The 60,948-nt window shown below is 43.2% G+C and overlaps 2 protein-coding genes across 6 annotated transcripts; one reads left to right on the top strand and one right to left on the bottom strand.

Moving 5' to 3' along the window:
* Positions 1–1,077: 1,077 nt before the first annotated feature.
* On the bottom strand, positions 1,078–20,084 carry BIRC7 (baculoviral IAP repeat containing 7). 4 transcript variants are annotated; one of them, XM_050907316.1, is made up of 8 exons: positions 20,048–20,084; positions 8,783–9,311; positions 6,525–6,624; positions 5,164–5,245; positions 5,017–5,062; positions 3,814–4,032; positions 2,774–2,845; positions 1,078–2,273 (listed from the first exon to the last, which is right to left on the bottom strand). In XM_050907316.1, the coding sequence occupies exons 1-8, from the start codon at positions 20,060–20,062 to the stop codon at positions 2,071–2,073; spliced, it is 1,266 nt and encodes a 421-aa protein (XP_050763273.1). In that variant the 5' UTR covers positions 20,063–20,084; the 3' UTR covers positions 1,078–2,070. The 4 variants fall into 4 exon arrangements, with proteins under 4 accessions (XP_050763273.1, XP_050763274.1, XP_050763275.1 ...); XM_050907317.1 differs by lacking the exon at positions 20,048–20,084 and adding an exon at positions 11,667–11,779; XM_050907318.1 differs by lacking the exon at positions 20,048–20,084 and adding an exon at positions 10,679–10,760.
* A 488-nt stretch (positions 20,085–20,572) lies between these two features.
* Positions 20,573–36,845, top strand: YTHDF1 (YTH N6-methyladenosine RNA binding protein F1). Of its 2 annotated transcripts, XM_050907255.1 has the most exons (5): positions 20,573–20,873; positions 21,295–21,319; positions 22,844–22,923; positions 27,604–29,130; positions 35,370–36,845. In XM_050907255.1, the coding sequence occupies exons 1-5, from the start codon at positions 20,847–20,849 to the stop codon at positions 35,394–35,396; spliced, it is 1,686 nt and encodes a 561-aa protein (XP_050763212.1). In that variant the 5' UTR covers positions 20,573–20,846; the 3' UTR covers positions 35,397–36,845. The 2 variants fall into 2 exon arrangements, with proteins under 2 accessions (XP_050763212.1, XP_050763211.1); XM_050907254.1 differs by lacking the exon at positions 35,370–36,845 and having other exon boundaries at positions 27,604–29,716.
* Positions 36,846–60,948: the final 24,103 nt, after the last annotated feature.

The raw sequence follows: 60,948 nt of genomic DNA, 5'->3' as shown, positions 1-60,948 counted from the left end.
TGTGCTGTAAGAGTAAGGAGCAGCTGAAGGTTTTGCTCCAGTGGGTTCCCTTATCTCCAGATTAGGAGTGCCCTCTATTGGGGATAGGCATCACTTGAGATACCGCTCGTCAAAAAACAACACATACCTGTTTCTGAAGCGACATCTTCCCATGGAAAAAATGGCTCCACCCTTCCAGATGTGGAAAAGCCACAATTTTCAAAGTGTTAAATAAAAGAAGCCCCAGAAATAGCTGGTATATTTACAGCCTTGTAGTCCTGTTCATGCTCAGCCTAGGTTCCAGCCACACTGAGCTAAAGTTTAGGAGGAAATAACGCTATTCCAACACTGAGCTGGTTTTGTTTTCCCTTCTCAGATTAGCACATCTACTTAAACCGTAAGCTTTTGCTGTTATTTACAGAGGCAAAATAAAGCCAATGATAGCTTGAACCCAGACACAACACCTAATTTGGCACGGTGGTGCAATTCTGTTCCCTGTGAAAGCTGCTGTCTGGCAAAGACCCATCAATTCCTGCAAGAGTTGGAGAGTTTCAACAGCTCAACTAGTAATTTCTCTCATCTTTGCCAAGAGCTGCATTAATATTACCTTTTTCTGAAGGCAAGGATGAAGAGATCTGCCCTTCCACACGGCCCAGAGATAAGTGACACCTTAAAGTTACTCAGAGACAAGCTTATAACCCTGTTCAGTATCCAGGGCTGGAACCAAGCAGAAGCAACTCCAGAGCCACTGCTCCAGTCTCTGCAGATGTGTTTGAGCCATGTACCAAAACTCTGCATTGAGTTCAGATGCAGAATTATTCCCCACTTACACAGCTTCAAGTATCGGGTCCTTATCTTCCTGCATCCTTACCCCTTCTTTTGCAGTTAAGAGTCTGGAGGACCCACATGCTGTCTTGTGAATTCCAGAGGAAGCTAACGGATGGTAAGAACAGTTGCTTCTCTCACACATGCCCATGTAGCACTGCAGGACAGAAGTTCAAGTGATCTACAATCTGATGCCACTCTAACATCTCAGGACACCACCACACCCTCTCCCCCAGTAGGATATTATACTAGAATCAGATACTCATACCTCTGTAAGATAAACAAAAGAAAAACTTTTTATTCAGTGAAAAATAACAGTTATTTATAAAAAAACCCATATTTTCTTTCCCCTGCAGTTAACAAGCTATAATATTGACAAAACTTTCTTTTCGGCTACATGATAGGATGTTCCATTTAAAATAAGAATTATCAGTTTAGCCAGCAAACAGAAGTCCTAAAAAGGTAAGTTTCCATAGTTATCTTCTAGTAGAATAGTACCTAACAGCCAGGGAAGAGGCTCTGTAAGAAGCTTCCATGAGATCATCTAGTGACCCTGACCATCAAAGAGCCTTTCACTTTCTGTCTAGGGAGGTCAGCTGAGAGTAAAGAGGTTGGAGAGTCTGCAACAGGCCAGGCTTTTCACTTAGTTATGTGGACTTAGGTATTACTGAAAAATTCTGTCAATTGTTGACAATTCAACAAGGGGGAGGGGGAAGACAGCAAAGAGTTCAGAAGAAAAAGCTAGATTCTCCTTCCCTCACAATACATTGCTGCTGAGTATTCTCATCTCAATGGAACACATTTTGTATAAAAATACTCCCATTTTGACTCAGGCTTACTGAAGGAAGCCATCAACCCTAGCAGAATAATCTCTAAACAACTGCTAAATGAGAGAAAAAGAACCAGAGACAGTCTACTGTAAACAGCCCTTGATTTCAACACAGAGCAAGGATTCATTTGAGAATGCAAGAGTTTGGAGAAGGAGAATCTCTTGTCAACAAAAGCCTCTTTTTGGAGGACAAAAGAAACTAGCAGAGTTTTTCTGGAGCAGTCCTACAGCAAGATCAGCAAGAGTACAGCAAACCAGCAACTCTTACTAGAAACACCGTGCATAGGAGGCACATTTAGTAAGTTTTTACACTTATGCCGAGCTACCCTGCAAATAAGATGGCTCCAGCATCAATCGAACTATTTACTTATTTTCTTCCTCTGATGTGTTATGAGTGAGTCGTATAGACTTATCTTTCCCTTTAGGCACATCATGGTTCAGGACATGAAAGTCCTCACACTTCCCCGGATGACCGCTCTGCAGATAGGACACAATCTCAAGTTGAGGGCACATTCTCCACAAGCTACCAGGTGGCCACAAGGAACAAACACAACAGACACATCTCTGTCCATGCACACTTTGCACATCCTTTCCTCTTGCAGGCGTCGGAGCTGTTCTTCTGTGCTCATCCGAGACTCATCTTTACCAAAAAAGAAAAAAGCCCAAACTGTTAGTATTATAACAGCTCCAGAGTGCCAGTCCTGTCATCTTAGGAAGTCAAACTGCAACTTGCTCATCATTTTGTTCAGAGACAGACTGTGAAGATGGCAAAAGTAGCTCTCAGGAAAATTTCATTTAAGCTGAAAAACTACACCTATTAGAGATTCTGGCTTATCTACACAAGATTCAGCATATCTACACATGCTGGACTGAGCGGGGACAGAGATCAACATCTTTTTACTGTAATACACGTAAGTTATCCCGATAAACCAAATTTTTTGTGTAACAGTCTGCTTCACAGGGGAACTCTAATTCCTGAATAAGGGTCTCTATGTTCAGTTACCATTCAAGCTAGCACACATTCCCCTTCAGGATTAAAAAAAAAAATGAATGAATACAATGACCACTGATACCATTGCTATAAAAGTCATCCCAATTATGCCTAGGCTCAATTTCACCACCACTGTCAGCCCAGTGCACCTGATTCCTTTTGTTGCACAGATTGCATTTCTTCTCTTGAGCTTGATGGTTCAGTCTCTCTCTGAACAGCATCTGTATAACCAGGAAAGAAGACGGCATTAAATGCTACCCCTTTCCTCCCTCTTCAGACAGTGCTGGTTAAAAAGATGAAATATCCTGGATTTCAGTAGCCTTAGGTTAAACACTTTACTCCACCGTTAACTTCACACACTCAGCCTGGTGAGGCTAGACGTTCTGTGTGGTGCTTCAGCTGCTATGTATGTTAACCTCCCTACCAAGACATGTCCACGTCACATTATCTCCTCAAAGCTGGTTTATCTGTCAGACAGCAGGAGCCATCAGCTGCTCATTCCTGCTCCTGTGCTACTATTTAATCACACTTTTGGTTTTGTGGAAATCTTTTTTTTTTTTTGCCTTAGCTAAAGGGATGGCAGACCATGATATAGAGACAGGAGCTTTGGAAAGCAGGCTTGCTACCAGAGAAAGCCTGTGTGGAACTGCATCTTCAAATAAACTTCACTTGGCAAACAGACTCCATAAAACAGGTAACACAAGACACAGATAAGTTAAGGAGCCTACATATTATCCAAACAAACAATAAGTATGGCTATTTCTGATCAAGTCATTGATTCAATTTTAAATAGGCTTGGAGTACTCATCCATCCTAGAAGCCGTGCTTCAGACAACTGCCTCTGTCTGCATCAGATGTGACTTTGTGCACAAGCCTCCACACCGTGCAGCTGTCTGCTACTGCATGCAGGTCTAAGGGCAACAGAAAATATCGAGGATATCTACACCACAGCCTATTGGAGGCAGATATAGTTACTGATACCCCAATAATCACAGCTCCTTCAGGTTTCTTTAAGGCAACCTCATTCTTCAGCCTCTCAAAGAAAGGCAGGCTCGGGTACATTACTACTTTTAATTCCAGCCTAGGAAGAGAGAAGGCAGACCTGCAAGACACTCACAACAGTGCTCAAGATAAAGTGAGTAAGAGGTTAAACATCCACCAAGAACGTGAGTGTGCAAGTCAGGCATACCTCTGCTTTCCTCTGCACTGCTGCTCTCTCCCCAGTCTGGCTGAAGCAGATCAGAAATCAGTTCAGACTCAGAAAGGTAGAAAGTCCCAGTCAGCATGTATTTATTCTCTACCAGGTTAGCCACCCAGGTGGGGTCAAAGCCCATCTGCAGGACATTCTGCACTATGGTAAACTGATCCAGAGAAGGAAGAGCCTGCAATTCCCAATTCCTCAGAGGATCTGTAAAGCAGTGAGCAGATACTTTACCAAAAAGGCAGAACTTTAGGCCAAAAGTATGCCACTCCCTGAAGCTGTTATATAGAAAATGGCATTAATATATTCTAGAACATTCCTCAAGCTATCTATATAGCTAGATCAACATCCAGATTTACAGTTTTTACTTCCAATCATAATTCATAAGAAAGTCATCAAAAGCAATTTCATAAAAGCCAAGAGACTAATTTTGGATGGTTTATTCTACTGTATCAGTGAACCAAGCCTCCCATGTTTGGCCCCAGTCCAGAATCCTTATCTTTGTTTTCACATTCCAGAACAGAAGTCTCGAAATTGCTTTCATGAAGATCAAGTGGAACATCCCAATTGAAGTCTCTCCTACCTCATAATCTAGCTCAACCATTCATCAGTAAAGACAGAAGTGGGAAATTCAGCTGGCAGTCCGTTCAAAGGCTTAAGTCTTTCTTAAGCTCATCCTATCAGATAGGCTTTTCAGGAGAATGTGAAAAATCAGTTTTCCACAGTTATGGGAGCCAAATTTCACCTACTTAAATTTCCAGGAGCCACTGATGAATGGGAATAGATCCCCAGGATCAACACTTTCATGAACAACTAGACCCTCTAGCTGTTCTCCGGTCTCCTACCAAGTATGTTTAAAATGCTGTGGTGTGAAAGACTCTACAGACAGACAACAACATCAGGAGCATGCACGAGTCAAAGGAAGGTTAGGCAGGCACCCAGAAGTCACATGATTATCCAAGACTAGCTAAATGTCTCTGGTCTTAGACTAAGAGGTCTCACAAGAGCAAGCAAGTTTGCTTCTTGTGCTAGAGACCATTTCCTAAAAATAAAGTGAAACAGCTTCTAGAATATCAAAACATCTCACAAACACCATGTCTACAGAGTGCACAGTAGCTGGGGTGAGACAGAAGAAGTAAAACTACGCCACTTTCAACAGAAGACAAAACACCATGTAATTATAGCACTGACCTTGGGAAGCAGAGGAATCTTGTTCGGTCTGATCCCAGGAATCTCTCTGAAAATGTCACAAGATAGTCACAAAAGAGAAGCATGTGTTCAAAACTCCCCCTATCTACCAAACCCCCATCCACTATAGACAAAATATTCATGACTCACTGGAGATAGCAGGGTGCTAGAAAAGGACTCCTGAACACTGCTAACAAATTCTCTCCCCCTTGACCGCAATAAAAATTCACACCTGTAAGCAGAAAGATTTAAATACATTAGTACAGGATATCTCAAGTGAAAGTACCAGTAGTAGTTTGAATTTTAGAAGCAAAGGGTGCTATCAGGTTATGACCCAACTGCTATATTCATTAAAGAAAATGGAGTATCATGGTCTTTTTTCCCCCTCCTTCCATGGAGGGCAACATAAGAGGCTCATGATCCCTCCCTTAATTCAGTCTTGTGTTTCGCCCAAGATGAGCTCAGTTGCAACGTCCTTTGGAACAGATCACAGAAAATGTGATAAGAGACCACTTCACAGAAAAAACACAAGAACTGCTACAGAAAAACTAGGTTTACAGTATCTTTCTTTTTGTACCTCAGAGTAGTAGAAACCAAAGCTGTTCTTTGACATCAAAGAACGTGATTTTAATTGATCTTTTAGATAGTGAACTCTAGGTCAAATTAGAAAATCTCAGGTCTGAACTGTGCCATTCTACCCGAGCTCGAGCATTTGATTTTGCTTTTAAAGTGAGACGGTCTAAATATTTAGGCTTTGTCACTTCTATTTATACAGTTCTTTTTTAAAAACTAGTTACAGCTTAGACAACCATCACCCAGTAGGTTTCATCATTAACACAGAACACTCCAGGGATACATCAGCCTTTGGAATAGATGTGGCAATGCCTGAGGAGAAGACTAAAGGGACTGAAGCCAACTGTCCTGGAGTCAGTGAACTATTGTAAGGGGTAACATATGCAGAGAGACACCAGACACACATCATCTGCTTTTTGGGGAGGGTGAAAAGGGAGAAACAGGAGAGGAGAGGCAGCTGAAGATAAGATTATTAGGTTTTCAGGCCAATCTTTGGTTCTTCCACATGTGAGGGGTGAGTAGGAGGAAGGCATTTTTGGAAGACAGTACAGACTAAGTAGCTGACCTAGAAACAAAGACCCACTACTAGGATCTGAAGATAGTCCCTTGCTGTGCAACTTTGAGCTTGAGGATTCCGAACCTTTCTCTTGAAATTTCAGGGATTTCCAGAAGGTTACAGACTATTGCAACAGTTTATGCAGTTAAACATGATTGAACATACCTGACTAGCTTTTCACCTGGTCTAGCTAGGTAGAAAAATCTAGAACTAAGCTAATAACAGAGCCTGGAAGCAGCGCTTATTACCAGTACACCTGTGACTCATTTGTCTCTCAACTGGGGGTACTTCTATCTTATGAAAGAAGAAATCAGAGCGTGGAATGCACTGCACATCTTTTGGTCTTGCTATGAGGGACATTTGTCAACCAAGACTGACTTACCCTGGATACCATTTGGCATGTTCCCTCCAAGGATCATCTCCAAACGACCAGTTCCTCACGCCTCCATCACAGTAAAAACACCTCACTACATCATCTTGTCCTGAAAAAGACATCAAGAGATTATTTGACATCTGTGACACTATGCTCTACTAGCCCCGGATGAAAACCTGGGGAGAGATTCAGCACAAAACACAGGCTACCAGACAGAACAGATGAGCACGTGACAATTTAGCAACACCGTGCAAGTTGTACAGGGGCAGGAAATCTGATGAGAGCGTGAACTCCCAGAGCTGCGGCTGGTTGAGATGATTACAGAACTGGGTCACAAGCTAACAGGCAGCATGCATGTGAGCACCATAGCTCCCATGTATGCTCATACCTATCCAATCCCCTCTTGCCTGCATTTCGAGTAGAGCTGTAATTAATTATACCTATAAACATACTTTGTTTCCTAACCACAATCTGCCATAAGCAGCAGCAGGCAGGCAGGTGACGGACACAGCTTCCATCTCATAAGAATTTGCCACAACATGGTCCCAGGCTACCCATCCTGCTACGGTGCTGCTTCTCTTCACAGAAGTCACAGCAGAAAAAAAATTAAAACCAAACACAGTTAAGCAGAACTGCTTACAAATGCCCTGCCCTAAGGGCAATGAAACACTGTCAGTAAGGCTGCCAGTGAGTTTGGGTCAGACACAATCTTCTAAACGCTCTCGTGTTAGAGCACTGTTTGGCTTAACTCGAGTGCTCAGTTCCAGAGTTCTCCTGCTCAAGTGACCGCAGGGAGTGCCATGTCAGACTGCTGCTGCCTAACGAGTCCCCAAAGTAAATCTCTGTGCTGGGTGCTCAAACAGCTGCTCGCAAGTAATAAATCAAGTCCAACAAAACACACAGGTTTTTAGCTGCAGACACTGCTTTAGAGTTTATTCTGTGTTCCTGGCCATGCTGGTCTTTTGTGTGCCTTAAAAATTAATAAAAAAACCAAGAGCAGCAGATAAGCTAATATGCCTATAACGCTCTTCCGTTTAGGCATGCATACTGTTTAGCCCCTGCTACTGTGCTCCGAGTCGACAGGTACAGATTCTTATTATTACCTGGATTTATAGCAAGATCCAGGTTATGCAGTTTGAGTGGAAATCTTGCAGAAAGAGAGAGACATACTAGCAAACTAACCAGTCACTTCCTCTAACTCAAGATAAAAGAACAAAAGGTCAGTTAGACAGACTTTCCTACGTGCATGTCATTCACCATGCTGCATCTCAGATTTTTCCAGCTATCACAACATTTAAGGCTGGTTTTTTCCCCATTCCCATCTTTACCAACAAATAGTACTTAAGTGGAGAAAGGGCAATTGAATTTTACTTCAACAATGAAAGCGTGAAGCATTCAGGATGCGCAGATTTGTTTCTGCTAAGGGAGCTTTAGTTTATGGACCCTGCCTGTCACCTCCTTCCACATCTGTTTGATGTGCAAATACAAAACAAATCGATTCCTTCATATGGAAGGAGTCACACTTGCAGCACACAGAAATAGCACATTATTAGCTTTCAAAAAAGAGAAGAATCCCCCCAATATTTAATTACAGTTGAGCATTAACATACTGTAAATGTTTCCTTTGACTGGTCAATCCAGGGAGGAGTACTTATTCAAACCTATTATCTAACCATCAAAGCCTTCTCAAGGGAGAACAATCATCTTATACTGATATTCACATGCATATGATAACACGAAATATTACCCGTTTTCCTCAAAACAAAAGTATCTTTTTTATTTCTGTATTACAAGTCCAGGGTCCTTACAGCAACAAGCCACAGTGACAGCCAAATGGGCTGAGTACCTACAGGTTTCACTCAGATTTAGTTTTTTTGAGAAGAGAAAGCTTCAGTGCAAGACAGAGCTTATACAAAATATGACATGCCAAGTAAGTGCCTCAGGTCCTTTTAGAAGTGCAAGTAATAAATAGGCTCAGTGGATCTTAAAGCACACACTTTTCTGCCAGTAAAACAAATGTTTTAAACATGTCACTTTTTCCACTCCTGCTGGTAAGGGAATTGACTTACTAGTAGACCCCTCAGTACCCAAACAGGAGTTAACATCGAAGTGAATTCTGCACGAGCAGCAAGCGAAACAGCTGAAGGAAGGATGTGGTTTCTAACTACACTACGCATACTTGCAAGTATTTGTGCAAGCAATAGAACACAGTGACACCTTCAAAAATTAACTTGAATAAGAGTTAACCATTTCCCCAGAGTACCTACCTGTGTAAAAGAATCCTGCTCTAGCCAGTTGCTCAGGATGCATGTCAGTATATTGCGGCCAGTTCTGAAACGTAGATAGTCTCATCTCCTCTGTTACCATCTCTGGGTATTCTGGTTCGTTGGGCAGGGCTGTCTCCTCACTGTCTATCCCCTGCAAAAGACTGAGGAACTGCCCATCCACAGTGTCAAAGATTTCCTGAAGAGGAAGCATCTCTTGGTTCCCAACATCCTCACCGCAAATGAATTTACAGGAAGGGAAGAACTTCAGGTGCTCTACTATCGGGCAATCACCAGGTCCCCAGTCCTTCAGGACACCACCACAGCAGAAACACTGTACTTCATCTCTTGGACCCACAAAGAAAAAGCCAGCCTTGACCAAATCTCGGGCAGACACAGGTGAGGTGCCTGGCCATTGCCGAAAAGTCCTCAGTCTTCTTGCTTCATTCCTCATGCCGGATTCAAACAGCTGGCAGCGGGCAGCCCTCAGCTCAGTCTCCTCTGCTGGTGTCATGTCCCCCATGTTCTCGTTCTGAAAGAGAGCATGAGATAACCCAGAGCAGTCAGCTGGATTCCCGGTGTCAGGCAGCACTCACCCTGCATTATTTGTTCCTCATCCCCATGCATATTCTGGAAAGCTCCTGGTCTTGACAAAGCTCAGCTTGTTTTGGAATTGCAGCCGAATCAGAGATCTGGTGCTTCTGTACTTTGCTGTTGAACTTTTGCTGAATCCTCACTACTGTCTGAAGGGAAGAGACCAGCACTTTCTGAGCCCCTCTGCCAATTTACAGAAGAGATGCTTGCAGGAACAGATAGTGGAGGGCAAAACCTGTGCTGCCTCCCTTGCTGAACCAATCCAGCTTTCAGCATCTGATCTGTGTGATAAATCTCCAGTCATTTTGCTCAGCTTTTAAATTAACATTACAAAGACTCTTTTTTTTTTTCCTAAAAACAGATTTAAGAAGGCATGCCATAACAAAGCAGAGAACAGCCACACCCAAACAAATAGTGTCTCATAACATTCATTTTGCAGCCAACACTACACAGAATATCAGCAGATTTTTCATAAGGTTATTATGCTAATTAAACAGTGAATATATAGAAATAGCTCCATAAAAGAGAACTTCTCCAGGACACAGTCTAAAATAACGAGGTCCAGTTTCTATAGGGAGGTGTCCTTAAATCAAAGATAAGACATTTTCTGCCTGTGCTAGTTCTGTGCACAAGGAAGACGGAAATTAAAGAAGTTACTAAGTGCCTGATTATCCAAGCCCTCATCCTACTTAAGGTAATAGCCCTTCCCTGTGCAAGTAAGCTAAATTACAACTCAGCTGCTGCTTCTAATACTTTCTATATGGCTAGCAAATACACTTTCAAAAGGTCATACAATTACATAACTGAGAATCAGGATCAATTTAACTAATCACTCCAAAGGAACTCCTTTAGAGTGAAGTCACTACACATGTGACTAAGTAGTAGCTGCAATCAAATCCATTTTTTTAAGTACCCTGAAAATCCCTTCACCACCTAACTCAATAGGTCAATTCATCCCGAGGAAGTGCTAACTATCTACTGGTTAACAGAGCTAAGATTATAAGCACACAGACCCAAAACATCACCCAGGGAAATATTATATTAGGAAAAACTATATACACCCCCCCCCAAAAAGATATGGTGTTTCAAAGCTGGTACATCCCATTATTAATAGATAACTACTGCAGTGCACTCTTTTGAATAGGCACACTGTAAAAAATAATCAAGTGGAGACCACCTGTATAGCAGCTAGTCTGCAGTAAACACAGTCACAGAGACCAGTAAGAGGCACTCAGGCCAGTAGCATCTCTGAAGTACTATTCCTCTTAGTTAAGTGCTGCAGTACATTTAAGGGAAAAAACTTACAGGGCATTTTAGTTGCAAGACCTGTAGCCAGAGTTAACAAATCCATCCTTCATAGGTATTACACATTTAGTGAGATTTTAAAAGCAAAAGCAAGCTTGCTCAACCACATGCCTCTCACAGTAAAAGGCAGCAAGGAAGAGAAAGTTCATTAGCAACTAGAATTTTCTATTATAATCATAATCACAGAAACCAGAGTTGTAGGAAAAGAAGGCTCTAAAAGTTTGTTTTAGAAACTGTGCTTTATTTAATACAATAAAGTAGTTACTTAAGAACTATGTTGCTGGTATAAAGAAAAATCCATACAGAAAGAAAAAACCCATTAGCCACTAATACACAGCAGAATTTGCAAGCTAAGCAAACTTATGAGCATGCAATTTTTTAGCCTGCACAGCAGATTTTGCTCTCAGAACACAAAGAAGCAACAGAGAGACTTGTTCATCAGGCACAGCTCCACAACATCAGTGTTGCTTTCATCCTGGGCCCTAACAAAACAAAACCTATTATTCTTAAACTATGACAAACGCTGTTTTCCACCTAGAAGGTGACTGAGTTACCTTAGCCTACTTCCACTTAGGAAGTACACAGCAGAGCAAGCTTCACAGCAAAACACGAAGAAAGAAAATGAGTTTTTCCACCCAAAAGCTTAACAGCTGAATCAAGCTTTTTTTAAAATAAGAGATGCAACAGAGGAAAACAAATATACTTATCTTTTGTTTATGAAGAAACCCATTATGGTTTACCTGCATTAAAAACATTTATATGTCCTGCAGAACATCCATTAACTTGGCTAACAAGGCTCTCCAAACCAAACTGATATTTTAAATAGTTACAACACCACTAAAAGCCAATATTGTCCCACAATCCACTACTTAACACCTACACATTAATATACTTCCAAAGCAACATTACAGCTAATATCAACAATTCCCTACAATTAGCACAATAAAAACTAAAAAAAAAAACAAAACCCAAAACAACAGACATTTACCTGCAATATACTTTAAAAAAAAAAACAAAACCAAAACACATCCAAGAAGTAAAACTTTCCCAACCCCACAAGCTTCAAGCTACTCTGTTCTCTTCCCTTCTCGGCAATGCAGAGGTCTTTCTCAAAGAACCAGAAACCTTTCCAAAGTGTAATGGATCCCAGCTGACACAGAGGCCATTTCTAATGCTTCGTTTTCCCCAATTGGTTGGGTTTGTGCTGAAATTCTCTATTGGCTAAACAGTCCAAATTTCATCTTTATAAGTGGGAGTCACCAGGGAAAAACCCAAAGTTAAGCTCAAACTTCCTCCAGAAAATAACTGTTTGGGCCCCTAAAAAACAACAAAAAAAAAGCCAACCAAGCCTTGTGATCATGTTAAAACCTAGTATAATACCAGTCATGACACCTTGACTCATGATTGCCATCCTCCTGTTTTGCTATAGTACCTTGACTCCTTCATCCATGATTTTTTCTTTAATTTCTATTGATATAATAACAGAGATGAACATAATCATATTCTAAAAGAAGATTGTCCAGATGTAAGTTATGACATATGTCAAATACACCTGAGTATGTCAGACAGGGCATGACAGCAGTTCCCTATAAAGAGGGTGATAGCCCTCTTAGCCCTTGCAATCATGTTGTAACTCTATAACAACAGTATTTGTCTCTTTCAACTTGCTCTCACACATGTTTTGCACCTTACAATTTTTAAGAACATGTACTATAAAATTAACAGATAAATAGCAACAATAATTTACTCAGGACAGCTTGAATAGATTGCATTGCCTTTACTTTGGGAATAAACACTCTGTTGCTACCACTGCATCTTCACAATTTGAAATCTTTCTATTCCTTTGCCTTCCTGTCGTCACAATTCAGAATGAAGGATTTTAAAGCTAGTTTTGAAAGGTGCAATTACTTGAAAATGTGTTTTCCTCTACTGCTTTTCTGCCTGAGAAGATGCATGCAGCTTATTCTAAACTATGTGCTTGACAAATCCTAAGTTCTCCATGTTAACATAAGAAAACACAGGTGTTTTATGTTTGTAAAAAATGATAAATTAGGATTTGTCTTTTAAGAAAAAAGAGTCAGAGTCCTTTTCTTACAGGCAAGCCTATACAAATATTTTAATTAAAAAGAACAGTGTTGAAACTTTTTTTTTAATTAAATACATGTTATTGAAAATCCCTGAGCAGTAGAGGGCAGTGCTTATATACAAAATTTACAGCATCTTGTAACAAGCGAATGTGGTTCTTTTTTTTTGTCCGTAATGAATTTATATGTAATTGCACATTATCTTCTGCTCCACAGAGCCTGTTCTTTCTAAGTCTATATTGATTTTTGAAGAATGTATCCTAAAAATATAAGATACAGAGTTAACAAAATCCCTCTTACAGAGGCTGGCTGGGGACTCTGCTGATGGGTTGTAGCGAATCACCTGTTAATAGATAAGAACGATCAATAGTTCTGATCTTGTGAAGCATTTTGCAAGCAATGACCTCATCTTGTACTGCTTATAACCACCTTGCTTCTCAAATGTGATCTCAGGTGGTGTTGGGAACGTGGTAGGCTCCTTGATCTGCCTTCCTCACAGCCACGCCTTGGCCTCACCAGCAATCTGCAAGCAGCTCTCAGGGATGCTTTCACGCAATGCTTAAAAAATCGGCCGATGGCACAGGGTAGCACTGATGCACCGTTGTGTTGTGGTAAAGGTGTACTGAATTGCCAAGCCTGTACAATTCCACTTGTTCTAGGGGAGCCCCCAGGGTGACTGTTAAAGAGGGAGAAGCTGTACAAAAGCTCAGAAGAGCTGAAAGGCAGCTTCTAAGTTGATTTACAAAATTTGACTGATTCTGGCAGTGATTATTAGGGTTTTTTGTTTACATAACGTTCTTTGGTCATGCAAGCTTCAAGACAAGTTTCAGGTTGGTTTTCTGTGGGGATACGCTCATGTGATTTTAGGGGGAACATTTCACCAACAAAGGAAAGCTCAGAAGGACTCGTGAGATGACTGTAGCAAAAGAAGATGAAGTGACACTAAGTCTGGCGCTGAGAGCAATTAAAAATAAGTCACCATGGACAAATGATGGGGGTTTATTTTAGCACACCAAAATTTTGAAAGCAAATAACATATTCAGTAATGTGTTGTATGCAACTAATATTGATCTTTTTTAGCATTTCCTATACATTTTTAGTTCCTTTTCAGAGAATTAAGATGTCCCACTGAACTTCTGAATGCTTCTTAAAAAGAAGAGTGTAATGAGCTAACAACAAACAAATGTGGGAATCAGTAAGCATCAACCAGGAGTCCAGGATAGATCAGTGATAACGATCAACAGCACCATCACCATGCCCCTGTATGAGAAACGTAGTAACTTCTACGTTGCTGAGCTCATTCCAAGCATAACTGGAAACCAACACTAGGCAGTGATCCGAAACACTCTAAGAAGAAAGGAATGTAAACATAATTAATCAAAAATATGTTTGCTAATATCAGCCCGATTTGGAAGCAAAGCAATCAATAAATACAAGGGACAGAGTATAGCTGGAGACAGCATGATAAAGAGCTCAAAAGGGCTGAAGTGACTGGAGCCCCTGGAAAAACTCCAGCAGAGTTCAGCATCTCTAACCTCGAGGTTCTACACAGCTGTAAGAGGATGAAGCTGTTCTGTGTGGTTTAGCTCAAGGAAGACTATTGTGCTTTCACCAATAAATTAAGAGTTAATAAAAAATTCGTGAGGAAAGAGGCTTTTATAACGGGGAAAAAGGGTATCAGTTGGCATTGTTGAAGAAGCAAAGAGGCTGGGGACACAAATAGAGATGTCATAGCTTGCCACTGCAACTGATGTGTAAGGGGGCTGGATATCAAGGAAATTTATGGCATAACTCCTGTTCCCACTTGCTCAGAACCGCTGTTAACCACTATGAAGACAAGGATCCATTTTTCAGAATAAAACGTTCAGACCTTGTGATAGAACTGCTTTCCAGCCTGAAGCAGAGTAGACAAAATCATTAAATTTGTAGCCATAGAAGTAGGTGACTGCTTCTGTTTCTCCATTTAGGGCCTTGCTTTTCCTCTTCTGGCCGCCTCTTCCTTGTCTGTTGTCCTTCATCTTCCTTCACGCTGAATAGCCAGCTGGTCTCATCCTGCAGCAAAGCACCTGCGCTCTGCTGCTCTCCTAAGAGTTGCTGGCACTATGTTTCCTGCAACAGTAAAATCTGTGAGGGTGCCTGTCTGTTCAGCTGCCTTCCAGGGCAGCACTGAGAGACCAAAGCACATTGCTGTCTGTTGACACAAAACTCCAAGGCATCCATAAAACAAATCCACTGTGGACAGGGAGCATGATCCAACCCAGTGAATAATGACAAGGCACACTGAAAAGTGACTGGTCACAGCAGAGACAAACACAAAGTCATTCCCTTAGGGCAAAGCTCAGAAATCTCACTTTGCTTTTTCATCCAGCTCAACATTCTTTCTTTTACCATAGCGAGTACTGCTATACATCTAAAGGGGTCTTCTCTGCCTATCGACGTTTCCCTCGCTGCACTTTCCTCAGTGGATTTTTCAATAACAAAGAAGAACAAATTTAACACATTAATAATAATAATAAATGAATTATTGCTCCAAACATTAACAATCATAAATTCAGGAAGCCTGAAAAATGTTGGTATAAAGTAAATACACATACTATAAATACATACTGCCAGAACTAATGCACAGGTGAGTAACAGATATATGTTTTGTGAAGCGATTTCCTAAGGATTCAAACCTTTCAATCTCCTCTTCTTTCTTCTGGCCTCCACTACCATAGCATCTGGTTGCCTCAAAACTTCATGTATTGTAATAGTTAGGAATAGCTAAAATGGAGCTTGCAACATGATTCATGGAAGTGCTTAGAATCAAATACTATTAATATGCCAGCCCACAGGAACAGAACACAGTACATATCAAAAGAAAAATCTGCAAAGCACAGCAGATACTCAAAAAATCAATAGAGGAACTGACCTTAAAATCCTACTGTGATTTGAAAGAAAAGCAAACTAACATGCTAGTTCCTTGGAACAAGGAAAATTAAAGTCTTTCTGCCACAAGCCATTACTATGGTTTATATTGCTTCATAACTTCATGATTTCAGTGTCCAGCCTATTATAAAAAATATTTCTGCTATAGAAGATAGTGTGGGTTGAAAACTGTTCAATGATTGTTCAAAAGGTAACTGTTTGTAGAAAACAGTTTCTTTTTTATTTTTCTAAATGGCTTTTGGAGCTGAAAAACTTGAGTTATTTTTTCAAGGGTCATTTTTTCTCTTTATTTGTTTTTCCACCCCTTCTTGCCTTTGCCAGTGAACACAAAACATCATGGGGAAAAAAAGAAAAAAGAACAAAACCAAAACCCACTCATTATTTGTTTTTTTTTGTTTCCCACAACATTCTGAATACTTCAAAAAAAATCTGTAAAAATTCAAACCTGCCCCAAAATGAATGAACTACTTTCAGTTTTCAGCAGATCAATGTGATATCCAAAGAGCATGCAGAGAGCGTAGAGGGCTGAGCAGCAGCACAGGGGTTAGGAACACGAATTACAGTTTCAGGAGAGAACTGTATGGCTAAGTACAATTCCCACAGTGAGCATGGAAAACGTGAATGATATTCCCTTTTTTCCTCCCTTTCTGAGTAGGATCTGGCTGGTTTCCCCAAAGATCAGTTGTGCTTCTCCTTCCTCTCTGTTCCTGCCTCTCGCTCTCACTGACTCCGATCATTTCCTGATTCCTTCTGGTTCTGACATGGAGCAACCTCACGCTTGTGCTCTATTCCCTCTACCTACTCAAAGCCTGGCAGGAGGTACAGGAACAGAAGACGTGTAGCCTCACGTAAACTGGGTGGCATTGCTACTCCAAATTGTTCACAAATAAAACCAACAGCTCTTCAAAAGAGATTGCTAACAGCTTGTGATTAATGTATGTTCCACCATTCAGCCATTAATTACCTTTAAAGAAGGATTTGTCAGGCATTGTTATGACTCTAACGGAGCTCATCCTACTTTTTAATTGGTGGAAAATCAGCCATCAAGAAACATGGAACATCTGATTTTCCAATTAAATTCTGCTATAGTTTGGAATGTGTTTTTATTGCAGAGAGATGTGCCTAGCTGCCTAAATATTGCTTGGACGACAGGCAGAAAGATCTATTCTTGAGCTATTCACACTAGCAATCATCTGGTTTTCTCCATGCAAATTGACTCAGAACAGGTTTATTTTGTCCCCCTATCAATAATCAATAGCAAGATTGAAAGATGAGGAAGAGAGACAACAGTCCAACCTGAAGGACTCTGCAAAAAGCTAAAGTGAAAAATGAGTGACTGTATTCTAATAAGCAAAGACAGATTGACCTTACAATTTAATAGAAACTACACGATAGCAGCAAGGAGTTGCCGATGATGAAGATCAAGAGGGAGACATGGGAGAGCCCTTGTGATCAGTCATTGCTCAGTTGAGCTCCTTGCTACAGCTTTTCAATGAAGTTGTCTTGCAAAGAACAGCGTGTGCGATGATGTCAGATGATATCTGTTCACAGGCCACACTCTTTGCATATGATTTCCCTTCTCATGTTTTCACAATGTGTCAGTGACATGAAAAACCGGAGAGAAGAACAGATACTATTTCTCTGTGTGTCTGCTTTTATTTTTCACCCTAAAATGATGGAAATTAACATTGGATCCTTGCTTTGGTTACATTCCACGGGGGTGTGGGGTGCAGGAGGGAGATGATTCCAGCATGGCAATGTTCGATTTTACCCCCCTGCTCATAACAGAGAGGGCTGCATAAAATCCCTGTAAAATCTACATTTCAAAAAAAAAAACGTATTCCATAATTCACACATGAACTCTTCTGAGATTTCAGAGAGTGTTAGCAAAGGAAGAAAAAGATATCTGTAACTTTTTCTTATACTAGAAGAACATACCACCATATTTCTCTCAGCAAAGCCAAAACCAAACAAAAACCTGTGCTACCCCCTAGGTTACAGCGTTATACTCCAAGAGTATCCTGAGTTGATATAATTCTGAATATTGCCTCATCTACGTGCTTCAACTGAGACTCCTCGTCTTAATCTAAAAGATTGTGTACTTCTCAATGGATAGACAAGATCATTCTTAAAGTTACCAGAAAGAAGCAATAACTCACATTTTCCTAATGCAAAAGAAAAAAAATATTCCCACAAACATGGACTTAGGCACATACATATAAATATATATATGCCTGACATGCTCTGTCTTTGAATCTAAAATAACAGGTATAGCCTAATAGCTTTAGTCCCCTGTACCTTAGGATGCTGAAGCAAATACAGTTCTAACATTCTGCCCACATACACTCACGGCTAGGATGATTCATAGTCACGTAGTTTCTATATCAAGACTAGTGAACATACACAATCACATGGACTTCAGAGCAGTGCCCATCACCCAAGTATCCAGGACAAGCCTTTCCCTTTTCCTTCCAGACAGATGTTCCATCCGCTAGCCATGCTGCTCACTTTTTTCTTGCGTTTGTTTTTGAAGCACTGCTCTTTAGATAGCCTTTCCAGCTCATCTAGGCACTCTGAAAAGCACAGGCTTACTGACTTTGTCCATAGCTATACCGTATTGCAAATGGAATTAAGATAAAACACGCCAATTATTACTTGCTACCTAAGCCAAACAAAGAACCCAAAGCATCTCCAGGCACTGAGGATTAATGCAATACTCTTTCTTCCTTATCTCTGGATGACTGATCAGAAAAAAGACAAAAGAAAGAGGACTATTCATTTCAGGTATTTTATTAGAATAGTAAATAGAAACTCAAACCAACAATTTCCAAACATGTGAACACAGAGAAGACTCTAGTTTTAACCGCATCTAAAGGAAAGGATGATTGCATTGTTTAGAATCTTTCGTGAGGACTAGAATTTGCCACTTTTGCCCCCAAAATTAAGCATGGAGATGTTACAAGTAAGACTTTGTAACTTCTGGGACTACTGTCTGGTATGGCAGAGTCTTAACTACTTTGGTCAGAGCTCTAGCTACTTGTGAACGCAGTAATGAGACTGGATACAAGCATCACACAAGTTGGTACCAGGCCCGGTTTGGGCCTCAAGTTATTACCTCAGGCAATAGCACAATGTATTGTACACATGTTGAAGGCCCGATTTTGATTCATCTTTCTCTCAAATATGTTCTTATATTGCTCATACCTAGAAACTGTAAATGGTGCATGTTTATGTCAAGAAACCTACCCAAGAGGTATGTTCAAAGCCAAAAGAGACTTACCAAACTAAATCTCTGCAGGTATTTTGATACCATAAAGAAAAAAATCAGGTTTCTGGCCAATTTAAAGACAATTATTTCCATTCTCCAAACAGATGTCAGACACCTATGTAACATGTTAAAAGATAATCTCAGTGACATATTGTTAATCAATGAAAATTCTTTGTTACAAATCCTTTTACTGTACCGGTTTCCAAAGAAGTCAAAAGAAATTATATCTACAAATCCCATTTAGTTGCTATCACCTGGTACCAGTGCTGTTTAGAAGCACTGCAATGATATTTTCTTTTGTTGTGGCATAAGAGGCTCCCAGTCCATCATGCTCTCATCGGGCACTGAGTGAACTATCATTTAGTATGCTTGTAAGTCAGCAGGATGGTAAGGCCGCTGGGTGTTACCGTAATACAAGTAATAAGAAAGCAAAACAATGTTGCTTTCTGTTTCATCACAAAACATTTACGATTTAGTCATCAGAACTCAAATAGATTTGAGGCAGATTGTCACGCAAGTTTCTGTATTAGAATCAGTACATATATTATAAACTGCAGGACCTCAGGGCGGGCTGGAACTGCGCTTTTGTTCTGCGCAGCACCTGCAAGCTGTGTCTTGACCACAGGATCCTAAGCAGGACCTGAAAACTATTAAGAAGTAGCAACAGTTCTGGTCATTAGATATTCCACCCATTTAGAAAAAAAACCAAGCCAAAACAAAAAAAACCCCAACCCGCTACGTACAAGAAGCAGAAATACAATCATTAATGAGGCAGACCTCAAATACTAGAAATAAAAGGGCATTGATTTCATTTAATCTTATTTCTCCTTAAGCCAGCCCTCCCTAAAAATCAGAGAGATCCAACTTTGGCATAAAGCAGCACTGAACGATGACAGCTCAGGCGGCCTATTCAATACTGCTTCACTTCCTCACCTTCCCTCAGAAGGGCATGTAGGTAAATGGCAAGTCTCCCTGAAAACCACTAGTTTACTTCTTGGCCCTGCTGAAATCAACATAAGCTATGCTAAGGGGGGGGCACGATTTCACCCAGGTTCTGCAAAACAGCAGCTGGAAGGGAAATAAATTAACCTGATAAAACACCATGGCGAGCGCAGCTGCAGCCAGCAGTCAGGCTGGTCGCGACCCTCTGTCAGAGGATCCCAGCCGCAGCTACCGCAGGCCCCAGGGCCGGATCCGCGCCGCCTGCGGGCTGGCGTGAGGGCTGACCGGCCTCCCTCAGCGCCTCGGGCCACAAGTGAGCCTCCATGGCCGAGCCTACGGGCAAGGGGGCCCGTATACGGCCCCGCAGAGGCCGACTGAGGAAAGGAGAAGGGACGGGGGAAGAGAGAGGCTGCCCACCGGTGCGGGGCGGCGAGCGGCCCCTCAGCCCGCCGCCCGCCCGCGCATGCGCGTCAGGTGGGGCCGCGCTCTGCGCGCCTTCCTCCCCCTCCCCGCCTGCGCCCGGCCGTGCTTTCCCGGCGTGCCCCGCGCGCTCTCGGCGTTGACGTCACCGCAGCCCGGCGCCCGCCGCCATTGGAGTTGGAGGCTCCGGCTCCATCCCTCGCTGCGGTCCGACGGCGGCGGGCAGGCCCGGGCGGCGCGGCCCGGGGGCATGTGAAGAGACGGGGCCGGCAGGGTGAGGCGAGGCGCGGGACCGGCGCCGGCCTACCGTCCCCTGGGCCCCCCTGAGGAGACGCCGAGCGGCGGCGCGCGCGCCAGCGGCCCCTTTCCCTCCCCCTCGGCCCCGGCCCCTTCCCCTCCCCGGCCGCCGCCTGAGGGGAGAGGCGCCGCCGCCGCCCCTCCGCCAGGCCCCGGAGCTCCGCGCCGAGCGGCCCTGCCTTCTGCCCCGGCCCTCTCTGCTGAACCACGGCGGCCCTGTACATGAATTATGTCTGCCACAAGCGTTGACCCTCAGGTAAGCGGCGAAGCGAAGCGCAGCGCGGGGCCTGCCTCCTCCCCAGCCGGGGGCGGGGGGTTTCCCTTGCAGGCCGGTTCCTGCGTCTGGCCCGGGAGAGGCTTTTCCTCTCCCTCCCGGCTTCCTTGGAGCTGAATCTTTCTCGTTAACTTCCCCCGTGGGCACAGCACGTTCCCGCTGCCTTTCGAGAGCCGTGGCCATTTCTAAGGAAGGCCAGTGCTGAATGATACGTGAAACATACTCCTCTACCCCAGTTTAAACCCTGATACGTTGTTAGCCATTTTTATCAACCTCTTACCCGTCCTCAAAAGCTGTGTGTTTTGAAGTGACAATATAAGCGTTTTTCTAAAATTAACTTTTTTATTCCCCTCTTTTTTTTTTTTTCTTTTCCTTTACCCCATCGTGTGCTATGGCTTCCCAGAGACCGAAAGGACAGGATAATAAAGGTGAGGATCATGCTGAGATCTGATAGTTTAAGTTGTTACTGTAGCAGATGAATTATGCAGGTACCTGTAGGTGAGCAGAAGGGTATTGCTCTTAGTCTATATGGATAACGTCTGGAACAAGGGAGGACGTGCTTTGTTTCAAAAATAACATAAACTCTTATTCATACAAGCTTGCTTGCATCCCACTTAATGCTACTGAGTTTACAGTGGGAAGGATTATGTGTTAGTACTAAACATAATAATGCTCTTCATTTCCTTAAAATAAAGCAGACTTCTACATAAAGTCACAAGGATCTGCTTATTCAATATATATTTTTACATACTTTTGCATAGCCTTTTCCTGCTACATGAATACAGTTGTGTTACTGGTCTGCTGTTGACTGATATATGCACTAGCTGTCATCCATAAGCCTACAAATTTAATTATTGAAGGAATTTTAAATAAAAAATAGTGAACTTATCAGATAATAAGCTTTTTATGATAACTCCCATGCTTCATTTGAAATTAAATTTACTAACAAGTCATCTAAGCAAATACCTTGATTGTTACTGTGGTTGCTAATAAGCGTGTAACTGTTTAGGCTTAGAAACTAACAATATTCAACTCAAAAGTGCTTTTTAATATATCTTAACCTGCCTTAAAAATCCAGCTGCTTCTAGCTACAGGAAGTTTGACACTGTTTCCTGTGTTTGTAAATACTCTTTTACCTCTACTTTCCCTGACAAACTTTACAGAAATATTCTGGTAAATTCCCAGACTTGTTTGCTTAACATCCTATTTGTTGTAGTGTTACTTTTAGTTTAGTTTAGCTGTTCTATGAAATAGGTAAATAAAGCAACTATCATATAGTGTGTTTGACATTGTTTTCTTAAATTTAAAGCAAACAAAGGAAATTACTTGAAATTACCTAATAACAGTTTTGGTTTTGTGTATCTTTCAGTGATGGCTTTTGAATACTTTTCACACATTAATTTATGCTTCAGTAGGCCTTTGATTATGGCAGATATCTCTATGTTACACATGAGAAAATTAAGACTTACATTTTCCTGAAAATGTCAGGATATCAAGGCACTTAGCAGTCATTATTTCATAATTAAGTGTAACCTCACCTCATTTTAGCCAACTTAACTTAAACAAAGCAGTGAATAACACATGCTGGGAGAACTGTGAATTTGTTTCTGAGAGTTCTAATTATGGACCAGAACAATAGATGTTGTTTCCCAATATTTTTCACAAAATTCTTGTCACGAATAATTATTTTTTTGTTCAGAGGTAATTCACATGAGTGGTCTATTCACTCTTGACTGTATTTATTTATTTATTAAATTCAGTGAAATTTAGTTTTGTAAGCAATAATATAAAGAGAAACTGTTTGGGGGGGAAAAATGTCATCCCTTGGTGTTTTTATGAGTCTTTATGCTGTGAATAAGAAATATGGCTTTTCATAAAATAATATAGGGTGGAACTCTTTACTGAAATGCTACTAAGCAGTATTATAATATGTTGTAACCTTTTTCTTCTAGTACAAAATGGTTCATTACATCAGAAGGATACAGTTCATGACAACGATTTTGAACCTTACCTTTCTGGGCAGTCAAATCAGGTTAGTGTATTTTTAACTTAGGTTTTTTTTTCTTAAGCATGCTGTTGGCACTCAATTCGTAGGATTGAGTTGAGGGAGCAAATTCCTTAAATAGAAATGGAAAAAGAAATGACTAGCATATTGTGTTACTTGGTAATACAACTAGCATTTGTGCTCACAAAGCTAATATTACTCTGCATATCCTGATGGCCACAAGTGAAAATGAAGTTAATGCTCCAACTAGTGTCTGCTAATTGCTCCTCAAATTGCAGGTTATTGATGTGGTTGGACTGTGACAGACTATTTGATCTTACAGATCTTTGATAGATGAGTTGCATGTGGGAGTCTGAAGGTTCTGCTTTTGGGCTCTCCTGATTTGTATAATTTGTGTAATCCTAGAAATTAGCGCAGTTGAAATTTAGTTTCGATGCTTTCTAGGTAGCTTGTAGAGTTGTCCCACTTGCTTTTTACACTTCAGCAAATATTGTTATTCTTCCATATCCTCTGAAATATCTTAAGAATTAAAGATGTGTTATTTTAACAGTAAGGTACTGTAATTAAACTCGCAGTATAATCCAGTTCATTATAATGTATATTGAATCAACATCCATGACTTAAATAGCGTTATAATTGAAAATATCTTTTAGTCAAAGTAATTTTTGATTTAACATTCAAATCTTTAAAGTGAACAAAATGTATAGAAACTGGTGATGCAAGAAGTTTTCTTTCACAAATATGAAATAGAATTTCAGAGAGAGAGACACCTACCAGAGGTACATTATTATTTCTTGGCAGAAAGGCTAAGTGTAATGTTTTAAAAGGGAAACTTATAATTCAGCCTGAAGCTGATAGATGCCAGTGTTAACACTGGTGACATCACTGAACTTGCTTCCAAAAGAAAATTATTCTACATGCTAAAAAAAAAAAGCATATAATGTGCTGTTCTCTTTCATTTGTGGAAACTGTGATTTAATCTTGAACATAAACACCTGAGCAAACAGTATCAATTCATGTACTGTGTATCAGCTATCTTCAGGGTGTATTAAACATTTTTGTTAGGGCAGTCAGGTAGATGGAACTGTGTTACAGGCATGTTTTGGATCATAGCAGCTTTCAGGAAGGGTGCAAACTTTAGCACAATATAGATATACTTGAGCTCTTTTCCATCCTGGAGGCAATCTAGACACACCACTGTGGAAGTCAGGACAAGTGTATACATGACAACATGAATTGTCTTCTGAGCTCTGCACTGTGTGGGTTCCAGCTCCCGAGCTAAGCTTCGTAGTCCTCTGCAGCATAGATGTGTTCTCCAGACTTATACAAAGTTAAAATGATTTAATGGGAAACATTCCCTCTTCTCTGGAGTTAATGTACTGTAGCAGGTATAAAAGCAGGAAACTTGTGGGGGAAAAAAGGAATTAAAATTTTCTTTTATAGTGGAAAATTAGTTTTGAAAGAAACTGTGGTTTTCACCTTTCTCTAATTTTTTGAAATTCCACTTCATCACATTTGTAGGTAGTTTTTGATTATTTAAAACCAAGATATGTTTTGCTAATGTGAAATATACTGAACATTATACTTTATATAGGAAAAATGTAGAACCATCTATTATAGTTTAATTCTAGGAAATTTGCCTTAGCTGTCAACAAGCCCAGTTATTAGATTTAAATGGAAAAATTGCTATGACTATTAGAATTTCCATAGTTCTAATAAAGTTTTCTTACATGAAAATGTAGCTCCATTGACTGATTTATTTATGCTGCAGTAAGAAATTGGCATGCTACAAGAAACAATTGTATAGGTTGTCTTACAATTTTAAGTGGAAAGTGACAGTAGCATTAATTAAGACTGTGAGATTTTGTACTGAAGACAACCATGTTTCTGAACAAAGCCTTATCTAGTTTTTCAGTCAGATTTATTCAGCCCTTTAAAATTATTGTAAAATAAAGTGACTTGCCAAAAAAATCTGAAACTGACTGGATATTTTAAAAAAATACTTAAGAAATTAAAAAAATACTTGAATTAAAACCCCAGCTGACACAACAATATATTTGACATCAAAGATCAAAGGTAGGTTGGTAATATTGTGTTAATTTCATGTTTTAAAAATACAAATTAGTCTTTAAAATTACTGTTGAGCATGTTATATAATCAAATAAGATATGGTTGTCTTCCATCTTTCTGTTGAAAACTGCTCCTAAGTAGCGGTACCTTCTTTTCTTTCCATAAAGGTTCTAGTATCCAAGTAGCAGTAGCTAATACAGATCAAATTTGAGATGTGATAGCTTTTTGTTATAAGGCATACTAAAAGTACTTTTAAGTGCAAAGGGAACTGAGTGGAGTACTCATATACAATGTTATAGTCAAAGCAAGAAAGGCATCCCCCATGTAATGTCATCCAGAACCAAAAGATTATTCATAAGTAACAGGGAATTACTAGCAAGCAGCGTACTTTGGGAGAAAGGAGGATTCCCTTCCTAATTAACAGAATGGTTGGGCTGGTTTGTTGGGGTTTTTTTAATTAAAAAAAAAAAAAAAAAAGAAATATGGAAGGGTGCAGAAAGGTCAAGGATAAGTTTGTTGAAGTAAATGTTCTGATGTTACAGTGAAGGGCTTCTGTCAGGGTTTCTTTTACATGCTCTGGCGTAAAGCCAGTCAAAATAGATTGAATGTTTTGTAAGGATGTCTGCTGAAACTTTCCTTTAATCTTGTTAGAATCTTTCTGGAAACTTTACAGCCTGTGTGACAGGAGGTGACAGTCTCAGGAATTGTCTAGAATCCTTTAGCAGAAATATTTTAGGACAAAACACCTGCTTTCTTTAGACTTACTCTTTTTGGTTTTAATAAATTCTAAATCTGTAGAATATATGAACATAAATAGTTATTTGGAGATACTTATGTCTCCTCCCTTTCATCTGCATTTGTTTTTACGTTTTTCTTAATATTAACAGTTTAAGATATAATACATAGCAATCTCAAAGTAGTGTCTTTTGGGAAAATGACATTTTCATATGCTAATATTGATTATTTTAGCTTCAGAGTCTCAGAAAATGTAATGCATTTTAGAGGATCTTCTCATAGGAAGGTGGATTATGTACCTCTTGTTAATGATAGAATTTGCATGGAAATAAAGGCAGCATGAACAGTGGTAGAGACTATTTCTTTTGAATCAACAACGCTGGATTTAGGCTGTTTAAATCTCAAGTGGTTGCAGTACTGTGTAAGTCTTGGAGGCATTTTATGGTATCATTCTGTATATGGAAAGTCAGGATATTGAATTACTCTGGCTTTGGGGTGTCATGGAAGGGAGTCATTGAAAAATGAGCAGTAAAAATGACTCTGTGTATCAGTTGGGTATTATGCTTATCTTCAGCAAGGAGTTTTTTTACTTCATTATTCGAATGAGCTGAGAAATAATCTGATTTTTTTGAAAAATGGCTGAAGTTCCAGCACAGTTTTGCTGCTTTTGCAGATATATTTTTTTTTCGAGTTTGAAATCTTGCAGTTTGAAAGAAATCTTAGCTCATCTTCTTCAAATACTTGTTCTCCGTGAGTAGGGAAAGGCTAGCTGCTGTTTGACTCATTAACAGGAGATGTTGACCTTCTCTCCCCCTTGCTGGTAATTACAGTGTCAGTTTGGAAGGTCTCCCATATATATGCTTCAAGCTTACTTAAAGAGGAATAAAACCTGTTTTAGAATATTCTGTATTTGTTCTTTTGCATTGTTGAATATGGGAAACACAGAATGCTTCAAAATCAAGTGTCAGCAGATTTAGAGTGGAAGGAAAGGCTTCTCAGCTTCCTCTAAGAAGCAGTTGAAAGGGAGGAAAAGCTAGAATTTCAGAGAGGGATCTGCTAGTTTACACCCAGTCAGTCTTATTTCATAGAGTGGAAAAGATGGCCTGTTTGGAAGGACAGTCAGAAACAGTCTTGCACATTTGTGACTTTGCTACTGAGGGAGGAAGAGACTGTTGCAAAAGGCTGAATAGGGTCTTTCTCAAACAGTTTGGATGGCATATATCCCATGCCATATTTGCATATATTTGTCTCTAGTATACGAGTCACTTTAATTTCAGTTTGTAGTTGTTAGGTCTACTTCCAGCAAATCTTGGCATGCTTCTTAGTGTGTTATCTCACTGTGATCCTGTCTATGTCAGAAGTAGCCTTTGCATGTTTTACCACTTCAGGTATATTTTGCTTGTTGGGGGTCTGTTAGCCACTCAAAACAATTCCGTAATGAGGGCTATAATCATATTTTCTGTTATATGTGTTGTCATATTAAAGTAATTTAATCTAAAACTTCTCCCATGTAGTGATCTAGAAATGCTAAATATCCTTAGTTCTGTGAGACACAAAATATATTGTTATATAAGTTCCTTGAAATATTTTGGGGTATTGGTAGATTAAATAATTCTAGCAGAAGCCACTAAATACCCTTAGTAATGTAACTAAGCTTACATGGTTTCAAAATCTCAAGTACTGACCTCATTGTGAGCCACTAGTCCTGGGGCATGTTATAAATGCTCAGATACTGCATTTTAGCCCTGAATCTTTCTTGGAGTGTGAACTAAGATCTGCAATTAGAAATTAAATTACCTTGTCTCTATTGTTCTTTTCTATTTGGTGATGAACAGTGTTGTGGCTATTTATAAATGAAAGGGATTTTTATATCTGAAGTTACCTTTTTTTTTTCTTTAACAGAACAGTAGCTATCCATCAATGACTGATCCTTATCTGTCCAGTTATTATCCACCATCTATTGGGTTCCCCTATTCTCTCAGTGAAGCACCATGGTCTACAGGAGGAGATCCTCCTATCCCATATCTTACCACCTATGGACAGCTGAGTAATGGAGATCATCATTTTATGCACGATGCTGTTTTTGGACAGCCTGGGGGTCTGGGAAATAATATCTATCAACACCGGTTTAACTTTTTCCCTGAAAATCCTGCCTTCTCAGCTTGGGGAACAAGCGGATCCCAAGGACAGCAGACTCAAAGTTCAGCATATGGGAGCAGTTACAGCTACCCGCCTAGTTCACTGGGCGGTACCATTGTGGATGGACAAACAGGATTTCATAATGATACATTAAATAAAGCTCCTGGAATGAACAGTATTGAACAGGGAATGGTTGGACTTAAGATTGGTGGAGATGTTACAACTTCCGCGGTGAAAACAGTAGGTTCTGTTGTCAACAGTGCTGGGATGACAGGTGCCCTCTCTGGTAATGGTGGATCTAATGTAAACTTGCCAGTATCTAAACCAACCTCTTGGGCTGCTATAGCTAGCAAGCCTGCAAAACCACAGCCTAAAATGAAAACAAAAACTGGACCTGTAATCGGAGGAGCATTGCCTCCTCCACCTATAAAGCATAATATGGACATAGGTACTTGGGACAATAAGGGTCCCGTGGCAAAAGTTCCTGCCCCCCAACAGATACCTTCTCCTCAGTCTGTTCCACAGCCGCAGCAACAAATTGTTCAGCCTGTTCCAACTCAACCTCCTCCATTGACTCAGCCGCAGTATCAGACCCCTCAGCAGCCACCCCAAAATCGCTGGGTAGCTCCTCGCAACAGAAATGCAGCTTTTGGCCAAAGTGGAGGAACTGGTAACGACAGCAGCTCAGCTGGCAGTACCCAGCCTAACCCTGTTCCAAGTGGCGAGTCCCATCCTGTTCTTGAAAAACTGAAAGCTGCTCACAGCTATAACCCTAAAGATTTTGAATGGAACCTTAAAAATGGACGTGTGTTCATAATAAAGAGCTATTCTGAGGATGATATTCATCGTTCCATTAAGTATTCTATTTGGTGTAGTACGGAACACGGCAACAAACGCCTGGACAGTGCTTTTCGGTCCATGAATAGCAAGGGTCCAGTCTACTTGCTGTTCAGTGTCAATGGCAGTGGACACTTCTGTGGAGTAGCAGAGATGAAATCACCTGTGGACTATGGCACCAGTGCAGGTGTCTGGTCTCAGGACAAGTGGAAGGGGAAATTTGATGTCAAGTGGATCTTTGTGAAGGATGTGCCCAACAACCAGCTCCGACACATCAGGCTGGAGAACAATGACAACAAACCCGTTACAAACTCCCGTGATACACAGGAGGTGCCCTTAGAAAAAGCAAAACAAGTGCTTAAAATTATTGCTACTTACAAGCACACGACCTCCATCTTTGATGACTTTTCTCATTATGAAAAGCGCCAAGAAGAGGAGGAGGTGGTGCGGAAGGTAAACTTATTAAAAAATTTATTTTATACACAGATATGGGGAAAATGAAATGTGAAGGCTGCTATGGTGGAAAAAATGTAAGTAGGAATTTGAAGTGTTTTTTAATACATCTCAACTCGATGGTTTTATGTGTGTTTAACAACACAAAAACTGATGCTTATTTGTCTGTGACAATTTCATAGCTAATGAGTTTCAAAGCAGAAAGCTAAGCAGTAATGCAGGTAAAGGACATTATGTCCAGTTTTTTGGAGTTTGATTTATTTTTTATCTTAAAATGATTAATAAACTAGAAAATAGTTTCTGTTTCAGAATTGGATTCTGCCAGTGATTGCCACTTAAGTTTTTTGCCTTAAATGTGAGGTGTTTTAACACTGTTTGTTTGGAACTGGGCTATCAAAATTAATACCTGTATTGGCATTTGAAATTTGTACATCACCTTTAAGAACAAGAAGCCTGATCTTGTTTGTTCAGTTGATCTCTCTGGAAAAGAAAGAATTGCATAAAATTGCTGGAATAGTGCTAGAAAGATTGCATTTCTGCTGCTGAAGTCACATGTATTATTATTTGGGTAAATAAAGGTTTTCAGTTCCCAGGTGTAATCTGTCTACTAATTTTTGAAAAGAAGTTTTGAGTGAAGATGTAGTAAGAGGAATTTGGGCAGTAACTGGCAAAGTGTAGTAAAAACTTATATATGCTTTCATGGCTCTAAGTCTACCGCAAGAATCATCCTTCCCTATCCGTCCCATGGCCTCAGTTTCAAGAATGCCTTTCTCTAATTAGGCAGTCTAGAAGTAATGGACTGACAAAATAATAGGTGTTGGGATGTGTAGTTACTAGCTAAGTAACACTTAAAGTTGCTTAATGTTGATAGTGTTTCATAGACTTTTTTTTGTATAGCGTTTCAAATAAAGCATTTATTTGACAGGCTAGTTTAGTGCAGCTCACACTTGCTTCAAAATCTTTTTCAAGCAAAGACTTAGTGCATGTTCCTGGAGCTTAAATTGAAGTTGCCATTTTAAAGGTTTTATTGCCATTTAAAAGTGCAGATAAAATTGCTTTAAACTGTCTTCATAGAATGTACCCTTAAATTGTGAGAGAAAAGGAGATCAGTGTCTTAACAACTTTTTAGCTCAACTTTTCCTAGCCATCAGATACGATGTGCATAGCATACCTCAACACAGCAGGGAAGGAGAGCTTAAGATTTGAAGTTTTTCTTGTGTACTCCCTGTGGGGTTCCACAAGCTAAAACCTAAAAGCCTTTACTTCAACACTTCATTCCTTCAGTAGCCAATTAGCAATGCAATATTTAATGCAACCTGTATCTGGAGGAAAGGTGTTCCCTTATGTAGGAGAGTATCTTGAACAAGTCAAAAGGCCTGGGTTCCTTTGTCCAGTGTTTACAGTGTGTGGGGGGGTGATTGTTTTGTTTTTTAATGCTGAGTCTCCCTGTGGTTTGCTGCCAAGTCTGGAGGGTAGCATAATGTCCGTGTTTAAGGAGTGAGAGTACTGGGAAAGTGATAGGAGATCCAGTAGTCTTCAGCAGTTACCTTCCTGGCCTGAGGAAGATCCAGATGGCTGTGTACTGAAGGCCGAACTTCCTTTGCTTTGTAGTAGCTCAGGGGGCTGATGTTCAACTGTTGGGCTGATCCCGCTTTGCGTTGTTTTAATATACGCAATTATTTCCCACTTTCAGTTCAAGTGCTGATACAATATTTTTACTCAGGTCACTGCTTTATAACAGGATCAGTTTTTCAAACTAATGCATTTTTTCTGCCTCATTTAAAACTGAGGCTCTAACTTGTATGACACAGAAAAACTCTGAAGTCTAATTTAACATTTCTTAGATTCCTCTGAATAGCTTAGAAAATAGGACAATATACAGACAATTGAAGTACACTGAGGAAGATAATAGTGCTAGGGAGGTGAAGCAGATCAACAGTGAGGGAATGAAAAATAAGATACTGCTTGTCGGGTTGCATTCTGTAAAACTATTGTCTGGAAAGTTAGTATTTTCCCCTTCACTGACTAAATGAATTATAGAAGTCCAACCGATTACTAGAAGAGTTTCTTTGCAGGGTATGTACACACTTGAACTTCTCATTGTTGAGAAGTTTGTGCTATTGAAATTGAAGCCTTCCTGTTACCTAAAGTTAACCTTCCTATGACAATAATTTGTGAAGAATCTTACTGCCAGTTAAGGTATCTTATGACCTAATTGACATGTGCAGATGGTTGTTTGTGTATGTGCCATCTTAACTGGTTTTCAGGTTGCTGTATTTTTGATTCATTATACTCTGTTTAGCAGTAAAATTACTTCTTGAAATTTTGTGCTTCCATTTCACCACTGTTCTGATTACAAAGGGCCAGAATTCTTAAAAATCTCTAAATGGAGGGCTTGAATGCTTTAAATACACAAATATTTAGTAGGGAAGAATAACTTCATGTAATCTGTAGAATGCAAGCCACTAGCATTTCAGCTCTTTTCTTTAGATGGTTACAGTTTGTTGCTAGCCAGTGTTTTCTTAACTAATGTGTGCAGAGGAAGCTCCAGTGTGTGCTCTGAGGTTAACTGATCTAGGAACCTCTGTGTTAACACCAAATCATCAGATGTGGATTTGGCAGGTATACTGCTGGATGAAATACACTGAAGTGCCAAAGATTCACCAGTGTTACCAGCATTGCTTAAGGACTGTATCATCATCTAGAATTGAGGGAAGATTTGTTCATACTGGGATGTGAGTCCAGCTTTTGATTTGCCATAGTAATAAACTATTTAAGCCCAGTCTGGTGACCTAGAACCTGGGAAAGGAGTAATAGAAGGATATTGGTGTCTGGAATGAAATCTCTCCTGACCCTCCTAGCATTTTTCAGTCAGTTTCCAGAGTCACTACAGTGTCCACAAAGAGAGCAACTTCTGTGATCAAAGCTCATGCTCTTAAGATGTAAAAAAGTTGCAACATGTGTGAGAGAACTTCTTTAAAAAGAAAATACAGTATAATGTAGCATTAATTATTAACGTTCCCTGGAAACATGCTTGCGTAGTCTTAACAAAATTGTCTTCCGAAGTTGAAAAGCTTGTAAAGAAAATAAACTTGTTGCAGATTTTGGTATTTTTATTTGCATCTCAGTGGTAGGGCAGGTGGGTTGATCTACTGTCAGCACTTTATCTTCAGAGAGCTGTATGTAACTAGATGGTCATAGTGACTGGACTGGACTGCTGTGCTGTCACCTCTGATCTGTGTCAAGGCACTCAGCTATTCCAAGGTCTACACCTTGGTGTTGTGCTGGAAGAGCTGAGTAGTCTTATCTCGGAAAGCTCGTGAATCCCCAAGCTTACCATTTCTCCTTTTGGGTGATTAAATATTGCAAAGTGTTAGCTAGTGCATGTTGGCACTTAGAAATACTCATTTTCTTCTAGCACTGTGTATTTCCTTTCAGTATGCTTTCTATGAACACGTTCATTGACACAGAACTTCTAAGGATGGAATATTGTCCTTCCTCCAAAACTAGTTAAAAAGCATTTCTATTTTAAGATTAATACTAATTGTGTTTCCTGATATAAAGGTAACATTTATATTTTTGTGTCAGAAGATGAACACTTTCATCCCACTGACTTTAAATAAAGTTTAGTAGGAAGGTTGACGGCTACTTCAGACCGAGGTGAACGGAACAGAAGTTTGACAGGGATGAGTGTCCCCAAAATGAAAGCTTCTGCAGGTTTTGTGAAAACCCATTTTTCCTGTGTCTGAAGACTATACATATTAATGTTATGAAGGAGAAGTATGCAACAGGAGCTCCCCTGTGACATATCAGAGAATTCCCCTGGAGAAGAGAAACTATGAAGGCTCCGGATGGATCTTCAGAACCAAAATGAACAAAGCTTCGTTAGTTGCTTACAAAACTGCTTGTTCTTGCTTGCAGTAGTGCTAAATAGCAGTAAGGAAGAGAATTTGAGAGTTAGAGCTTCTAAAGCAGCCACGCTCAAGAGCATGAAGAATTGTTGCATCAGTTTCCTCCCCGTCAGTTTATATGGTTTCAGACACTTTTTAAAAGGAAGACTCAGATTAGCCCCTGAGAGAGAAAGCAAGCAGCAAGGTAGGAGGAACTGCTTAATAACTTGCTCAATAAATAGCACTTTTTACTGAATTACAAAGCCTGAGCTGAGTCTCTGAATGCCGTGAGCATACTTTCTAGGTACCACGTAGAAGTCTCAGGTGCTAGCCTGTCTTCTATTTATGTGGGACTAGTCCATGAGAATGGAAAACTTCAATTTTTAAAGGAAGTGGGATTGTGAGGGTCAGTGGATGACTACATAGAAAACTAAAAATAAGTTATGTAAGATGGCCGTGGGAAGGAATGGGCTGATGAGCATGATAGGGCAGTGAAGCGGAGTAAAGGGGATTTGCCACCTTAGAAATGGAAGTACGATGGAACAATTACTTTTTTGGAAGCCTGAAAATGGGGTTGATAGGATTCAGTTTTGGATTCTTTCTAACCACCTTCCGTTTGAAATGTCAGGCAGCCATAAGTTCTTTTCATTAAGAACATAAAACACCTAATATGTTCTGATACTCTGCCACTAAGAAATGGCTTTCATTGACAGTTTGTCATAAGTCAGTAGTTAAAAGATAGGAGGAATATAGATTTTTAAAACAAACTATACCACTTTACATAGTCTGTTTTGATGATTTGGTAAAACAATTTTGCTATCTTTTACTTCTGTCTTAAATCATAGATTAAGAATTTGTATGAGATTTTGTTGACTTAATTTTAGTATGAAAATTGAAATGTTAATATTATTCTGCCTGGAGGCAGAAATCAGTATATTCCATTTTTTAAAAACTCACTGATTTTATGCTCTGACCAGCTGAAGTAGCAAATACAGTCTGTTACACTTATAATGTTTGGTATATTTGCAAATAAGCTTTACATTGCAACAGAAACAATTCCGAGATGAATTTTATACAGGAAGATTCCACAAAACAAGTAAAATCTGAAGGCGTTAGTTTAGGAGTTGACTGTTGTTTATGCTTAGGCTATTTCACAATTTTCTTGCTTGAAATAGGATTTGGTGCCATATTGATGCAGTCAAGTGCAGTACACAAAGTAGAGTCTTTACATGCCAGTTTTGCACTACACAGTCTGTTTTAAACACCATTGGGATGAAATGGAAAACAGTAAGGCTGAACCCTTTCTATTCAGTCCGTGTGGTGTCTTAGCTGGCAAAATGCGCCGGCCTAAAGATACAGCAGCATATTTTATTCAACTTGTCTTGCTGTCTTCTGCATGTTCTGCAACTGACGGGCCTCCTGAAACAATTATTGAAAAAGTCCCCCTTTTTTTGTTATTGTGTTGCTCAACTTGTCTGTGTAAGCCCTGTGAAGGGGCTCTGCTCTAAATCAGAGCAGAGGCATGACTGTTTGCTGCTGGGAGAGCACAAGTTAGTTAGATGAAGACTTACAGCAATTGAGGGATGCCTGCAGGGATCCCTTAGATTACCTTTATCTGTTTTCAGTATTTGTGGTTAGCATAAACTTTTGAGAAAGACTTCAAAGAGCCGACTGGCTTCTGTACTAGAACGCTTTTAGAAATTCTTGGGTTGTTCAGTCTAGCTGTGCTGGTTTTTATCAGACCATGCAAAAGCATGTAACTTCTTCCACCTGATGATGTTTTGCCCCCCCCCCCCCCCCCCCCCCCCCCCCCCCAATTTGTCAGGTATTTCATGGTGCCTCACAGAACAGTTGGAACAGAAGGAAGAATTAGGAACAGAATTTTTCAAATCCTACTTTTATTGAATGTGCCTAAACTCCAAAGTCATTTGAGTGCTTCAAAATTACACCGGTTCTGTGGAGTTCACTGATCTACCATCTCCTTTCTGCTTGTGTATTGGTTGTGCTACTACTGCAGTAGCTAAAATAATCCAGAAAGTAGAATATTGCAGGTCCTGTTTCTGCTTAGGAATGTTGGTGTTCCATACCTTTCTTACTGTGACCTTCATCTGCTGTCAGTTTGAAGTGACTGTGCAGGTACTCATTCAGCTGTTCTACTTGAAGCTGTACTTAAGTTCAAGTCCTTGGGCCTGTCAGGTATATACAATATATTTATAAAATGTAGCAGCAATGTTTTAACAAAGTGTATAATTATCTGGGATCACATTAGTGCTGTTATACTACTAAAAACTTTTTGCTTGTTAATCTGACTCAAATCTTTCTTAACTTTTAACTTTTTTCTCTTTGCAGGAACGTCAGAATCGAAACAAACAATAAGAATAAACATATACAGTTTGATATATATATACTAGAACTGATACTAAATTCGACTGAGAAACAAAATTTAAGTATACTGGTGCTGTATCCTGGCATCAGGACAAACTAAAGCTTTCAGCTCCAATATATCTTCTCGTGCAGGGGAAATTTAAGTTGTTGCATCTTTAAGTACATTGTAGTTTATTTTTGCCCAAGTGGATCTGCATTAATTTGTATCTTCTTTTCTATGTAAAATTCTGTAGAAATCATTAATAAAGGTGTGTCTGGTTTTATTTTTTTAAGTTGGTAAACAGTTATATTACCCTAATGTGGACCTATACATGAGCATACTAAAGTGTCAGTGCTTCCCAAAGACCTTATTTTGGCACAAATTATGTTCCTAGCCAGATATAGAGATTATGGAGAATACATCACAAATCTTCCTTTATCCTCCTCCCAAACCCTTTTTCTTCATGGCGGAAGTAAGAAACCATGCATTGATTTTTGTCATTTAAAAAACTTTTTAAGATACTGCACTTCAGAATTTTGAAATGAAAAAACTAAATTTCTGATCACTTTGTGCAGCTGCTATGCCTCTTTATTTATCTGTACAATTACACTTTTAAAATTGCTAATGCGCCATGTTGGTTTTTTCTGTCTAGTAGAAAATCAAATTGTCAGTGAAACTGTTTCTCTGGAAAATATTTCCCTTTCACATTCTGTTAACCAGTGCTTCAGTGTGCATTTGTTATACCATATCCTGCCGAGAGTGAGCGAGATGCTTTCTCTCAGCCATAATTCTGCTTTACGGTTTTTGTAGCTTAAATAATAATGTGATGCTATCAACATTGCAGGGGTTTTGGACAATGTGTTTAAACCTGTTTCAGCTTTCAGGTGTTATTAGTTAATTGCAGATCATTTTTAATCCTTCCCTTCATTACTCCCTCCCACCCCCCAAATCCTAATGCCATTTAAAGTTTTTATACCAATAATGCTGAGCTTTAACGTAGGAACTAATAGTATGGATAATATGATGGATTATGCCTCAGATGTTTAAAATTGACAGTGTATATGTCTAATTTTTTTCTGTTGGATGAGTAAAAAAACCTGTTTTAAGAAACTGAATTTGCTGTCATGTTTTTGTGGAGTGAGGGGACCGTCGGAGAACCTGTCACCAACTGGAGTTCCAATTAAGCATGGAAATGGTGCTCATGTCCGCTGCTCTAGCACACTGAATCTGCACGTGTTTATTGTAGAGGATCTTTTACTATATTAGAAAGCAAGTATCTTCTGAATACTATTTACTCCAAAAGGACCTCCAATTTAAATAAAGTTTAATCTGTATCATTTAGACTTGTATTTAGAACGTATAACTCTGTCTTTGGACTGTTACTGCCTGTAAGGGGTAATGGACAGCATCAGATTAACTTTTTCCTCTAGGAGAATACAAGCCTTAATAAACAATACATATTTAGCAAGTTTGATGTCATTTTCATTTTTTCCCTACTTTCAGTTGTCTTCCTATGTTATAATCACCCTTTATGCTGACTTGTGAATTGAGTCTAATTTGAGAAGTGTTTTGATTGAGTAACTTAGATGTTTGCTATCAGCACACTTGATGATGGCAGAAGGGTTTTGCAGGACTCTGCACAGGAGATTTGAGCTGCTTTGAATGTTACCATTCCTCAAAGGAGACACATGCATGTGCAGTGGCTGTCACTTGTACGTTCCTTTCTCCTTGTACGGTAGAGAAGCTGAAGGAAGAGTTGGAAGTTGTCCTGTAGCCTTCAGGAGGCAGTAGCGCAGACATGGGTCACCAGGATGAGAACTTTCCAAACAGAAGTAAAGCTCTGAACGCTTTCTTTTACAGCAGTTGGCTGTATTTCCCAACTCTAACTTTAGTAATTTGACTTGATAGCTTTTTTTTAACTGACTTTTTGAAGCAATACTGCTTTTTATAAATGTGTTACCATCTAATAAAAGCACCTGCTGTTAGTTTCAGTTGTTATATGAGGACACTTACAACTGGTGATTACAGAGCCAAAAAGCATTCAGCTCCATCTGTACCCTGAAGAGAAAAGTTAGTCACACAACTTTGCAGTGATACACCTATAGACTTCAGGTAAATATTTTCTTAAAAAAAAACAAAACCCAACAAAAAACCAACCAAACCAAAAAACCCAACAAATTGAGAGCCTTTAGCTGAAATGGGTTTGGCTGTATTGTTAAGAAAAGTCATGATATGTTTCAACCGGCTATCTGGCTTTGTGGGTAACAGAAAAAATTTGTAACTTCAGCATGCAGAGATTTCTTATTGATCGTACAGCGCTGTGGCTGGGTTGTACAGCACTATCAGTTAAGCAGGGAGGAAACTTAACAGCGGGTAAAATCGTGGCTTTCATTATGACCATGTTGGGTGTTGAGGTAGCTGAAATGCTGGCTGCTGGTCATTCTGATTTTCAATCAACTGTCATTTCAATTTATAGAGATGCCTCACTTTTCTGTTTCGTAGTGTTCAAATTACACTGTGAGAGGGAAGAAGCATTCTTCCAGTGTCTGTTGTAGAATAACTTCATGTCATAGGTCTTACTTATTCTTTATTTAATCCAAGTAGTAGTTCTAAAAGAACTTGCCTGTGTGCTTTTGGAATTTGTGCTTAAATTCACTCCTTAAATGAGTTGCTTTTGGTTGATGTTTTTAGAATTCGTTTGTGTTTGACAGTATCCCTGCTGCCTTCCGCTTTTAAGCCAAATGTAACCAGTAGCACCAAATACTGATCACAAAGTTAAGTGAAATGATTTCTCTGGTTCTATTACTGGTCGGTGATGGCAGTAGTACATCGTACTACTATGAAGCTGTGAATGTTACATCATTGGGGGGAAAAAAAAAGTGTTCATTTGCAGGTAGTCACACCAAAAGTAATAGTACTGAGTGCTTTATGGAGATTATGTTTGTTGCTGTGAATGATGGTTTTAAGTGACTTGAGCTTGTAGAGAAAATGATCAAGTAAAATCTACACTAAGATGTAAGGACAGAAACAGGCAGACAAAAATAAACTCATGTTCAAGATTATTGCTCTGCTACAACACAATGTGCCTGTAAATTAAGGTCAGACTTTGGTTTTTACCTCACTCGTTATTGGGAGACAAAAATAGTGGATATAAAATTTAAAATCCTAATTTTTTTTCTTTCACCCTTTAAAAGACTGTTGATACTAAAAGATAAGAGTGAGAGTTTCTTCACAACGTACTTGATTTTTTGATTTTGAACATGTCTTTGCTTTTCCTTTTTAATAATGAATGATTTTATTTCGCCAGGGAAGATGGAAATTCCAGTAAATGTGGGCATTAAAAAACTTGTAGGCAAAGATATTACAAAACTATCAAAAGCAAAATAACTGTTGTAATGTTACTGCCCTTTTCTTGTACGCCTGTTGAGAAAAGTAGTTGAGAGGAGCGAGGGAGGCTTAGTTAAAACAGCAGATAAATGCAAAAACTAATTGCAAATAATACCTAGTGGGGGGAAAGTGTGTTTTGATCTAATGCTCCTTTTCCTGGTCTCTCAGTTACTTTGAATTCTTTATGTTGAGCAATCTGTTTCACTTGGAAAAAGCTCTGGCTTTTTCTGACAGCAGTGCTCAGCATCTGCTCGTTTTAAGAGAAAGCTGTTTGCTATTTTTGGGAAAGTGCAGGTTTTTAATTGGAATTTGTGATACCGCCCAAGAATAGTGCGAGTGTAGCTGTGGCTTTTTCTGTGATAACCCCCTCGGCTGTAGCCTGCCTTGTCCACAATTCCTTTGAGAAAGAACAGCTCTTGTTCAGCCTATTTTTAGAATTAAGGGAGTTGAGTCAAAATGTTGAAATGACTTAATTGGGCTGTGACTTGGCAGAGGGAGATTTTGGATTTCACGAGTAATGTGGTTCAGTCCGATGGACTGTTTCATAGCTGACGGCATTCTCCCAGTACTATTCCCAGTTCACATATATTGGCACTATGACCTAATATTAGGGTGAATGGGATTGTCTTGTGTATGAGTGTTACTGATTTCACACCTGTCCTGTCTTCAGAAAACTTATGTTGAAAAAAATCCTTTAAAATTGACTTGCATATTGCATATGCAATGATGCATTGCGTATGCGATGTGATGACTGACTAATATTTTTCATTTCCTAGCAAGAGTATAAGCAGGGCAGGGCTATAGGAATTACAAGAACAGCTTTTGTTCCCTGGTATGATACTGGATTAATTTCCTTATTTTATGCAGGATCATAATTTCAGGGCACCTTTGTAATCCCTTGGGAAATCCTACATAAGAGAGTGGTGACTTGACTTCTGTATCATCTTTTTGCTTCCTGTAACATCCCTGATCTCCCTTTTGTTCACATTCCTGAGGTGGGTTACTGACAGCACAAGGGAGACCTTGGAGACGTGCTTTCTTCAACATGCAGGACTTTATAGAACTGGTATCTACGCTGTCTTACTGAATCTCCTTTAATTTGGAGAGCATAGGAGGTTTTATGCCATCTGTCTGTTTATAAGTTATTCAAGAAATTATTTTTACCTGGGATGTTACCATGACAACAGACAGTTGGTAAAGTCTTCACCAAATGCAATTCTAATGTTGTCCAACTGCTGCTAAATCAGTAGGATCTGGTGTTTTGCTGTGGTTTCAATAATGAAGACAGTGTGAAAGAGGTGTAAATACTTGTCTTGCCAAATCTGCGTTCTCCAGGTATTTTTAGATTATTAATGCAATGCATTGGGCAGTAATACATATTGCAAGCAACCTTCTTGATTCCCCCCCCGCTCTGTGGGGTGAGAATAGGAAGAAAGTAAATTTTATCAGTAAATGATACATCAATCTATGCGTATATTATTAGGGACCTTTTTCATTATTTATATCTTCTGTGTAGTCCTTCCGTTAAAGTATTGCTACACTGCTATGTTCCCATTTACAGCGTTACTGTAAACGGCAGCACAGTTTTGATTTCTATGCTCTGCTCTTGTGGATCTACAAATTGTGACTTAAGCAAGTTGATTATTGAGAACAGCTAACTCTCTAAGAGAGCTCTGCATTCTCCCTGAAAGTTAGTGGTCTGCAAACCCTCTTAAGAAGTTAGAAACCACTGATGTAGGAAGTGTTCTTGCTGCTGTTGGCTCTCCTGTAGCAAGACGTTTTAGTTAGCTGAAAGGACCGATGGCAGAGAAACTGAACTTACTGATTCTTGCAGCTGAATGCACTTTGCTGAAACAGTATTTAGGCTGCTTGTAATGAAACGTTGCGGGGGGGTGGGTGTCATTAGGCTAACGAAGAAGCAAAGCAGAGCAGTGTCTACACCTGGCTGGAGACTCACTTTCTAATTAAAGATGGTGCACATTCCATGTAGTGGGCTCAGATTTCCCAAGTTTGAAGTTAGACTCACTGGCAGAGTGGCTTCCTCTTCGCCCCCTTTGGGGTGAAACTTCTGGATAATCAGCACATTCAGGAAAGAGTGAATTTTGGAAGGTCTGGGGATTTATGGAGACTGTTTGGCTTTCTTTACCCCCTTGGTGTATATGGAAATCCTTTTCTAATATAAATCTGTTTCATACAAATTTGTAAAATATTGATAGAATACAATTACGTGAATGCAGATAGTCTGATTTTTAGGGGGAAGAACTCTTCAGAGGTCTGTAACAAACCAGTGCTTTTGTAACCTCAAAAACTGTCCGCAGAGGCTTTTCGCCACTTCTAAATAAGCTGATTATCAGGGGCCCTCGAAAACACTTCTGTGGAAGGGCAAGGTATTTTGATGTTTTGGCCTGTAATAACCTTCTTTCATAAATACGTCAGTGGCATTTATTGCTCTCTGGCATGAAAAATTAGAAATGCATTAAGTGCAACTATCTGGTAGACTTTCTAGACCTGTGTTCCGATGTTTTACTCGTGCAAAGCCTTTCTAGTGCTCTGGAATACACGAAAGCTGTGATCCCTCCCATTTCTGCTGCTCAGGTTTGAGACAGGACAAAGCCTGGAAGGCAGGTGCAGGTTAGGACAGAGAAAACCGTGCTGTTGCGTAGGTCTTTTGAACTGTTCTGCTTAAAGATTGCACGATTTAGTCCTTAAGTCCTTTGTGCTTTCCCATAGGTGCTCTGAGATAGAGCAGTGACTAGGGCTAACAGCCTAAAGAGGCGGTCGGCGGTGGCTGAGGATGGAGGCTGCTTGCTGTCGGAGATGCTGTGAAGGAAGCAGTTAACAGTAAGGACTCCGTTTCTGGGACAGTGTTAGATTCTGAGATACCAAAGCAGGTTTTCTGGCTTAAGCCACTGGCAAGTTGTGGGGATTTTTTTCATATTTTACCCTTTTCAGTCCACATGCAAGTGGCTGCATAACTTTGTTGAGATCTCCCTTTAAATCAAAATACTAAATTGTAGTCTACTGAAACTGAACTGTGTGCAGGAGTTGGACGGTCATACACTTAATCACACCAAATTCAGTGCTTTTTCATTATGCCTTGTTTTATACGTAGTACCTGCTTAACTAAGCTAGCTTATTTCACAATGTTCAGTCTTTGGAGCCAGGGTGTTGTAGTGATTTATGCTTTTTTCATTAATGCTAGAGCAGCCAACAGAAATTTGGAACAAAAGAAACAATTAAGGAGGTGTATCAGCGTGTTGCATCACTCCAGTAAGTGTGCAGCATTTTAAAAGTGAAGGTGAGGGAGACTGCTTTGTGTCCTCTAGTTTTATATATTTGACCTCTGTAAAACAAATTACAGCTAAAACATTAAAACTGTAATAATTCCTTGTTTGCTCTGACAAGGAACAAGAGTTCCTAGTTTTAACCTGTTAGTCTGGCAAGGGTATCTTTCATTGTTCCTTGGCTGTACACTTGGTTCACAGAACTTGACAGTTCGTTCATTTGTCATCATCAAGGTTCGAAGCACGGTGGGGTTTTTTGGTCCAAAAGCTCTGTCTTTCTGAAAATGCCACTTCAGAACTGGGGGGTGGCGGGCAGTAAGTCAGGAGAAGAAACAAAAAGCAATTTTTGCTAGCTGGGAGTAAAGACAACTGCAAAAGATTCCCTGATGCTGAGCAAAGAGCAGCACTAATGAGCTCCTATGGGAAATGTAATCTGCCCATAGTGAGTAAAATACTAGGTGGGGAAGAAGAGTGATTTTATGAGCCAGGTATCATTTCAGATTCTTCCTTAACTTACTGATCTTGCTGAGGATGGGAAAACACTGCATGTTGCTAATTCAGTTATTTCAAAGCATATGATGGGGGAAGATAAATCATAGAAGGAGAGTATTCACAAAAGACTGGCAGACAGGGTGATCTTTAGGCAGGTTTTTTTAATTATTCATCCATTAGGGTTTATTTTAAATAATAAATACAACCAAGGGTGTGAACCTGCAGATCACAAATTGCACAGAGATTCCTCCTGTTAAATTTCAAAAGCTTCCTGGTGAAATGAGAGTGGCTTGTGAGGCATAACCATCCTCAGAAACATACACAAAATTATCATCTGCTCTGGTGAATATGACCTGTGTTATGACTTGAGAGAGCACACAGCCCGTTTCCTTTGCAGCACCTCCTCCTGACAGACTGATGCTCTAGAAAGTAAGTGGCCCATAGAGGTAATGAAGAGGGTAAGTAAAAAGATACAAGGCATTTATAAAGCGGCAATTTTGTGCTCTTCAGTCATTGAACATACACAGTTTTTTGTTCAGAAATACTCTGGGCATTGAGGTCATTAGTAGTCAAAAGCCTGTAGACAAGCTTGCTCTGCAAGTGGAGCATACGAGACCCTCCTTATCGATTCTGCAGTGTGAACAGAAAGGCATGGATAGGGGCCGGGAAAGCTGAACCTGAGCAAAGTGGGGGGAAAGGTGGCAAATGCAAAAGTAATTCTGTGATTTTTTGTTCTTTGTTGTTTAAAGTGTGAGGGTGTGGTTACGTTGGAGATAAATAGAATGATAGGAGGAGGGGAGGTAAAATAGGTGATGCACAGTATGTATGGTCATCAGCTTCACCAACACACCTGCAGTGAGAAGCCCACGTGTGCTTTCTTGAGAGGCTCGTGGCTATTAAAGCGTGCCTCCGTTGTTGCGCTCATACAACAACAAAGAAGCTGTTTGAATTATTCCCAGGAACCCAGCTGTGCCGTTAGTCAGTCTGGTAAAGTTTGTCCAGAGGCAGAAAGCATCTCTAGGCTGGTGACTGCAGCAAATGTTCAGTCCGTTTGAAAGATTAGTTACAAGAGCCATCCCGTCGCAGAGAAAGGGGGATTTATAGGCACTGCCTCTCTGCCACCTCTGCCCACAGGAAGTAAGTGTTGTACAAACAGGAGCCCCACAGTCCTGGATAATGAAAATGGATTTTCTTCATGATCTGATTTCATCATTTCCAATGCAGTTAGTTTTGCGGCTTTCCCAGACTGAATTCTACAAGGCATTTTTCATCCTCAGTAGAATAGGAACATTCTGCACATAGTAAGCCATTAGTTTTTCAAGGAAATCATGCTCTGGAATAAACACTGGGATTTTTCCACTACATAGTAGCTTTTATGTATATGGGTGTGTATATTATGTATAGAGATATATATACAAACATATACGTATTTGTATGCTTCAAACAGAGGTACAGTAAGAAATAGTGCTGGCTTTTTCTTCATAGAAATGAGAAGGTGCTAACTGTATTGCTGCGTGTCTGAGCTGAAGTGAATTGGCACGGCCTCAGACACTGCTGATTTCCACGAGCTGGCAATCTCACCCTGTCTCTTGTAAGAAATGCATTAGAAGTATTAATGATGATAACAAAGAGAGAAGTGGGATGATTAGAAATAAAATAGCAGAGGAAGGAGGAGGTCTGGAAGGCGCAGTGTACATCAGAGACTGTTTTCAGAGATGCAGAGCAGAGGAGCCAACTCCTTCTTCACATTTTTAGAAAACCTTTGTCAGAGAAGTGGTCTGGTGTGATGCCTGCCCAGTTGCCCATGCTGTAAAAGCACATCCCACGGTGGGTGATTACAGCCCACCCACAAGAGGGGGGTTCTGCAAGGATGGGTTTTCAGTCCTGCAAGAACTTGCAGATAAATAAGAGAGTGATGGGTTGTGAAGCTCTGCCATTCTTTTACAATGTAAAAGCACTGATAAGACAAGAAGATTTTATTCAGTGTTACCTTTTCTCTAGTAGTAAAGCTGTCTTAAGACACTTCAGCTATCTGTCACTAAGGGCTGCTCCTCTTCCCATACAGTCCTGCCCATACTTTTTTTTTTAATGGAATCCTAACCGTAAAACCCAAAATACCTTATTTCAGTGATTGGATTTACACCCTAGGCTGCAGAGTTAGCACAGCTAGTGCATTGTAAAGGATCAGAATTAGCAAAGCTGGAGAAAATGTAATAGCAAGCTGCATGCCAAGAATCCTACTGCAGAGATCCTGATCATCTCAGAGGTGCTAATTTGATCGTTGCGGATACAGTTAACAGCATTGCCATTTCAGTGGCGATCAGTAGAGCTCAGTTAGAGGAGCCAAAGGGAGCTAGTCAGTGCTTTGACTCTTTCTATACGTCCAACTGCATATTTAGGATGTCTTTGTGGAGATGTTTGTGACAGGGCAAGGCCTTTGCATTAATTTAAACTTATAGATATATATGAATCACTCTGAGGCAACGTGATATGACTGGTAAATTGTTCCAAGAGTTCTTAGCACCTGGTGAATTGAGAAGTAAATTCATGTGAAAATAAGCTGGTTTGTAGTAAATTGTATGTGTGCGTCACAGAGGCTTTTGGTGGCTGCCCGTGGTGCCTTGTATCCTTCTCTGGCAAATAGATTCATTAACTTGTGTGGCCTCTGCTCTAGAGTCAGGGTGAATTTCTTTTCGCTTTGTGCTGAATGCTCCAGGAGTCAAGCATATTTTACTTTTTTTTTTTTTTTTGTTGACCCTATACCATGCTTGGTGATAGTAGCTCACAGATTTGTGAACTTGAATCTTGGCCGCCACAGTAAGATGTGACTTCCAGAAGGCAGGGAACTCCTCTGGCTGAGGTCTTTGAATCAATGTACCTCACTGAGAATCGGTCTGTCTCGTCAGTATAACAACCAAGCAGTGAATTCAAGGACTGCAACTAAAAACTCATCTTTACTCCAACATGACTAAGCCTGGAGGTTTCTCTTATGTCCCTGCTCTCAAGTTACAAAGCCCTGGCAAGTTAGATGGTTTCCATTCTCCTGGAATTTGTTTCCATATTCATCAGTTGCCAAACTCTTACCAAAGATAACAGGTACAAAATGAGGTCTTTCTGTCCCTCACCTACTGTTCCTGGTCATCTGCAGATTTGCGGAATGCATGGAGGGAAGGATATGGGGAGTGTGACTCCCAGTTGGCACCATCTGGCATAGCTCATGCTTGGGCTTCCCATGATGTGATCACAGCCATGCAACTGTTCCATCCCCACTTAGATGGGGCCTGTGCGTGCTGCTGGCACTGTTTGTTCTGAAAGGAGTTTCTGGTTTTGTTAAAAAAAACAAACCCAACATCATTAGAGCAGAAAAATGAGGGAGAGAATACAAAAAGCAGAATTCTAGCAGCTCTGTTCGAAAAAAGGAGAGAATTGTTTGGGGCATGAGGGGTCATGGAACATGATGTTCAGAACCAAAATACAGTTCCTTGCCCTAGGGAGCTCTCTGTCTTACCTTACTGCCTTACCTTACTGCCTGTGGTTCTGCTCCAGACAAGCTGGCTGTATTGCTTCATCCCAGGAATCATTTCCTTCTGACATAGAAGGTTTCCATTAATACCTTCCTGCTTGCATCTTTGTTTCTGGGCAATTTCCAGAGCATTAAGGCACAGCACATCCACTTATTCTGGGACTCCCCATCTCAGTCATTAGCTTCTTTTGCAAAGCCTTGTCCACTGCATGCTGCAAACCTAATTGTGCTCTGCCTGTTTCCTCCACTTTGACTGCTGTAGCAGTTACAGCCTCAAAGAGCTCCATCAGATTAACCACAACTGTTCCTAGCTGAAACCACCTTGGTCCCTATTACTCAAGCTGTGCTTTTGCATTTGATCTTTTAAATGCTTTGTAATGCTTACCCCACCGTTGACGTGAAGCTAATTGGAATGTAACTTCCTACAGCACTTCTAGATCTTTTCCTGTAATGATGCCAAAAGCTTTCCTATCTCTGGGGCCTGCACCTGAATTTAGCTGTGAAATGGTGGGCTTTCAGGAGGTAAAGTTTTGCATCAGGATTTTGGTAGCGTAAATTTCTGACTTTGTCTAGCCATTACTTGCTAGCTGCACTGGGAAAGTGGGGAACCTTCGGTGTGAAGAGGTTGTGAGCCAAGGAGCTGCAAGAGCTCCGCAGCAAAGCATGCAGCAAAGTACAAACCCTTGTGCTGCCAGCAGACAGTCTAGGAGGCCTGCCAGGCAGCACAGTAAAACAGCCCCCTGTGTCCTCCTGCTTCCACTGGCCAGTTTCCAGTGCTTCTTTGCTACATCCCAGTTCCACCCGCCCCCCCTTATTTTATTTCCAGGCACTTAGGTGTCAACTTCTCATGCCTTATGCGCTGAGACTGCAACTTGGTTGCCCCTGGATTTGGCAGCCTGCACAACCTGTCTTGCTGCAGGACCCTGTGGGATGTCTTTTACCAGGGCACCAAGCTACAAGTAACCCCTCTAAAAGGGACGTTGCCCATGTACAAGCATGTGATGCAAGTCCTCTCTCCTGGGAGCTGATGTACAAGCTTTTGACAAATTATCTCATGTGCACATACCCCCTCCTTTCCCCTGCTTCTACTTTTTTTTTTTTTTTTTTGCCATCTGAATGCAAGAGATTTGACACATCACAGGAGGTGATTTCTGTAGATCTCATTTAAATCTCACTCCTCATTTGGAGATGCTATTGGGAAAAAGGTGAGCTAGGAGCATCTTGCGTCATGCAATAGCTAAAATCAAGCTCAGCAGCTGCAAGCAAGCCTTTGATCACTTCTTTGCATGAAACGTGTATGTCTCTAAATCAGCTGGCATTTTCATATGGGAAGGGATACAAGCTTTCCTGGAACGAGGTGGTGGAGGCAGATTGGAGGTTACTACTGTGCAGTGGAGCGTTAAAGAGCATCCAGCCTGCCTGGAGGCTGGGTACCACAGTTAACTCGGGAGGGGCAAGGCTGGGGAAGGGGAGGCTTGAGCTGCCTCTGGGGCTCTGCGAAAGGAGAAGGAACACGTTCATGGGGCTCTCAGTTGGGAAGCCTGTGGAAGTGAGTGAAAGCAGGGAGAACTAGTTGCTCAGCTAAGGGTGAGCTAGGTGAAGACTGTAACCTTCCACTCTTATGGCGAGAACGGGCTTCTGATGGTCTGCTTTATCACAGCATTAATTTGCAGACCAGCAGGAAAGGTTATGATGTTCCTTGCACACTTCCAGCCTTGTCATTTTAGACACGAGCTCTTGGCCAACGTCCAGTGCATCCATGGAAGTGGCAGTCCTGGCATCCAGTCTTGCTGTCTGTAAGATAAAGGACCTGTGCATGAGCAGGTCGGCTGGTGTTTTGAGTATCCAGAGAGGGGCCAGGGTACACAGGGAAGGAACCGGAGCACGTATCTTCTGACACAGAGGAGTAATCCAACGCCTGCTTTGCATCTTGCATCGGCAGCTCGTTTCCCGCAGGTTCCTGCAGCCTTTTGCTAAGATGGGGAGCTAGTGCCACCTTGTGCACAGCAGCAGCCATGCCTCCCACCCGAAGGAAAGCTGTGTGAGGGCTGCCTGCCTCTTCCCCAGCAGCCTCTTGCAGTTTGCAGAGGGGACATTAGGCACCAGAGGCAGAAGTGATGGGTAACAGGCTGGCTGCAGGATGCCTGGCCACTTTTCCTCTGTAAGGCCGAGAGGGTTTCAGAACTGAGTCAGAGTGGCAAAGCCAGTGGGGGACAGAGACGATGGACTAAAATGCTGAGGGTGAAAGAATCTGGTAGAACATCACTTCTGGTTGTTTTTGTAAATGCCAGAGCAGGGAGGTGGCTCTCGCCACTGAGAAAGTGGGGCCCAACTGGCGGAAGGAGGCAGAATTGCCTCCCCAATCCAGAATGAAATTTAATTCAAGCTACGGTCTTGAAACCAAATTCGTAGCTCAGCGCCTGCGTAGATCCAGGATACTGAATCATTCATCGGCGGTTCGGTGACAGAAACACCACCTGGGAGGCCAAAACGCTGGGTAGGTTACCAACACGAGTGCTGCCTGCAGCAGCCCTCTCCTCTCTGATTCCAGGTCCTGGCACAGGCCGTGATGTCCCTCAAGGAGAAGTGGCAGTAGTGCCATCCTGCGGTCACCCGGGCCTTTGCAAGAGGGAGAGTGCCTTTGTCCCGCTATTGTTTTCTCTGCTTCTGCAGGAGCTGGTTTTATCTTGGTTCTCTCTTTGTAATAAAGATGATAAAAGTTTAAACAGGTATTGCCTGCTTAAGCTGGGCAGCAGCTGCCGATGGGGTTACTTGGAGAGTTATGAGAGCAGCCTGTGAAAACGATCCCTGTGCTCTCATAGTCCTATAGCCACTCTGCAAACAGCATGGGGAAAGCTACTCTAAAATACCGGCTAGCTCTGCAGTGAGGGAGGCTGTCTTGCTAAGGGTCCCTTACCTTCTGCTGTCAAAATTCTGGCAGCCCAGGCTGGGAAAGCTGTGCTGTAGGTGAGGTGAATTGTCCTGATAGCCTAAAAAACCTCCTCTTCCCTCCCTGGAGAGTAGGGCAGACAGAGTCCAGGGTCCTTGAGTGAGTGCTTTGAATCCTTCCCTGTCTGGCTCTGCAAGTCCCCTCGGCATGTCCTTTTCAGGGGGACAAGAAAGCTGCAGATACAGCTCTATTATATATATATATATAAAAAATGCTATACACATCAGATTATCACTGTTTTCCTCTGTTTCTGCAAACATACCCAGGAAGGTGCGCAGTTCATTGAAAGGGAGCTATTAGGAGGTGAAAGAAAATAGCAGTCCCTCTGGGATGTCACCTGGGGCTATTATACCTTGGTAATGCTCTCAATTGGTTTTGAGCTTGGGACAAACTGTGCCAGGAAGTAATCCCAAATCGGATTATTTCCATAGGATTGATGAAGGTACATCCCATTTCTATCTTTCTGGAAAAAAATGATGCCTTGAATTTGATCACTTCTATTGGGATGCCTCAACCTTGTTCTTATATGAGAATGACAAGCCTGGGCTTCTATAGACACTGCACTCTGTCATTGCCACTCGAGCAGTGGTACCTTTCCAGGTCTCTGTGGTGACACAGACGAACCCTTTGGGCTTAGGAAAAGACATGAAGATGGTTGGGGGCTTTTCCATTCTTCCAGGGGAAAACAGATGTGTGATGCCACCTTCTGCTTGTGGCACCTTCTGTGTAAGGCTGGAGGGACCAGTGCTGCCTTGGGACTCCTGCTGGGTGCTTCTCCAGTACCTTCCCTAGGGAGGACTTTCTCTCCCTTCCCAGGTTGTTCCAGTGCTTCTCTATCCTTTCCGCCAGAAAGCTCTTTTCCTAATACCTGAATCATTCCTCCTGCAGGTCGGGCCTGTTACTACCTACACAGTGGTTCCCTCCCCTCACAGCAGCCTTTTATACACTTGACTGTTATCATCTTTCCCCTAACGTCTTTCTTTCTTAGGTTTACCCACCCATATCATCAAACCTTCCCTCGAGATCAGGCCTCTGCCCAGGTTTGTTTCTCCTTATCCTATCTGCAAGCAGTCCCTGTATTTCTCAACGTCGCTCAAACCCGAGGCCTCCCTGGCACACACAGCGGGATGACAAGACAGGTCCCTCTGCCATGTGGTGATTTGAGAGCAAAGATAGGTATTTTTTTAACCTGTGCCTAATGACTGATGTCAGGACTTGTATAGGATGGGGCAGTCATATGCAAAGCCATTCTCTGAGCAGTTGGCGTATGAATAAGGAGTGGAGACTGGTGCTTTGTGTACATCTACAAGGAAGGGGTGCTTAGAGGTTGAAGGTAAGTCTTCCTTCTCATCCCAACTGGGACCCAGCTGTGCTTTCCCCTGTGGGGGGAAACTGTAGCTCTCCTGAGTGTGGGGGAACTGTACAGGGAAAATAAGATAGTAATTTGTCCTCTGTGGTGACTCCATCATGGAATGGCCTGATCGAGACCCACTGTTGCAAAGACCAGCTCATATTCCCCAAGGCTTTTCCATCAGGAAACTGGACTTCACTAAAGCTGTGACTGGCACATCTGATCTTGGATAAATCCTCCTTCTGAGTGAAAAGGAGGTGGTGCCTGGGACCAGAGGTGACTTGGTGTCGGTGCTGTCTTGCTGTTTGACTAATGGCGTTGCTCTGGGGGCTTTTTTTGTCTAACCAGCCTGCAGGATATGTAACCTCCTGAAGGATGTGCCCCCAGCTGAACCCTGAGCAGAGCAAGCCTCCGAGCCAGCCAGGAATCGCTGTAGGATCACTGGCAACCAAGGCTAAGGAGCTGGCTTTGACACAGAAGTGGGACTATATCCCTGAGAACATGGGATCCCACCACTGAGCAGAAAACACGATGGAGGAGGCAGGGTGGGGGCAGTTTTATGGACATACGTAGTCCTCTGTGCAGTAACCCTCCGCTCCCAGGCGACTGAGCCTTGACTTACCTAAATAGGGGTCAGTATACGAGCAGAAAACACGCAGAGTGAAACCATGGCCAGCTCCATCACCAGCATGTCTTGCTTTTCTGTCTGCCAGCCGTAGCTGATCTGACTCTTGCTGGCTCATGCTCTTGTCTCCCTTGATTTCAGACTGGCGTGAAAGGCTCATTGCGGTGCAGTGGCCCCAGAGCCCATGACCGTGCTTGGTGGGGTGTGTGTGAACCAGCCCCCCTTGGCCATGCTGCAGCCGTTGGCTCGTGCACGCACAGCGGGCAGCACGTTCGGGGCAGTTCTGCAGAGACCCAGCTGCAGCCTGGGGATGGGGACTGCTATTGCCAGGCACGCTGGAGCGATACACGTGGTTGCATTGGAGGGGATTTTGTGTGGGGGAAGAGGGTTACATCTAAGTGATCTAACCTCCTAAATCCCCTCTTGGCTAAGAAGAAGGGAGCACATAGGAAGCCCGAGGGAGGAGAGAACATTTGAGAATCGAGGCAGTCCTGTTTGCTGAGGGGTCTGTGCGACTCCCTCCCTTGCAAACCTGGAGAGGGATCTGGTCCAGGATGAGCATCTGGCTTGCGCCATCTTGGCACGATCGATCTTGATTCTCAATCCCCGTCGTGCCCCAATCCGGGGACCAGGCCCAGTCCGGTCCATCAGGCCTCGTGCAGCCCCCCAGTTACCTGCGTTCCTTCAGAGCTGTCCTTGGCCTCTTGGTGGCCCCTGGAGGGAGCCAACAGCTTTCCTGCTGCACTGCAGATTACCTTGGAGTGACTTGCTCCCTTCTGTCTCTTAATGCCAGCTTTAGGTTTAGTGGGGTCTGGCTCCCTGCACTTGGCTTCTTATCCCTCACTACCTGCTCTGCAAAGAACCAAGGACTTGTTCAAGAGCAGAACGGTCCCGTGGCTGGAAATCTGCTCCCGCAGGGTTGCATGGAAGAGATCAGGGTGGTACAGATGTCTCTTCCCCCAGCAGTGAATCCAGTCACCGCATAGCCCCTGACTTACAGTGGGGGCAAGTGAGGTCAAAATGTGTCCTGTGACCTTGCAGCGCTTGATGGACGTGGGAGCAAGCAGGTCTCCGACACCTTGGTACTTGTGCTGATCTACTGGGAAAGAGGGAGGGGAAAAATCCAGCTTCTCTTAAGGATCTCTGTGCCTCTAGAGCCCTCCTGATGAAGCTGGGCCCTCCTGCACCTCGCAGCCTCTTGCCCTGTGAGCTTCTGCAGTTATACGGTACCTGGCCTTGCAGGAGCAATGCTCAGGATCAGGTCCGCAGGAGAGGAGTGGGTTGCTGCACCGCTCGATGTAGCCGTATGGGCATCGCGTGCTTCCTCACTCCTGCCTCTTGCCAGGGTGGGAGCCATGACCCGTTCTCAACTGCTTGGTTGTGCGACGCCTCTGCTGCAGACCAGCCTCGAGAGCAGGGGGCAGCTACCTTCCTCAACACCACGCTGCTGTCCTCCGAGGCCCGCGTCCTTTGCTTCTTCCCTTTCCTTGTCCCGCTTCCCCCAGGAGCCCTACCTAAAGTGCCTGCTTTTCCCAGGCGAGCATGAAATCAAGCAATCCCACAAGGTACAGTAAGGTTTTTCTTTTCCCCCCTCTCCTAAACAAGGAAAGTGCTCTGCTACTGACATCTCCGTTGCAGACAAGGTCGTGTGTCCCACGTCAAACACTGCAGGGATGGAGGATGGAGATGTCTATGGACTCTGTTCCTTGGACAGACGCAATGCTGATAAAAGTGGAGCAGAGACGAAGAGGGGAGGGGGTGCAGAGAGTTGTGTGTATGCGGCTGAATTCAGCTATATGGCTTTTTGCAGCCAAATAATTAAATCTTCCCTTGCCCAAGCACAGCTCTCAGGAGGCTCAAACTCGGGGCTCGGCGTGTCTTTAGGAAGCTGAAAACACGAGTCTTACAACAGAGGTTTATTGAGGTCTAAAGCCTAACCTAAGAACTGACGTGGGCTACTGCGGTCTCGCTGGAGACTGCGAAAGGGGATGCGTCCCACCTTGCAGGCTGCGGTGATGGAGCCTGACGGGGCCGGAGGTGGCACTGGGGCAGCTGCGGTGCTGCAGCCCCTCGCCTTGCCGGACCTGTCCGGCTTTTGGAAAAAAGCGGGCTCATAATTTAGTTCTGTGAATAGCTGAGTTGCCAAAGGGCTATGAGGGCGAGCAGACAGGCAGGACAGGACCGTGGACCCGTGTTGCGGCTCCGCAGCGCAGCGGGGGCTGCATGGCCGAGCCCCCGCGCAAGGGGGGAGCGGTGCAGGGACGCGGGAGGAGGGCTGCAGGGGGCAACGGCAAAAATACAAACAGAAAAAGCAAGTGAAAAAATAAAGCAAAAAGCACCTCCCTCCCCAAAAACCTCCAAAGGGGTGTTTTTTCAGGGAGCTTCTGAACGGCATTGCGGAGGCCAGCGCTCCTTTCATAGCGCTGGGAAGGGGGTGGGGGGTGGGGGTGTCCCTTGCTCGGGGGGGTGTGGGGGTGTCCCCTTCGCATGGGAGGGGGGTCCCTCGCTCTGCAACGAGGGGCCGCTTGTCACCCCTTCCCCTCACCCACGCCCCGCTCCTTGGAGCGCTCTCTGCCCGCGGCTCCCCCCCCCCCCCCCCCCCCAGCTCTGCCCGCATTGTCCTGCCGCTCCTCCTGCCCTTTGTACGCCGGGAGCCCCCGCAAGCCCCGGCGGTGCCGGAGCGGGGCCTCCCTCCCCGCCTCCCCCCGTGCCCCCGTTAATGCGAGGAGACAGCTGCCCCGCCAGGCGCTGGCGGCATTGGTACTCCTATTTGTCAAAAGGCCGAGGATGCTCCATAGATCGCTCCGTGGCTGTTGTTAAGTGTAATTAGAGGGTTTATGTCCCCAATTTCCATGAAAATGAAGCTGTGAGGCTCCTCTCTTGGCATTCACCGCGTGCCTTAATTGTATGGACATTAAATCAAGGTCCGCTGTGAACACGCAGAGAGGGGCTCGGGCTGTCCCCGCTCGGAGCAGGGCAGGCGGCGAGCGGGGCTTGCGGGAGAGGCGGGGGGGGGGGGGTGGGGGGGGGAGAGAAAGAGAGAGAGAGGCTGTCAGTGCAGGGTCCACCCCGCCGGGATCGCCGTCCTCCCTCCCCGCCGCCCGGGGCCCCCCTCCGCCGGGGCGGCCGCGGAGGCGCGGCGGGGCCGGGGGCGGGGGTGGGGGGTGTAGGGGGGGGGGGGTTGCCTTGCGGCCGGGTGCCGCTGCCATTCCCCCCTCTCCTCGCCCTGCTGGGGTCAGCATCTCCCCCCCCCCCGCCGGCCCCCTTCGCCCCCGGGCTCCGTCAGCCGCCCCGCTGCATCGCACCCGGCCAGATGCTGAGCGCCGAGCGCCGGGAGCGGAACAGCCCCGGGGGCAGAGGGACGGACAGACGGACACATCCCGAGCTCCTAGCTCCTATCGCTACTAGCGATAAAAATGCGGCTGGTAATAGTAACACTAAATAATAATAATAATAATAATAATAATAATAATAATAATAATAATAATAGCCGATAGCGCCGAGGACAGCTCGCAACAAACCTCTGGCTGCCGGTGCCCTGCGACGCGTCCCGGCACGGAGGCAGGAGCCGCGGCAAAGCGCCCCGAGATGCTTCACAGCCCCCCCCGGTGCCGGGGCTGCGGGAGCGGGTCCCCTCGCCGGGCCGCCGCCGTCCGAACCCCGGGCAGCCGGCGGGTGGCTGCGGGGGGACGTGGGGGACCCCCGCTCCCTCCCCAGAGCAAAATGAAAATCCCGCTCGTGTGTTTCTCTTTGCTCGCAAGGCAAAGGAGCCGATTTCTCTCCTCTCGAAGGGAAACCGGCGGAGGTTAAACACGCGTTTCCCAGCTCTCCGCTCCGCCGCGGTTCGGCACAATAATCGCTCCACTTTAAAAAAAAAAATAAAAATTAATAATGAAAAAAAAAAAAAAAAATTGAGAGGGATTGAAAAGGGGTAAAGCAATTAAACCGGTTTCGTTGATCGCCGTCGGATTTAGAGGCGCCTTATGAATTTAGGACGATTTCTCTCTCTAGATACCGCGTCTGAAAAATCCTCACCCCCTCCCCTTCCTCCCCTTCCTTTTTGTCCAAAAAAAAAAAAAAAAAGAAAAAGAAAAAAAAAATCACAAGCCCATTAAGGTCGCTTGCACAAGGGGAGAAAAAAATCCTGATGCTCTTCCAAGTTAGCAATAGAGCTGGGTCGCTCTCCCACCATTGTCGCCCAAACCCCGTAATTACAGCTCGGCAAGACTAGCTCTTAGCAGATTTACCCACTCCAGTGGAAGCAGGGCTCGGCGGCTCCGGCGGCACAAACTCTGCTGCCTCGCTCAGATCCAGTGCAAACGCCCTCCCGTGGCTCAGGACGCTTGTTTTTGTGTAGGCAAGCTGGAGATGAATAAGAAAGGCGCCTAGTCTCTCATTATCTTTGAATTTCAGACTTTTTTTTCCTCTCTCTTTTTTTTTTTTCCTTTTCCTTTTCTCTTTTTTTTTTTTTTTTTCTCCTCTCTCCTCCTGCCCTGGAACAATGCAGAAGAACCTCATCAGAGTGAAAACCAGGCTCCCGCTAGGCTTTAAAAGCAAGATGAACTTGGTGCACCACCCATCTTTCTCTTCTCTTCTCCAAAGCTCTTTAAAGGGGTTATGAGGCGTCTCTCTCAATTTATCCCTTTTCTCTTGATCTTCCTAGCAGAGGGGTTTGGGGTCTAGTCCTGGCTGTTTCAGCTGATCTCATCCAGTCTAAGGGATTAGAGCTTCTTCTCCGCATCCCGGCTCTCAGCACATCTGCTGATTGGGTTCAGCACAAGAGGATTACATTGGGACCCAATGACGTCACCGCTAGGACATAAGTTCTCCTCCATTAACCAAATCCTCATCAGCAAGATGTCCTTGAAACTGGAGGAGTAACATTCAGGACTCCATCGCCAGCCCGTCCCCACCTTCCTCCCGGGCGGGCTGCTGGGGCTTTCGGAAAAATATTGTTTAAGCTTTGAGCACTTGCAGCTGCATCAATAATGTACCGCTACGGGCTGGAGGATCGAGGCATTATAGGAGACTGCATACCCTATAAATAGGGTTCTGCACCTAAACTGTTAATCAGAGGAGCTTCATATATTCTGTTGCTTTTTCTTTTTTTTTTCTCTTTTTTTTTTTTTTTTTATTGGGAAGGGAGGGGGTGGAGGGGCAGAGGGGGAGGGAAAAGCTGCATCCTACAGTTATATTTCCAAGCTCAAAAAGACATCAGCGATAATTTTCCTTAAAGCTGACATGGATTTAATTTTAAAACGTGTTTTCTTTCTTTTTTTTTTTTTTTTTTAAAGAAATGTGTAGGATTTCACCCCCGTTCTCTCAGAGAAGAGACAATGTGTCCTCAGTTATATAAAGTAAGAGGTTCCCTTTGAATATACAATACAAATTTTATATTTTGGGGTTTAATGCTAGATTTTTCTTAATATTACATGAGCACAGACTCACAGGAGCGAGGACCTGAAAGGAAATGGCTTTGACTTCCAAGTGACAAGCAAAGAGAGTTTTTTGTTTGGTTTTTTTTTTAAGACTTCCACCCTGGAAAACGCCGAAAGCACCTATAGATTTGCCGCCCTCAACCTGCTCTAACCTATGCCGTGGCATCCAGGCGGCTCTCCTCGCCGCGCCGTCCCTCTCGGGCATCCTGCGCTTGCAGTTTAGCTGGTGTCTCACTACATGCTTCCACCACATCCATTTTGCGAGCTGGAAAGCAGTCAGACATGGGTTTGCTGCGGCTCTTGTCGGTTAAACTTACAGACCTCATCACGGGGCGGCTGTTACAATGGAAATGCGCACCAGGATTTATTTATTTATCTAGGGTCGCCGAATTTAATCTCTGGGGAGAGAAAACGTGTTTAACAACAAGCAGGCTATGTCCAGCTAGGAGAGGTCTTGCTTAGAAGCCTTGCGTGTGTTTAATTTTTCGGTAAGCAAGCTGCTTCTTCATTGCTAATTATCCATCCCTCCCTCTCCAGACACCCCCCCCCCCAAAAAAAATGTGTATACACACACACTCACACTCACACTGATTTTTGTGATGGGAGGTGCAGGTCTGTGGGTTTCTACACACCCTTATTCCCCATCTAGAGTAACTTTTATGGCCAGCAGTGCTATGCATATTCGCTAGAATAGCTTTCAGGCGAGGATTGATTTGCCTGTGTGTCTTTCCACGCACTGTGGTATTTTCCTTCTTAGGAAGGGGATAAGGTGGGGGGAGGCAGGATACAATTGCTTTGGTGGAAGGTGTCTTGCTCCAGCTGTGGAAGTCTCTCCCTGCCCCAGCAGTGTGAGCATTTCCAGGACAGCTGGGTAATAACCGCTGGAAGAGAGATCTATTCCCTTCCCCACTATATCAAAACAATTGTTTTGAGGATGGCGTCTCCCTTTCTGAGAGCTGAGCCACACCAGACCCGGCTCCGAGGGGGAAACTGCCTCCAAATAGCAGCTCGTAAAAAGCTGGTGGGCCACGTTTGGCTACCGATGAATGAGCAGAAATACTCTGCAGCGAGGTGAAATATCACCTTCTGAGCTCAAGAGCCATATTTAAAAGGCAGCCACAGCACTGTGAGCCTCCGTCCCTATTTGTGTGCATTTTTCCCTTCCTCTTTTATAACGCTGCAGTTCCTGACATAAGCACCAAACCGGGGAAAATCAGTATTTGACATGACGCAGTGAAGGGAATTTTCCCTTAGCTTTTCGTCTTCTGAAACTTTAAAAAAAAAAAAATCAGCTTGTTTAGAGGCTATTCCATATTGACCTATTTACTCCGACAGACCAAGGCTCTCAATCTTTTATCGATTTAAAAGAAAACAACCTAAACAAATGAACACGGAGGAAACCGCTCTTCTTGTCCCGAGAGTTTACCGTTCGCACGGGGCTCACCCCCGGGGGAGACTCGGACCCGGCCTCCGCACCCAGCCCCGAGGATGCTGCCGACCAGGCCTGTCCGGATCCGGGGAGAAGCTCCGGGGATGTCCGGGGTGTGCGGGGCGGCGGGGCGGCCTCCCCCCCGGCCCCGGCCCTGGTCCCGGCCCCGGCCCCGGCTTCCCCCGGTCCCGGCCCCGGCTTCCCCCCGGCCCCGGCCCGGCCCCGGTCCCGGTCCCAGCCCCGGCCTCCCCCGGGCCCCGGCCCCGGCTTCGCTGTCCATGGTATTGAAGGAGCGGAGCCGGCAGCAGCGGTGCGCGGGGGCGCAGGGTTCAATCCGGGGAGGGGTGGGGGTTGTTTCTCCCCATAAAGCAGGAGGTTTTTTTCCTTCGTGCCCCCATCCAGAGAGGCCTTTCCTCAGCTGAAGGGCCCTGCGAGGGGACGCCTGTCTGTCTGTCTGTCTGTCTGTCACCCGTGCGGGCAGAGCGCGCTCCTTCACCTGCCTCTTTCCCCCCCGCGAATCCTCCCCGAGAATCCGCGGGTTTTATTTTACTCCCCCCCCTGCCCCGGGAGTGAAGCGGGGATGGGGTATTTTGAACCTCCTGTCAATGCAAAGCCCCGTGCTGGTGACTTAGCGATGTCCTATGGTGGTGGGGGGGGCTGGCGGCAGGGTTTTCTTTCTCCTTTAAAACAAACCCCACCAACAGTTCAGCCCCGCTCAAGTTTACCATTAAATACACCCCCCAGCTCATCCCCCTCCTCCCGCGGCCCTGCAGCCTCTTCCTGAGTTCCAGGCTTTAAAAGCAGGCTGAGGTCTGGCTGCTATTTTATTAACACTTCCAGTGAGACATTTTGTCTTAAGCACGGCCCTTCCTTAATCTCTAATGCAGCATTTCTACATCCCGGAAGAAAATAGTCAGATGATTTGCAAAGGGCCATTTTTCTTTTTCGTTTCTTTCTTCTTCTCCCCCTCTTTCGCTCTCTGCCTTTTTAAACCTACCACCTACTGTTCCCCGAACAAAGAAATCCCAGAGACAAGCAACATGCCTCCACTTTCCTTCCATTTCCAAACCCCGACTCCGCCATGCATAGATGACCACATTAGAAAAATACACAAGATTGAACCCGAAATCAACTGCGGCACAACAAACCGTAGAAAACGTACGCTCAGCCCTGTCCCGGGCAACGTGACACACACATACACACACGCACACGCACACGCACACACTGCGGAGTGCTCACAAAACACCCGAAAAATTTCATCACCCTCCTCATTTCTGCTGAATAAGTCAATAACAAAACAGCCTTTGTCTGTTTGTTTCCCACCAGGATGCGGCCCAGGTACCGGAGCAGCGCTCAGCAGCCAGTGCCCTGTCGCCATCCCGAGCATTGCCTCGGAGCTGACCCGCAGCCTGGAGGAGAAAGCAAAATCTCTTTAAAATGAAGCCCAGATCTCTTTCAAATCTCAGAGAAAGGTTTTGCAGATTCTAGGCCTCTGGTTTCTGCCCCAGAAATCTCGCTGCGTAGGAAAGAGATCAACAGAGTTTGATCCCTGCTAGAATTTCAGGCATTCTTCTACATTTTTTTCTTTTTCTTAGAAAGCAATTCATTTTCTTAGAAAGTAATTACACTTACAAGAGGTTTGGGAATCAGATTTTTCTATCAAGTCTCCTCTCCCTCTTTTTCTCTCTCTGTCTCCTTTTGGTCTTCTTGGCTGCTGCAGGGCTTTTTTTCCCCCCCACCCCAGATCTGTAGTAAAAAAAAAAAATAAATAAACCCCCTCCCTCCCCTCTTCCCCTAGAAATATACAATTTGCTTATTTGCAAAGCCTCTTCCTATGCGGAGGAAAGCTGCCTGCTCTCCCCGCGACTCGCTTTCCTGGCCTCCCAGCTCCTTGAGAAAGGAGGAGGGCCTTGTGCATTACAATTCCATTCAATCTCATTCATTCTTGCCTCTTTCTAACGGTCTTTGGACAGCAAATCCACACCAACGGGGGGTCCGAGCCCCCTCCTCACGCCCCCCCCCCAGCCTTAAACACACACAATAGCCGTCAGCTAACAGCACAGCAGCAACTTTGAAACATTCAAGCTTCTGAAGTGAAGAATGCCCGCAGCTCCCCAACCCCCACCCCCTCCACTTGTTCCTGGGCTTGACATTTAAAAAACATATAATGATCTTAATTTTAAAAAGGAGAAGGGAAAAAAAAAAAAAAAATTCCTCACTTGGGTCGCACATGGTTTCGCAGGGCAGAATTCTGGTGTCAAGAATTTCCTCTGCAGGAGAGGATTGCTCCATCACATAGCTAATTACCTGCTTCCCCTCTCAATGCTCCATGCTGGAGAAAGGCTTTTTTTTTTCCTTCCCCCTTTTCCCTAGAGATGTTTATTTGGTTGTATCAATCACCAGGACAGTTTCCAGCCTAATTTTTCCCAGTCACCTCGCAAAGGCACGGCTGAGGGCTGGGAGCTGCTGGGGCCGGGGGGGGGAGGCTCCTGGTTATTGTGTGCCTGCGATGCAGCACGGATGCTGCGCTTGTGCGAGCGGGGCTGGGAGTGGGGACCGACATCCCCCGGCATGGGGAGAGCGGGGGCTGCCCCGGGGGGAGCTCGCCTGTGCCTGGGGGTCACCCCCGTCCCGGTGTGAGGGGGGGGAGCTACATGGCCCCTCCCTGGCCAAGGTGGCACAACTGGGGTGAGGGGTGCATCCCGGTGGGGACGGGGGATCCTCTCCCTGTCCCTGCACGGGGCGAGGTGGCTCCTACCTCTCGGGTGGGATGTGAGCAATGAGCCACCATCTCCCCCCTAGAAATGCTGCCCCTCGCCGGGGCTTGCTGCCCTCTCCCTGCCAGCCTGGGCTGGGGGGCTCAGGCCTGACCGCCTTATCCCCCTCCCCAGCCTCCGCCAGCTGCTCTGCGGAGCCAGGGCCAGCCTTGGACAGACTTTTCACAATTTCCCCACACCACCACCGCCTTTTGCTTTGAGGCTTATATATTTTCTCCTCTTTCCATTTTCTAAGTGAAGAAGGTCGCTTTCATCACCTCTAACCCTCTGCTCGCCCTCTCCTTCCCCAAGGAGCACCCCTGATCCC

Source organism: Gymnogyps californianus, chromosome 17, assembly GCF_018139145.2.
Source record: "Gymnogyps californianus isolate 813 chromosome 17, ASM1813914v2, whole genome shotgun sequence".
Classification (NCBI taxonomy): Eukaryota; Metazoa; Chordata; class Aves; order Accipitriformes; family Cathartidae; genus Gymnogyps; species Gymnogyps californianus.
This window is presented reverse-complemented; position numbering and strand designations above follow the sequence as displayed.

Coding starts and splice junctions, on each gene's coding strand:
- BIRC7 (XM_050907316.1), bottom strand. Junction 5,246..6,524: donor CATGCCAAATGGTATCCAGG/GTAAGTCAGTCT, acceptor TTCTGCTTACAG/GTGTGAATTTTTATTGCGGT. Junction 2,274..2,773: donor TGTGCAACAAAAGGAATCAG/GTGCACTGGGCT, acceptor TTTTTGGTAAAG/ATGAGTCTCGGATGAGCACA.
- YTHDF1 (XM_050907254.1), top strand. CDS start 20,847: ATGTCTGCCACAAGCGTTGACCCTCAG. Junction 20,874..21,294: donor CCACAAGCGTTGACCCTCAG/GTAAGCGGCGAA, acceptor ATGGCTTCCCAG/AGACCGAAAGGACAGGATAA. Junction 21,320..22,843: donor GAAAGGACAGGATAATAAAG/GTGAGGATCATG, acceptor TTTTTCTTCTAG/TACAAAATGGTTCATTACAT.